The 70,172-nt window shown below is 41.8% G+C and overlaps 4 protein-coding genes across 30 annotated transcripts in view; 1 reads left to right on the top strand and 3 right to left on the bottom strand.

The window, feature by feature from the left end:
* The window catches only part of mapk8ip3 (mitogen-activated protein kinase 8 interacting protein 3), a 32,169-nt gene extending 4,558 nt beyond the window's left edge, over positions 1-27,611 (bottom strand). For 2 of the 26 annotated variants that reach the window (XM_026165344.2, XM_026165352.2), the window contains exons 1-30: positions 26,563-27,611; positions 22,264-22,384; positions 21,364-21,434; positions 19,509-19,600; positions 17,713-17,736; positions 15,993-16,137; positions 15,057-15,285; positions 14,827-14,929; positions 14,497-14,615; positions 13,685-13,696; positions 13,153-13,170; positions 11,044-11,101; positions 10,660-10,812; positions 10,297-10,354; positions 9,421-9,572; positions 9,060-9,116; positions 8,800-8,970; positions 8,225-8,384; positions 6,871-6,921; positions 5,484-5,573; positions 4,021-4,173; positions 2,634-2,799; positions 2,288-2,485; positions 2,020-2,203; positions 1,745-1,864; positions 1,393-1,473; positions 1,204-1,271; positions 567-715; positions 271-442; positions 58-171 (exon numbers count right to left, since the gene is read on the bottom strand). In XM_026165344.2, the coding sequence (XP_026021129.1) occupies positions 58-171; positions 271-442; positions 567-715; positions 1,204-1,271; positions 1,393-1,473; positions 1,745-1,864; positions 2,020-2,203; positions 2,288-2,485; positions 2,634-2,799; positions 4,021-4,173; positions 5,484-5,573; positions 6,871-6,921; positions 8,225-8,384; positions 8,800-8,970; positions 9,060-9,116; positions 9,421-9,572; positions 10,297-10,354; positions 10,660-10,812; positions 11,044-11,101; positions 13,153-13,170; positions 13,685-13,696; positions 14,497-14,615; positions 14,827-14,929; positions 15,057-15,285; positions 15,993-16,137; positions 17,713-17,736; positions 19,509-19,600; positions 21,364-21,434; positions 22,264-22,384; positions 26,563-26,868 (3,595 nt within the window). In that variant the 5' untranslated portion in view covers positions 26,869-27,611. The remainder of the gene's footprint in view (positions 1-57; positions 172-270; positions 443-566; positions 716-1,203; positions 1,272-1,392; positions 1,474-1,744; positions 1,865-2,019; positions 2,204-2,287; positions 2,486-2,633; positions 2,800-4,020; positions 4,174-5,483; positions 5,574-6,870; positions 6,922-8,224; positions 8,385-8,799; positions 8,971-9,059; positions 9,117-9,420; positions 9,573-10,296; positions 10,355-10,659; positions 10,813-11,043; positions 11,102-13,152; positions 13,171-13,684; positions 13,697-14,496; positions 14,616-14,826; positions 14,930-15,056; positions 15,286-15,992; positions 16,138-17,712; positions 17,737-19,508; positions 19,601-21,363; positions 21,435-22,263; positions 22,385-26,562) is intronic. The other 24 variants (XM_026165364.2, XM_026165363.2, XM_026165346.2 and 21 more) reach the window with 23 other exon arrangements.
* A 10,766-nt stretch (positions 27,612-38,377) lies between these two features.
* On the bottom strand, positions 38,378-42,727 carry jpt2 (Jupiter microtubule associated homolog 2). Its single transcript, XM_026165413.2, has 5 exons — positions 42,538-42,727; positions 41,651-41,802; positions 41,093-41,244; positions 40,403-40,439; positions 38,378-39,785 (listed from the first exon to the last, which is right to left on the bottom strand). The coding sequence occupies exons 1-5, from the start codon at positions 42,591-42,593 to the stop codon at positions 39,523-39,525; spliced, it is 660 nt and encodes a 219-aa protein (XP_026021198.1). The 5' UTR covers positions 42,594-42,727; the 3' UTR covers positions 38,378-39,522.
* A 762-nt stretch (positions 42,728-43,489) lies between these two features.
* cramp1 (cramped chromatin regulator 1) lies at positions 43,490-57,725 on the top strand. 2 transcript variants are annotated; one of them, XM_026165367.2, is made up of 20 exons: positions 43,490-43,629; positions 45,394-45,770; positions 47,560-47,762; positions 47,857-48,010; positions 48,463-48,546; positions 48,724-48,772; positions 49,004-49,089; positions 49,529-49,652; positions 50,505-50,586; positions 50,755-51,696; positions 51,984-52,155; positions 52,331-52,503; positions 52,612-52,686; positions 52,791-52,872; positions 53,048-53,158; positions 53,804-53,961; positions 54,638-54,824; positions 55,092-55,259; positions 55,496-55,641; positions 56,563-57,725. In XM_026165367.2, the coding sequence occupies exons 2-20, from the start codon at positions 45,395-45,397 to the stop codon at positions 56,674-56,676; spliced, it is 3,486 nt and encodes a 1,161-aa protein (XP_026021152.2). In that variant the 5' UTR covers positions 43,490-43,629; position 45,394; the 3' UTR covers positions 56,677-57,725. The 2 variants fall into 2 exon arrangements, with proteins under 2 accessions (XP_026021152.2, XP_026021151.2); XM_026165366.2 differs by lacking the exon at positions 43,490-43,629 and adding an exon at positions 44,834-45,010.
* Positions 57,726-59,575: 1,850 nt separating this feature from the next.
* Positions 59,576-63,753, bottom strand: LOC113021020 (dehydrogenase/reductase (SDR family) member 7B). The gene is made up of 7 exons (XM_026165402.2): positions 63,616-63,753; positions 62,949-63,123; positions 61,371-61,489; positions 61,043-61,253; positions 60,776-60,868; positions 60,525-60,677; positions 59,576-60,103 (listed from the first exon to the last, which is right to left on the bottom strand). Exons 2-7 carry the CDS (start codon positions 63,100-63,102, stop codon positions 59,898-59,900), a joined length of 936 nt encoding a protein of 311 aa, XP_026021187.2. The 5' UTR covers positions 63,103-63,123; positions 63,616-63,753; the 3' UTR covers positions 59,576-59,897.
* Positions 63,754-70,172: the final 6,419 nt, after the last annotated feature.

The following is a 70,172-nucleotide window of genomic DNA, read 5'->3' as shown; positions in this document are numbered from 1 at the left end:
ACAAATAATCACCTTTGATCCTTTAGGCACCAAAAAATAAAGAAAAAAGACTCATACTCTCTGTCAGTGGGATGGAGATGATGACACCGTTTCCAGTCCCGACCCAAAGACGATTTCCACCAATCAGAAGCGCTGTGATTCGCACAAAAGAGAATCCCAGCTTGCCGGTACCTACAAGACACAACCAGAGTGAGTGGGATGCTGCACAGATCACATGCAACTCCAAAAGTGAAACGTCACACTTCACAAAATAAACTAAGATAAACTCACCCAGCATCTTGCTGACGTATGGCTCTATGTCTACATCCTGGAGGTGCTGGTGCGTGTGCGCATGATAGAGACGCAAGGTTGAATCCAGTCGGATCGACACCCAGACTCCATCACCGATCCAGGCTAGCTGCCGTACCTGACTCTCCCTCCGAGGGTGGGCATCGAAGGACTTCTGCCAAACAGAAAGGATTTAGTGGTGTTTATTATATTATTACAACTAAAAACAACACGTTTGCAGGACTGAAGCTGCAGACGTTTCTTCAGCACAGCGATGCGACAGCGGGCTCGTGCCTCACCTCTATCTGCATGCTCTTTGGCTGAATGACGTGGATCTTGTTCTTGTAGCCGCACCACACTTTATCGTGGACGACGGCCATGCAGCGGATGGAGTGATGAGGTCGGCCGAGGTCCATGAGGTGGTAGTTGGACAAATCCCACTGGCCATCTGATGACAGAAACACACACATTAGCTAAATGTGTTTCTGTGAGTTTTTGCACATCTCTGCTTCATTAAATGAGGTAAATAGAGGGACTGTCCCTGTAACTGTCCTCTGGAAACACTTTGAATCACAGCCTGTTAGACAACTGATGAATCTCAGACAAGAGATTTCTCAAGACCTGAGCTGCCGAGCTAACCTAGCTAACAATAATACTGTGGGTTGAGGCTATTTATTTATATAAAATCAATATATGGAAGAATTAATACAAAGGTAAATAAACATACATATAAATGAAATCATCCCTACATTCCTTTCTAATGTGCATTTTTGTGCCTTTTGTGTCATATTACTGGAGTCATTTATCGACTGCTTTCTCTATCTTTGATTTTGACTGTGCACGCACATTGAACTGGTGGCAACGCTCCAATTCCACCTGCAACCATAACTTCCCCTAACAGACTAACGTCTGGTGTCTCTGTTAAAGTTCGATTACCCTCCGATCTGTGGAATATCGCGAGTGTCCCATCGGCGAGGGCAACCAGCACGCGGCCTTTCACATGCCTGCAATTACAAGGATGGAGATCACTGGACAAACTGAAACTCATAAAAATAAAATCCTCGACTCTGCTTAAAACTATATATAAAAATAAGAGATGCATTGATGTCTTTTTCTTCTTCTTACACCAGACTGAGCACTGAGTCTTTAAGTTTGATGGAGTGGAGACACTTCTTCCAGTTTCCCACAGCTGAGTGGACATAAAGCCTGGAAGGAAAAACAGAATCAGGTTACTCCCGAGCTCACAGAAACTATAAGATGCACAAGATTTATGTGTGTTTTAGCTGGAAGGCACAAGGATAAGGATAAAGTAACTGTAAAGCTGTTATGTTTATCAAAAAGCATCCATCAAATGTTGATTTAAGCTTTAACTTACTCTAGTTGACTCTAATGACTCTAATGACTCAGGGTTAAAAATGCTGAAAAACGCCATAAACTGCTGTGATAGTGGACACAGCAGACGTTGTGAGTGACTCACCAGCCATTCTGGGCCCCGAGCCACATGGTGGGGGCCACGCTGGTGTAGTTTTTGGTCTCATCACCTCCATCCTCTGACTCTGGAGGGTGTGATGTTTCCTCCTTGGACTGGCCTGAGCTCCTGTGTGGAAAATTCAGAGTTTCAGGTTCCAAACAGGGAAGTTGATCCACTTTTGATGGCATGCTTACAGTAACTGTTTCCTTCCCTTGTCTGATAACGTGCTATTTAATTTATCCTAGACAATCCTGAGGACTTGTCAGACTTTGACCTCCTACCTATCAGAGGCATCTGCTGGACGAGGCTGAGGATCAGTGAAGACGTGCTCAGTAAACGGTCCCGGAGGTCCAGATCTCATTTCTGTGTTGCTGGCCGTTGACTCGGGAACTTCTGTGGCCTCCGTGGCTTCCTCGGCTGATTGGGCTGGGTGAATCTTCCCATTCATCGGTGGAGCAATGGGAGCTAAAGCAAAATGACACTATGACATCCACACCTCTCACTTTCCTTAAAAGTACATGAGTGAAGGAGTATCTATCATGCGCCCACCTTGTCCTTTGTCCATAATTGGCGTATCTGTGCGAGAGGAACAGTTGCTACGTGCAACGCTGCAGTTGGTGGCGCAGCCGACTAGAGTGATGCCGGCCAACATGCCCTCCACGCTGCCGGTGTCCTCTCCTCCCCCTGCTCCACCTTCACCTGGATCCAACACGATCTCTCCGGCTGGATAGTCGTTCTCGCTGGCAGCTGTGCACAGGCACACACCCACAGACAGACACACAGACGCACTTTAACATATGAAAATGCAAGAAACCCAACATTTACCGCAAAGCAACAAGAAGTTGAAGGCAGTCACATGTTCGAACATCTAACAAAGCAGCACTTCCACTCTCACCTGGCACGCTGGAGATGCAGAGTACATGGGCATTGCAGACATTGAACTGGTCAACCAGTGAGCCGGGCTGGTTGGCATCGATGATGACCACCTTGCTGGCAGAGTGGGTGCTGGTGAGGATCCACACTCGACTGCTCATTGTGTCTGTTTCCTGGAGCTCCTTTGACTGAGGGAGCAAAGGAAAGAGGAGACAAAGATGACAAAGAGAAAGAGCACAGATGTCTTTAAATGATCACTGCTCCCTGATTATTGTGGAAAACGTGACGAGGAAATCTCACAGAAGTGAGATGTGGATAATGTGGACCTGCTGTTGTTAAACTACGTCTCAATACCTGACAACAAAAATGGCATCTTAGACACTTTCCTTCTCTACTCTGCACATTAGATAAACATGGAAAACCCAGCAGAAAATATCACTTCATTGCCGACCAGCTGCGTTACACATTTTCCTAGAGTAGCAACATGAAACAACAAGCTCTGGTTTAACTCTCGTAAAGACGACATGTGACGACCGCCCCTGGACCCTTAATGATAATTAGAACAGATTTGGATTCTTCAAATACAGCAGAGATGAAATATGATAGAAATCACTCAGTTACACCAAGTAGGTGTTCAAAGGGGGAAAGTCCTCTCCACCCCGAAGAGGAGGTGTGGCTTGTTTCCAAACAGCAGCACATGTGCCCATTGTCTCAGTGCTCTAAGAAGCCCTTAGGACAGGGATGTGAGTCGCATACACCACCCTTTTTTTAACTTATTGTAAAAAACACAAATATTTCTATAGCATGCGGTGAAAAAATAGGAACTTTTCTGTCATTTAACTGTTTTTGTATTACTTAAGTACTTATGGTCTCAGGTCTGTATCAGTAGAAAAAGATGTAAAACAGTTAAAAGACCCAAGTTAAATAGTTTTCCACATTTTCCAAAGCTGAGCAGTGGGCCAGATCTGAGGCTTTGAGATGCTTTTATTTCTTTTTGTTTCATAATCGATGGGTCAGTAAAGGAAGCACCGAAGCACCATTCATTAGTATTTGGATAACTCAGCCTGCTCCTACAATGGCTCCTGGACAGATCTTCACTTAATCCTTCTAAGCAGAATTAAATTTGCACACAGCCATGACTCGTGTATGCTATCTAGAATCGTTTTGAGCCGTTAAATGCATCTAAAGATTTTTTTTTAGACAAGAAGACAGGAAACGTGGCGAAAGACATCCAGTAAATGGCCTCACTGCACATTTGCACCCTTGTCTACTCGGTGAGTGAAACCAGCACCAGCAGAAGTATTTTTAGACATACTCTAATCGACTGAGGATAATTCTTGCACATATTAACTTATAGTGTTCTGCGTTAGCCAACATGAATGCCTGTTTTGAAAGCGAGCTGTAATCACCTTCCTCTTCTCGGGAGACGTGTGGTTCTTCTTCTTATCAGCTCCGTCCTCCTCAGCGTGCAGAGGGTCGGTGCTGCACGCTGGTGCTTTCTCTGATGTCTCCTGGCTGCTGACTCTCCATCCTGTCAAATCCACTCCTGCTGCACACCACAGCTACACACATGTGCACACACAGACACACAGGCATAATAAATACATATATACATATTATATTAATATATGTGTTTTCTAAAAGCAAGCAGATGCCTGCAATAGTGACCTTTTTAAAAATGATTTGGAGGCTTAATGTGGCTCCCGGTGCAAGAGTCATAATTTGGGTCTTATAATGTCGCCTTCAGATAGAATAATTATTTATAGCTAAATAACAGAGTTTAGCACAGAGACATTCAGCTCAAGTGCTTTATGATGACTCTGTGAGTGTGGGCTGATCATATTTGATTAGCAGTGACTGAACACCAGCTGTCACCAGATCCTCATGAAAATGTCGCTTGCAGTGAGATAGCAGAAAAGAAACACAAACAAATGTTTTCAGGGCAAAATAATCTGTATAGTCATGTGACTTTGGGTCATGAGCCAGGCTTTTGAGTGATGTGGAGTTCATGATGTGTTCTTTTGAGTCTTAGATGTCTATTATGTACAATATTATTTCCTAGTTCTGTTATATTCTTTCTTAGTTCTCGGTTCTTCCTTAGATGATGTCTGTTTAATGCTCATATGTCCTATTCTGAGTGTCAGTGTTTATGTTTCCTGTTTAGTTTTGCTAGTCTCTCATCTCCTTAGTTAGATTCTGTTCACCTGTGTTTTATTTCCCCCCGGCTGTTTCCGCTCTCTCTTTTACCTCGTGTGTATTTAAGTCCTCAGTTTTCCTCAGCTCTTTGTCGTGTCCTCCACCATAGCTGTGTGTCTCTCTGCCTTCTGTTCAACTCAAATACTTACCTAGTTTCTGAAGTTTTTTGTTATTCCTCTGAATGATCAGCATTAAAAGTTGATTTTAAGTTCACATTATGTCTCTGGAGTCCACTTTCTGCTTTTGCACAGCTAGACTTTGACATTTGAAGTTTTTTTCCCCCCAGTATTGATCATTACAAACGGTTAATTACGGGATACAACATGTCTCGAGATCTCCTTTACTGAAAAGTCTATTCTTGGTTTGTGTGACCTGTGTGCTTCATGGGCAAGTCACTAGAAAATAACTTTCCCCAAGAATGCCATCAACCTCCAGCAACCAACAATCATTGTTCCTTTACAAATGGTTGCCAGATGGTCACAGAGCAGTCTCAGGGCCCGTGTGACTGGGGTCTTATTCACCATGGTTGCCATATGTCCGAAATGGCAGGCAAGTTAATGTCACATGGTTAGTGGTAATAATTCTACAAAACCTAAACAAAAAGACATTTAACGACAGATCTGAGGTGTTTTTGTTTTTTCACAGAAAACCCTCATCCCTCCTGATTTTCTCCCACCTTCCTGTTGGGATCCTTCTCCACCAGAGGGCGACAGTAAACTGGGACGGGGACATTCTTCATGCGGTTATCCTCTTTCTCGTTGGTTGTCTAAAAGCACAGGTGGGAATTTGTCAGCAGAAAAGCAAAAGCAGTGAATTATCATCTGGTCTCCAGTTTTACTGGACACTGAAGAAAATGAAAACATTCCCAGTATGTGAATGTGCTGTAAACAGCACATACACAGCAAGCATTAAAGGAAAACTCCACTGCTTCTCTCCTATCTGCAACCCTGTAAAGCCTGAACCATGAAATAATTGCCAGACAATTTACATTTTTTAAAAATGGGAGGTTTTTTTTAACCTATAGAATTTTTTTTAAAAGATATGAAATATCAGTTTGCATACATGACTTTTAAGTTGTATAAATCTTGCTACATCTGGCATTTTTGTGCAATTTATTTCTCAAAGTTTGTTAAAAAAAATCACAATGATGATGTAGATGTCTAAAAAATCTAATGTATAAAATAAAACACTTGGCATTACAGGGGGCTAACACAATCTCAACTCCTTTTTCAGTTCCCTGTTTTTCCCAGGATGCCGCAGGGCTGTCCCCAGAGAGCGTGTGCATTATGCATGAGGTGAGACACATAATTTTAGGGTAAAAGCATTTTACCACTTAGTTAAAGCACCTTTATAAGGAGGTGAAATGACTGGCACAGTAAATATACACAGGTGCAAAACAGTGCAGCTCTCTAACCGAAGTATAATCTTTACACGGCTGCTAACATTTGTAGCTCTACTTGAAAAATCGTAATATATTGATAGAATTCTGTTAGCAAAAGGAGTAAAATGAGACATCTAAACATCTCGGGTTGACAAAACTCTGCCTAATGACTTGGTGACTGTGAGTATTTTTCCAAGTGGATTTTTCCTTTAAGATATTGAGATAATGCACAGGAGTAACATCCATATGTTAAGTAGGGCAGGTTGAGACAGACAGAGGTTAGAGGTTAAAAGGTTGCAACACCACTAGCAGAGGGAGAGGAGATCAGATGGAATAAACTCCACAGGAAGGCCTTCATCAAAGAGCAAGGTGTGTAACACATGTATGTTTTCGAAATACAGCCTTTTCTGATTTGCATCATGCTGAAAAACAAAACTATTCATGCATTTCCAGAGGAACAGTGAATGTACTGTACAGTGGCAACCTTTTCCTCACAGAATAGTCTTTTTGTTAAAAGCCTTCACTTGAAGTGCTCAAAATAAAAGTCTTCCTTAAGCATCTGCACGTCTTTCCTCTGCTATTAGCTGTCCGCTGCTGTCTAGGGGTCAGAGCTTTGGTTGGAAGGTTAAAAGGGAGAGGGAGCCATAAAGGCGCATGCTGGCACTCTGTCGGTCTCACTTGCCTGCTGCCTCTTCAGCGGGCTGTCCTGAGCGCTGTCCGTCTGACCACCAGTCTGTGGGAGACCAGAGTTAGAGCCACCTGCCTACCAGCACCTTCTGCACTCTGGCCTTCAAGCTGCACAGAGCCAACCTTAAAGTCCGCTGGCCGAAATTGAAAGCACGCTTCCATGCTGCGAGCTTAAAATCAAACACTGAGGGTTGTCGGCTCGTCTCCGTGCTGATCAGTTTTAAAATCAGCAAACCTCATAAAAGCCAGAACCCAGAATAAACGGATTCCTCTAACAATTATGTATATCCTGATACTCTCACTGGCCACTTTATTAGGTACACCTGTTTCCACATGGCGGGATCTTTGTACATTTATGCATTTAGACAGACGAGCTGATCTGAGTGTTTCACAAATTGATGATCTACTGGGATTTTCCCACACAACCAACTCTAAGGTTTACAGAGTGTGGCCCTAAAAAGAGGAAATATCCAGTGATCAGATATTTTTCCATCATGTCAGTAAACAGGAAGTTTGTTAGCTAGTTCAGAGTCAGTCATGCTGTCCAGCATGTCAAGCAAATGCTCACTAAAGTACCAAATGCATTTAAACCACAGCTGAAAATATTTCCAACCGTCTCGTTTACTTCTGTTGGGTAACTTTAAACAGCTCTGCATGCATTAGCAGACAAACTTCAAAAAGACCACATGTTCTCACTGGCTTTTGCGTACTTTTATTTCCTGTTTATACAAATGCCCCGCAGGGCCAACTAGTGATAATTTCACTTTGAAGCTTGGGTAAGCAAATTTAAAATCACTGAATGAAATCTTCTCTCACTGACAGTGTGCTGCAGAATAATGCTCAATGCCCTCAACTTTCACATATAAGAATTAGCATTAAAAAAAGAGGCATGTATAGTTTTAAATAAGATCCAGTAGCTGTTCAAAGGTTCAGAAATGACTTCATAGACTGTCTTGATGCATGCTCAGTCATCAGTCATCCAGGTAAGGATCCCAGAAAGTTGATTCTGTTCACACATCCAAGTGACAAAACGTTTCTCCGACTAAAGACGCTGCGTCCAGATGAACAGAATCAAACTTCTGGGACTTTGAATATTGGTTTTACTGAACTTTTAGTAGCAAACGTAATTGAGAACTACTAAGAAATTCATTCAAACCCAAGTAATTGGCACTCTCATTTAATATGGAGATAATGTGGAACCTGGAGTTTTTCACAACTTTACAAAAGATTTTTAAAAATTATTTTGAACGCACTTAAGTATTCACCCTCTTGCCAGTCAATGCTTTGTTAAAATCTTATGTTTCTCCTCATGTGTGTTTTCTTGTTCGCACAGGCAGCACTCTGGGTACCTGTTTGAATCGAGATGGCACGCTCCAGCCGCAGGTCTGCATGATGCCGTCATCACGGCGCACGTGCTCACGAACCTGCCGGTACTGTTCACGGCGTTGCTCTCGGCGGGCCAACATCGCCGAGTCACTGAGGAGAGACGCAACACCGTTACTGGCCAGTCTGGAAGAAGCGGGAGGCAGGGAAGGGAAGAGAAGAAAAAAGCGAAGCGTTAGCAGCCTGGCCAGCCAGCAGCAGGAGACAAAGAGAAGAGAGATGAAGAAGAGAAGGCAAGTAAAAGCAAGTGCAATAACTACCGCCAAGCAATCTTCTAAAATGACTAAAAGTAACGTGCAGTTTAGTGTTTTAAGACATAAAAGAAGAAAATTGGAGGCCTCTGTGTCTGTGTGATTGGGAGGTTGGTGTTTTTGTGGCTTTTGTGTCTTTACCAGACAAACATTTGTGGTCAAAAAACTGCGTTTAAGGGGAAATAAAAGAGGTCTGAGTGGCCACAAGCGAGCGAGCAGCGAGCTGTTTAGCAGACAAGTGTGGGAGTTTAGAGTGATGCGTGATGTGGGGAAGTTCAGCCGCCGCTCACTCTTCAGGGAAGAACTCCAGGGTACGGTTGGAGGTGGAGATCTGACACATGGTGTGGCTGCGTCTCTGAGGGAAACCGGCCGGTGAGGGAGATTTGTAATGGATGTTGACGTTGCAGAACGGCCGCTTGACGGGCGGCGGGCTGGATGATGAGCTGAAGAGACGTGCGAAGCTAGAAGATGGACAGAAAGAGAAATTTGCTTAGGATATTTCTTTTTCTTTTATATCACTATAGAAAGCTGATTAAAAGCAGAATCTCACAATTGCCAGATGGTAGACTTCTTCTTCTCTTGGATGGGAGGATTCTCACGGGATGCTCTGAGGGGGAAAGAGAGATGAAATTAAAATAATAAGACTACTTATAAAAGTTATTTATAGTACTATAATATAACACTTTTAACATTATAAATAGGGCACATGAAGTGAAAACAACTGGAAAGTATAAGAAAATGACAAAAATTGAATAAAAACAGTTAAAAATGCCGTAAAAAATATGATGCCACTCAGAAAAACCACCTCAGAACAACAAGATACTGACACAGAATATGGGTTCACATTTAAGGAAAACTCTGTGTTGACTTTAAGCCCAGAAGCATTTCACTTCCTGTTCTCTCAAGTCTACCTGATCATCTCTGTCCACCGTACGGCCTCCTGCAGCTCCATCAGTCTCTCTTTGTACTGGTTTCTCTCCATCAGCACCCGGGCCATCTCCATCCGGGTAAATCGCCGCCGCTGGGTCATTGTCATGTCGCCGTCTTGCATCGGCGATGAAAACTGGTCACATGAAAGAACAGAGACCTGGTGTTAATTTGGAAATCCCTCTCTACATCAGCCTAAAACTAGCCTGTGGCATATGCATGCACTGGCCACTTTATTAGGTACACCCAATCAACTGGTTGTTAACACAAATATCTATTCAACCAATCGCGTTGCTGTATTTGAGAAAGCGGTGATCTACTGGGATTTTCTCACATGATCATCTCCAAGTTTTACAGAGAATGGTCCAAAAAAGAGAAGGTGATAGGAACAGTACTTCAAAAAGTGCTTGTATATATGGGTGAATGAGGATTGTTGTACAGAGTACTCGAGTAGAGCAGAAAAGCCTACGTGTGCTACTATTGGAAAAACTTTGACTGGTCCACTGTGTCAATTTGTCCTGAAACATTTGGATGGTGGGGTTAGAATTTGGTGTAAACAACATGAAAGCATGGATCCATCCTGGGTAACGCTGGTGCTGGTGGTGCAGCCGACAAATCTGCAGCAACTGTGTGATGTTGTCACTTCAATATGGAGCAAAATCTCTAAGGAATGTTTCCAGCACTTTGGTGAATCTGTGCCACAAAGTAATGAGACAGATCTGAGAGGATAAGATGTCCAAACCAATACTAGACATTTCAGTCTGAAAGCTAACTGAAGACTTTCTATTCTGCTTCTCATATTTGTATAGAGACATGAACGCATCAGTAGTTCAGCCTGAGGCAGGCACAGTTCTACTCACATCATCACCAACTTCATCCTTGGAGTCCCGAGAAGCCCCCAGAGCCTCTGCTCGCAACCTGCAGCCAACAAACAAAAACACAGATTACATACTCCTCCAAAGCAACTACTAAACAATAACATTTGAACTCAATAAAGTGCTAAAGATGCTTATTAGCTAACAGAAATAGAACAGTTAGATGTCGGCATGTCTCATTAAGATCATTTTAATCATTTATGTTGCTGCGGGTTGATTTGATTGTTTTACTGATGATCTTAAAGGTGGGTGTCATGTGAAAAAACCTATTAAAGTCTAAATTACACAAAAGCAAGCACAGCATCCTGCGTCTGTGCAAGGACTCAAACATTCGTTGCTATTTTTTACCTCTTGAGTTCTTCTTCGAGTTCCTTGATTCTGGCATCCACCTTGTTCTTTGACTGTCTCACCGCCTCCAGCTCCTCCCTCAGTACCTCCCTCTCCCCCGACAGCTCGTCCACTTTGGCAATAAGGTCATTTTTGACAATATTTAGAGCATTTCTGCCAAGCAAAGGACAGAAAGGGGATATAGTGGGAAACTACCAGCTGCAATTTCACATTCACATGTAGGGTTTTGGTCTAAGAACATGTTGTATAAGAAAACAGGAGGTAACCATGATCAAGTGTCTCAATACTAAAAACAAATCTTTCAGCGTTTCCTTTGAATGAAATGCAGAAAGGGTGTGACGTTAGCATCATCAGGCGCATATTAGGCTTCACCGAGTCTCTTACTTGGTCTGTAAGAGCTGTTTGTTCTCTGCCAGCATGTTCTCCCACTCCTTGCTCATCCCTGAAACAATCACATTCACATCACTGTTACTCCCCCACAACAAAAATCATAATTTATTTATAAGCCGATCTATTCAATCGACTGATTGATGAGAAAACCATTTATGTGTTAACGCTGCTTTCAAGGCAAACCAAAGTAAGTGTGGGACAAAGGATGAGTTTTCATATAAGAGGTTTAATAAGTTATTAATGATTGAAGTTCTACTATTCACAACAAGGAGAAGTCAAGCTAACAAAGGACTTATCTGTAAAATGTTGGAAACATACTGAGAAATCTTAAAAATAACTCATTGCTCTTATCATTTATGTCTTGAATGTAGACAGAGTAAAGTAGGTTATTTTCACCTTAAACACAAAATCCAAACTAGTTGCAAAATTTTTAAAATTCAGGGTTCATCTTTTAATGATTATAGTATTAGTGTTATCATGCATAAACATGTCATCGTGTTGAAAATTCAATTCTATTTATCGACGTTATTGCCCAAACTGAACTGAAACCCCCCCCAAAAAAAACAAACCCCAAACATGGAAGCAAAAGCAAAAGCAAAGCTCACATCGACTCAGAGAAACTCTGAGACATGAGAACGCATCAAAAACAAGCAAAACAAAAACGCCAATGGGTCTTTATAGGTGTTACATTTAGTGGATTATATTATACGCTGGATTAAAAGTGTAAGTTTATGTTGTGGTGTGTGATGTCACTGCAGGGATGGAAAAATAACTCCTCAGTATCAGGATGTCATGTTTTAACACTTCTGACAGCAAATTTAAAATGAGCTCAAATTAATTAAAGAATTTCATCCTGAAGAAATAAAAAGAAAGTTTTCACATCATTCGATGCAGACCTGTGAAAAAACTAAGCAGACCCCATGATTCAGTAGAAAAACCTTTAACAGCAATAACTTGAATTAATTGGTTTCTGTATGACAGTCTGGCCTACTCTTTTTTACAATGTTGCTTCAGGTCATCGAAATTTGTGAGCATTTGTTTATGCACAGCTCTCTTATGGTCCCACCACAGCATTTCAGTCAAAACCTTGAGTCTGGACTGGACTGGTTCATTGCAACACCTTCATTCTTTACTTTTTCAGCCATTCTGTTATAGATTTGCTGCTGCGCTTGGAATCACTGTGCCATGACCCAGTTTGAGCCGTCTGACAGATGCTTCACACTTGACTGTAGAATATTTTGGTTGACTCAATGACTTTAAGGTGTCCAGGCTGAGAAACAAGCCCAAAACATCACCCCTCCACCACCGTGCTTGACAGCTGGTATGAGTTGTTGGTGCTGTGCAATATGAGAAAGTATCTCCATACTTGTTCAGTCTTTTTCTAATTGTACTGTCATTATCAGTAACATTTAACATGCCTATAGACGCCTATAGAATTTCCTGAGACATTCACTCATGGGAAGATTGGCATCTGTCTTGAATGTTTTCATCTTTCTCACTGTAGAATTAAGTTGTTTGGAAATGACCTTTTAACCTTTCCCAGATTGTTGGGCATCAACATTTACTCCTCGAAGATCATCGCTGATGTCTTTCCTCCTTAGCGTTCCTCCAGACCAGCAAACTGCCAAAACCTCTGCTTTGATGGAGGTGCTCACATTCGCCGATGATCAGTTAGTCAAGTGCATTTGCTTGGCAGCTACTGACCCTCTTAATTCCCACTGAATCACAGGGTGATTGAATCACATAGTTCTTGAACTGCACACAGTCATATGAAAACTTTCTTTATCACATGACCGCTTTTGAGCTCATGCATTTCTTAATTTGTTATCATTGCCTGACTCTCTTTTGTTATTATATCTTCCACTATAAATACATTTAGTATTTGTTTGAATAAGAGCTCTGCAACATCTCTTTAACACTGGATTATTTTAATGTTCTATAATGTCCGAAAGATTTACTGCAATTACCGAAGGATGATAACATTTCAGGCATATGAGGAATAAAAAAAATGACAGAAAATATAAATAAGAAGCCACATAACATAAACAAACAGAGGGATGTGAAAGCTAAAGCAAATGTGAGCGCAGGCATGGGGCGCCTTACCTAAGAAATCATCAGGGACTGGAAGCAAAACAAGGAGAGAAGAAAAGGAGACGAGAGAAAAGAGGAAAGGGTGAAGATTAGAGATGGAAAAAAGAAAAGGAAGAACGGGAAGAGAGGAGAGAAGACGCTGATAAGCATTTATTGATTTGGTTTTTAGGCATGGCTACAGAACCAAAGGACAATCTGACCTTTATATCATCAAATCTATTAGAAAGACCCACTGAAAGGACCCACCACTGAAATCCTCACTGAAAATTAAACAGGGATGGCTTCTAGTAATAAAATATTATAAAAATAAAATATTAACTGCTACTTCACCGCTACCTCAAAGGACTGGAACTAAACCACTGCACTGCTTGCTAATTGACACTTGTCATCTACTAGCATAGCATCACAATAACTCCAAAGTTACTTTGTTATCAATTATATCCACTGATTAGCATCTACTTTTAAAAGTGGATTTTGGAAAGTAGAAAGGAGTTGAGAGAGTTAAGAGAAAACAATACCAACCAACGTGTGTTCAGATACACACCTGAGAACTCGCCTATGGGTGTCACCGGCAGAAGCACATAAAAGGGGAAAAAGGAAATGGGTGAGAGGTTAACAGATGGACAAGGAGACGGGGTCAGAGTGCGCTTCCTGCTTCTGTAACATAAAACTCAGGGATAGTGAGTCAATACTGATACACAAAATCTCCCAGAATCTCCCAGTGTGAATAAGCCCAAAATGGGGTGTGTGCGATAGTGGGCATCTAAACTGAGTAATGTGAACATAAGTGACAAAAACATCTGTTCAAATCTGCTCCATTTACTGTTCCTCTGCCCCTAAAACTGCTGTAAAAACAAGAGCAAAGTATAACAAAGACAAACAATGAAAGAAAAAGTGCATGGATGTGTGAGATTGTGTGTTTTTTAGGATGACTGTGTGGTGATGCAGACGTGCGCTGCAGCGCCCCATGCAAGACAAAGAATGTAAAGTTAGTGCAGCGGCAGATTCGCACAGCCTCGCATGGAGCTCGGAGCCTGCAGTGCAAAGAAAATACAAATGCTGGCTCTGTGTAATACGCGCACACAGCACATGCATCTGCCCTTATTTTCTCTATTTAGAGTGCAATAACATGGCATATTGGCCTGTTAGCTTATAGTAAAAGTCACCCTGGGAGGACGAGGTAAAGATGGCGCTTTTATTTGTTTTCAAGTATCTCCTCTGAAGTAAATCATGTGCTGCTGACCAGCATTGCACTTTCATGGGAAAATGATTTATCTTTCAGGCTTTGGGGCTCTTGGATTAGGGTGTCAATAATGAATACATCAAAACATACTGAAACCAGAATCCTGTTCTTACCCAGCAGCTCAGCACCTGCATCCACATCCCCAATGATGTCCGACTTGGCGTCTTTGATCTCGTGGTAGAGAGAGTCTGTGTTGATGCCGAAGGCCTCGTTAACTATGCCCTGGGAGGGGCTGAAACACATGAAAACACATTTATTTTTCATATATTTATTTATTTAATAAATATATAATATAATGCTGTTGACACGCAGGACTAATCCATCAAAGCTCTGACCACCTAAAGGATTTCTAGACCTGTTTCTGTCTTTGTTTTGACAGGAAAACATGGATGTTGATATCCTTTTACACTGTGTGCTTAAAGCAGCTACACTGTTGCTTGTACCTGTTTCCTCCTCCATAAATACGGGGGTCCAGACACATATCCAGCTCTGGTGTAGAATCGATGAGCTCCTGAAACTCCGACCACTCGTCGCTGCTTCCCATACCTGGAAGAGCAGAGTACCGAGTGTGGCTGTCTGAACGTTTTGTGAGCAACTCTGCAATCTACTGACATTTTATGCAGCGTAACTTCAAACCTCTGAAGTGAGGACACGCTCAGTGACATCCTCTTACCGATGCTGACATTCCTGGTTTCCTGGGAAACCTGCACCTCCATATTCCGGCTGAGACGCTTAGCGCTTTTCCTGCGGTTTCCAGGCCGCGTGACGTCAAAGTCGTGCCCGTGGAAGCTCTCGTTGATGGGGGTGACTGTGGCGGACGGGACAGAGGAGGTGGGTGTGTTGGACTTACTTCCTGTGCTGCTGGGTGTGGCCGCCACCGAGTCCGACTCTGATCCGTCCTCCTTGGTGAGACACAAATGACATTATATGAGCATCGTGCAATGAAAGAAGGCCGGGGATGTCTCTTACTTTGCTCACTGATTGTAAAGTTGGGAATTTTCTGCTGTTTTATTTTGGGAATGGGTTTAAACATTTATCTTAGATAACAAATAGGTAAAGTGACGGGGCTAAATATGTAAGGCAAAACACATTAGACTCTTGTGGATAAAAAAAATTATGCTGAGTCATTTAAATTGTATTGAGTATATTAAAATTCTAAATTGTGTGTTTCAGACTGAGTTCAAGGAAATGGGGTTTCCTTGGATAACATATGAAGCACTGTATGCTGTCAGTTTATATGAACATTAATAAACATGAGCTTAAACTTTGCGTAAAAGCGTAAACTAAAACACGACACAAAAAGCAGCTTCACAACGCCACAGTAAAATAAGGACACAAGAAAAAACTGCATGAAGCCAAAAACAAACATCTAACGGCGGTCCCTGCTTGCTTGGGTCAACATATCGTTTATACCTAACTAATTAGATTAAAAAACAACAACTGAGATTTCCAATGCAAAATTAATTTCCTCAAAAGTGACACAAGCAGGCGTGGGAGGGGAGGTGGTCCGTGTGGGTGTGGCCAGCAGTAATGCCAGCCTCTCCCCCTTTCCACTCCCCAGGCTGCTGTTATGGCCGAGGGAGGAGGACAGGGCCATTTTCTGTCCCACCTGGTAGGCAGAGCTGAAGGTAGAGTGGCCGAGCTCGCTGACCTGCCAGATGTCTTTCCCGGGAATCATCCTAGCCCCCCCGAGTCCCCCACGTACCATGCCATCAGGGTACAGGCTCAACGATGGTGGGCGCTCTGCTTTGCTGCTGGAGGAGGAGACACAGAGGTGGTGGAGATTAGGTGAGACTGCCTCTTGGTTATTTCAGTGTATCATATTCAGTGCCCTTCCCCCCCGGGGTGCTGGAGCTCACTCTGGCAGGCATATAATGCAAAGCAAAACCAGTTTTTTAAGTCTGTGCCTGGGTTAAACTATAGCCCAAGAATGTCAAACTCACTTTACACCGTGGCCACATGCAATTCACTTTGATCATACTATTGAAAACTCAACCCTTTGTCAATTTAAAGCCTTTTTACTGCACCTTTAAAAATCCAGAGATATCTTAAATATAGGAAAAAGAAGTGCACTTCAACAGTTCAATTCAGTTTTTCTACAGGATGAAATGCTAAAATGCCTAAACATAAATGCTTTTCTATCATTAACATTGAAAAAAACAAAAAACTAGTGCTGTCAGCGTTAATCTCTTTAAAATGGCGTTAACGCCATGACTGCATTAACGCGGCAAATCTCCGTTAACGAGTTACCGCGGATCGCCCCGTGCATGGGGCTGGACAGCGTCAACGCATTAACAAGCTAACCGCGCTAACACGTTTCTGTCTTTTAATAGCTTAACTCTTACTTGTCTGCTTTAGAATAGTATGAATGGCATTTGGGGAGGTCTTTATCAGTAGGAAAAGCCCTACAAAAAGCTCTATGAATGTATAGTTAGTCCAAAATCTTTCCCCCCTCCACAGTTTGTATCCAATGGGCCAGACTGGAGTTTTTGTTGGGCCGATTCTGGCCCTTATGTTTGACACCCCCGCTATAGACAGTCACTCACACTCTCATTCATGACTCTTTGTTGCTGTCTCTGTACAATAAAGGTGAAGCTGTCAGTTAGCTTAGCTTAGAGTGCTATTTTGTTTCAGTCCACAGGCAAAAAGATCCACCAACTGTTTTAGCTAGCAGCAGAGGCTCCACATCATGACCTCCAAAAACTGCTAAAACAACAGACTGATGGTTTAACACTTGGCTTTTTTATAGATTTAACCCCGTACATGTAAACTAATGAGTTTTAGATGTGCTATGGCTTTGTTGCTGCCTTTGGAAAGGTCCAGACTAGCTGCACCATGTGTTTGTGTGAAGCTACACTAACCTTTGGTTTAAACATCACAATTACTGCCCAGACATGACAGCATTGATCTCACTAATCCCAACAAAAAGCATCCAAAGAAAAAACAACCTCAGATCCTGATGTTTAAAATTATATATAACAAAGCAAAAGACAAGCAGGACAGGCAGACAGACAGACGGGGGACAAACTGACTGGCAGAAACACATGAGGGAGAAAGAGGAGAAGGTAGGGGGAGATATCGGGAAAATATGCTTAACATGACCCTTGATCCATTCCTTAGTCCTTAATTTAAGATTGAAGTACAACATCACTGATGCATCCAACATAATAAATAGATGTTTAAAGCATCGGTAACTAGCAAATTAAGTGCATTAGGGAATACTTTCATCCATAAAGTGTGGAAGCGCAGCAAATATAAGGGGAGGGATATTTTTAATTCAGACTCGAGGGAAGCGGAGCGAGGCAGTCGAGGAATCATGTTGGATTTACCTTTTCCTCCATGTGTGTCGTTGACTGTGCAAACAGCAGCACAGAGAGCAAGCCAGCAAGACAGACAAGACAGACACTGATTAGAGAAGGACAGGAGACAGGAACATGCCATGACGCATAACACCGCACAAACAAACACGCACTTTTACACATTTAGTTAAACTACAGTTTGTTTCGTTTTTTCTGCACATCTTCACTGTCTTGTCTTTAAAACTGCTTCGGATAATCAAATGTTCACTTTATTAATTCTGAACACCCCAGCAGGACTCCCATAACCACCTATAACACTGTCCTCATGCATTCTCCAGTAATAAGCACAGTTGATGAAGACTTGCAGGATTGAGATGCATTTCATTAGACGCTGTAGCCGAATTGACTTTAGAGATACACGATACACAGTGGCATGGAAAGCTTTGAGCACGACTGGTCAAAAGTTCTGTAACTGCATTACTTAGTGAGGAAAAAATGAGCTGAGGTGAAGATGAAATATTCTCTTTAACGTTTAAAATCTGGTGTTTTAACTTTTTGGTGTTTAACTTTTTCTAGTGTCTCAGTTTTTTGGGGCTCTGGCTTGTTCACAGTCATGGTTAAGAAAGGCCAGCGGAAGCATAGTCCTGTCCCAGCAGCTTAATGGCAGCAAGACGATTAAAGTAATTGATGTCCAAAAAGGAGGAAAAGTCAACAAAAATACAGCAAACTCAATCAGAGCCTCGGAGAAATGGCAGCTAGTGACAATACTGGAGGTTTTGTTTAGTTCAGAAAGAAAAAGAAAACTTTCTGGAACAATTACAAATCAAACCCTTCTCTCACTTCAACCCTTCAACAAGATTTAGGAGACTCTGGAGCACAGATATAATCATCACAGGGAAGTTATTGAAGGGAAATCTTTCCTGCATACTTAACACAAAGTTGCATCAAAACTTTGCAAATGCCAAAAAAGGAAAGGGGGAAAAAAGGGTGCAGATTATCACCATGAGACCATCTCTGCAACTGTTCGGGGTTGAATCAATAATGTTTTGGATTCATTTTGCAGCCACTGACATTGGACATCCACTCGTAGAAGGACAAATGGATTCAATTAAAAACCTGCAAATATATCACTGTTTAAAAAAAAAAGAAGAAAAACCGCAAGCTGAAGGTTTTGCTACGACTTTTATGGTCATCTGTAACCTAAACATAGTCGGTCACAGTCTTTCGGTAGACTTCAAGAGAACCTGCATGCAAGAATCTCACAGTTTGACACCTTTTACAGGAAAAATAGGCTAAAAAAATCGAAACTAAAACTAAAAGATAGGTACTGCTGAAAGCATGCTCATCATTTACTCAATTGATTATTTACAGTATCAGAAGTCTGGAGCAAACTTCTTGCATGCCTTTCACTGTGGGTATTTTATGAGTTAGTGGACATATTGCTAAAAGTGACTAATCTGGAGCCTAGGTAGGCAGCTACACCAGATGTCCCGCTCCTCTTCTAGCTGTCGAGCCCATGGGATTGGCCCTGGCTCAACACAACAAGCTGGCACATTAAAGTCAAACTTCCTTCGTTTTTCTAATTATTTTCCACAGAGGTTTATAATGACTGTTGTGTCTGTTTGCACATCGCCTCTCCTCTCTGTTAGCGGGACACGGCAGCTGTTCAGTGTGGCTGATGACAAACGGCGCCAGCTTCAACACAAGAAATGTGCTGCAACACGAAAAGCCTGATAGATCTGTGCAAAACATGATAGTTCAGATCCACAGAAACAGACAATTACACACACACAGAATATAAATGAAAGAAAAAACAAAACACTCACGATCGTCCACAGCCGGTGCCTTCTGATTGGCTGTTACTCCCCGCCTGCTGCATTTTGGACCGCTCTATGTGCTCGACGTACGTCTGGATCATCTGTGATCCAAGAAATCAAGAACAAAAAATCGTTTTGAGAACAACCGGAGAGCAGGGCAATATCTATCTTTCTTACACTATATTTTACACTATTTATTTATTTATTGTACTTTTGCTTATAGTATCTTGTGGTGTTATGTAACTGAATGTTGTGCATTATGAATGTAAAAGCCCAGCAAGGAATAAGAGTTAAAAATTAGCAATAGCTATAAATGTCAGTTTCATGCTCCATATTGGTAGCATGCTATAGTGCTAATGCTAAGTATTCAGTCAACCTTCCAGACTGTTGAATTCAGGTGTTCCAATCACTTCCATGTTCACAGGTGTATAAAAATCAAGCACCCAGGCATGCAGGCTGCTTCTACAAATATTTGTGAAAGAATCTGTCGTTCTCACGGGCTCAGTAAAATCCAGCGTGGTACTGTGATAGGATGCCACCTGTTCACACATGAAATTTCCTCACTACTAAATATTCCACAGTCAGCTGTTAGTGGTATTATAACAAAGTGGAAGCGACTGGGAATGACAGGAACTGAGAGCAGGGTCAGCCGATGCAGAGGCGGATAGTGTGCAGAGGTCGCCAACTTTCTGCAGATTCAATCGTTAAAGAATTCCAGACTTCATGTGGCCTTCAGATTAGCTCAGAGCAATGTGTGGAGAGTTTAACAGTTCCATGGAAACAGCTGCATCCAAGCCGAAGTGACGAATCACGCTTCACTGTCTGACAATTCAATGGATGAGTCTTGGTTTGGTGGTTGCCAGGACAACGGTACTTGTCTGACTGCACTGTACCAAGCGTAAACCTTGGTGGAGTGAGGATAAAGGTGTGGGGATGTTTTTCAGGAGTTGGGCTCAGGCCCTTAGTTCCAGTGAAACGAACTCTTAATGCTTCAGCATACCAAGACATTTTGGCCAACTTCATGCTAACGACTTTAAGGGAACAGTTTTGGGTCCCAGATGGTCCAACATGACTGTGCACCATTGCACATAGCAAGCTCCATAAAGTTGTAGATGAGGAAGTTAGGTGTGGAAGAACTCAACTAGGATGCACAGAGTCCTGACCTCAACTCAACAGAAAATCTTTGGGATGAATTAGAGCGGAGATTGTGAGCCAGACCTCGTCAGTGTCTGAACTCACAAATGTGCTTCGGGAACAATGGTCAAAAATTCCCATAAACACTCCTAAACTTGTGGAAGTCTTCTTCCCAGAAGAGGTGAACCTGTTATAGCTGCAAAGGGTGGGCCAACATCATATTAAACCCTATTGATTAAGAACAGGATGTTACTCAAGTTCAAATGCGTGCGAAGACAGATGAGCAAATACTTTGGGCAATATAGTGTATGTTGAACCACATCGTCCTCTTTAAATAAATACATTGACAATATAAAAGATTAGAGTTATTTCATGATTGACCTATAATCTACTACACACTGTGTTTTGTGAATTAATGGATAACCAGACTGATGGGGGTCAAAAGTGCTTTGAATACTTCACATATATCACACATATTTAGATACTCTGAGTTGTAGAAAACAAAAAAACACCATTCTGCTTCTTTTACTGAAACATCGCTCATGATGGCTGTATCATTCAAGCTTAGTATCATGAATATTTGAAATGACTGTGAGCATGTTTGGTGGATTATGCCGATATGGGGCCTAATGTGTAATAAATCCTAGCTAGAAATCAAAAAGAAAAGAGTAGGTGTTCAGCAGAATATCTAACTCTTGTGATTTCACAGGAGGGCCCAAAGTTTGCTCACCTCAGTGTGGCGCTGATGCAGAGCGTTGTACTCTTTCTTCATGTCTGACTCTCGCTCTTCCAGCCGAGTGACTGTGAAGCAGACGGACACAACATCAACTTCAGCAGCAACAAGAACAAAAGTACATTTAAACAGCAGTGACGTCCAGCTCACTTTATAACCTTTCACCAATTAAATGGACATGAAGTATCATTTTGGATTGCATAGTAGGAGTGCAAAGTTATGAAATTGAAATGATTGCAAATTTATGTTTGCCTGCTTGTATTTAAATTGCTGCACTATTTAATATAGTAATCATTGGGGGAGAAACAAAGAAACATTAAGGGTACAGTGGATCCCCGCAAACATACAAATAAATAAATCCCAAAGCTAACTGGATGCCTGTATTTATAATGTACAGCAAAGAAAATCAGTGTTTCATTTCAAAATCAACCAAAGTCTAAAAATACATCCTGAGCGTGTCTACTTCTCTTTCTGCCTTCCCTTCAAAACTACAGTGGAAATGTATCCTGGAGCCTCTGTGTTATCTCTCCTGCTGTCCTCCTTCTTACACACACACACACACACACACACACACACACACACACACACACACACACACACACACACACACACACACACACACACACACACACACACACACAGCTGTTAAACACTATTTCCAGTGTTTTGAATGAGCCTCAGCAGCCACATGTACAGCATATTCTATTAGACAGGACAGTGTAGTGTAGACAGGAAGGCAGTGGAGAAAAGCGGGAGCACGATGACCTTCAGAGGACAGCCTGGGGCGGACTCAAACCCAGGACCCTGCAGTAAGCAGTACAACCTTCGGTATAAGGGTCACCCTTTGAGCCAGGTGTCCTACATGCACTGCATATAACATGACATCTATGCACTCACTCTGGTCAGAATAGTTCTTTGCCTTCAGCTCCAGCTGTTTCCCCTGTAGCTCCAAAAACTCCACCTGTATCTGCAGGTCCTTCTTCTCAGCCTCCAGCGAATCCTCAAATTCAATAAATTTCTGATAAAAGGCAAACAAGAGAAAAAAATAGACTAAGAAATTAATTTACAGACTCTAAAAGCGAAAGGTCACATAAAATTTGCATTTTTGTTATAATTCATATGAAGGGAAACAGCATATCATTTTACTTCATATTGTCTATGAATTACATAATTGTTCATATCAGCTTCAGAGCAGTGTGTTTTCAGGATACATCGGGGCTTTTGTGCACATGTCAAAAAATGAAAACTGAACTCACTTTACATGTGGTTATATGTGCCAGTAGTATCTGTGTATTATGGTAAAAGTATTTCACAGTTTGTCTGTAATAGATTTATCTCACAATACAGGCAGAAACACAGAGCTGCCTACTCCCCCCGCCATGCTGCCTGTTCCATTTTTTTAAATAAAGCTGCTCACAATGACGTCCTTTTTTCCGCAAGTCCACAAAGTCTTAATACGGTAATCCTCTGACTGCAGACAGACCTTGGAAACACCAACGTGCAGCAGATACACGCCACACAAAATAGCAAGCACTGCAACACAACAGCACTCTGAAAATACAACCAGTGCTGATGCTGTACCTAAAGCATTAATTGCAGGGAATGAACAACACTTGTCATTGACACATGTAGAAATATCTCCACGGCTACAGGGAAAAGGTCACTAAAGAATTTAACCAAGTTTAATGAATTACCGAATATGTGGCAAAACACACCCTGACCCACGCAGCACAGTAAACAACACTAATGCTGTGGTCTCCTTGCAGCTTTAGCAGAAGGAGAATGTGAAATTCTTGGAGAAATTGCAGAGTGATTGCTGCAGCATTCTTGTAGCTGCTGCAGTTTTTGCACTGTACTCATGGTGCAGGAAGAGCGAACCTCCAGCCTTGTCACTGCTGAACATCCACAGCATTAACATACTATAGATTCAATGATAAACGACCGAGTTTACGCATCAAAACACTGTCTTTGTGACACACTAGATGTCTTTGTTTTTCGCTGAAACAAAACACAGCAATATCTTTCGTCCTGCCCCCCTCAGACTGGGAAGGTGCCCTTCAAGTCCATCCCTCTATCCCCCATGCCTTTATCTGCACGAGGCTCCTAAACCCGTGCAAGTAAAGGCACATCGCTTTCCATTAAAATGCAGTGTTAGTGAGGCACAGCTTGCAGTGTGCACTGGTGTAACTACAGAAGCAAGAAAAACACGGTGCATTCTCATAAATAACTTTAAACTGTGCGAACAGCACTCAGACAGGTAACGTGACACAGCGTAGGAATGAACGTTTGCGCGGTCCAGTCGGAATAATTCTCATTAAGCAATCCTGCGATGTGTGACAAGTGAAACTAAGGAGCTTTCCTGACAAACTGACTCTAAGTGTGACTGCAGTGTGGTCACACGCTCAACTGTGACCACACTGATATCTGAGGAGTTATATCTGAGTGATATCTGAGGAGGGTGTGAAGTCACAACAGCATTAGGAGGAGCAGAGGAAAATCTGAAATCTTTGAAATTATTATAAAATCTAGAGGTTAAGATAACATGTGGAGCATAGCTCGTTAATCCTTTGTATGTAAATCACATTAAGAGAGATGGGGAAAAGATGGCTGGAGACAAACACAGGATGTTTTAGCAGGAGATGCTACAAAATGGTTAAATTTGTGCTTGTGGGTATCTCGGTCGAACGCTTCATGAGTAAAAAGATGCGGCTGTTGTCTTTGTTTACCATTAGCTCTAATAACTTTGTAATGTGAGCTGCCTTTTCTGCTTGTTGTTGTCCATGTCTTGCAGGAGGAGGCATTATTGTTTTCCTCAGACTCTGTTTGCTTCTTTTTCCTCTTATTATCCTTAGACTCTTTCCGATCTGGCCTGGGCTGCCTCGCCTCTGCCGTAGCTTCATAAAACCCTCAGTCTGTTTCTTTCTCTCTGCTTTTGTTATTCTCACTCTCTCTCTGCTTCTCATGAGCACAAATCAGATTACAGTCCCAGACTCCCCCAGTGAGCTCTGTGTGCTATTGATTTCCTGTGACTTCTACCCATTTGCACATCATCCCATCCCCCTCTGCACCCCAGTGATGGAGAAAACTGTCTGTTTATTTGTCATCTAAGGTCATCAAACAAGTACAGGTTTGTGCAAAAGTGTGGGCAGCCCTGCACGAAACTTCAAATCTTAAATATGCAATGTCTTCGAGACAGCTTGTGCCAGAAGTGCAAAGAGAGATTTGCATGTGCGTGACAAAAATCTAGGCAAGAAAAGAGTCCCTGCTGACGACAAAGAGAAGATCTGAGTTCTATACAGTGTTTTGGGGGTTTTTGGCACACATATAAATAGCATGTAAAGGCATGCATTGTTGTTACAGTTTTCCTTTTCAGTTTCTGCAGAGGCACGACTGATGGCTCAGCACCTACTTTAACCTGCAGCACATGTTCATTTTCAAGTACTGGCCCTACAAAATCTCATTTTCACAATAAGCATTTTCAGTCTGTAATGATATTAAACCGAAGCTTAAATACAAGGCAGCTTAAAGTGAAAACAAACTAGATAACTAACAGAGGGGACGGCGCTGGGGAGAGCAGATGACAAAGTGGGCTAAAAGCTGAGCTAAGCTGACACCAGCAAGGCTGCCACTGATACTCTGAGGCCTCTTTGGATGGGAGGAGGATTAAAGTTGCTTTATGATGTCTGCCTGCAGGATCTCACTGCTGTTATGACACCACTCAGGTAAAAACAGAGGAGATAAAAGTGGCTGCAGGTGGAGTTCAGTCTGTAATTTAATAGCCCCGTATTGAAACACACTTTTTGTTGTTTGTGTTCCTGTTCTTTCACTGTTTTCGAGTGCAAACGCCCACACAGAGAGTCACGCTGACTGTGCCTTTATCTTCATGCATGTCCTGCTAACATGTCCTCCCTCACTTTGTGTTTGCATACTGTGTTTGTGTTATATTTGCATATACTTCTGCTGTGTTGTGTTAAAGTTTAAGGAAGGAGCACTTAAAATTCCATGTGTGATGATGGTGGTAGCAGCACTGTTAACGGTTAGCTGGAGTACTGGCAGGAAAAAAGTGATAATAAAAATCTGTAATAGTGACAAAGCTATTAACTTTAACTTTAAAGTTAAACAGCAATATTTGGAAAACTTGTAGTAACAGAATTAATCGATGTTAGATTTTAACTTCATTTCATAAAGAATCTGATGTTGATAAACAGACAACGAGGGTAAAACTGTAAGATGTCTTTTGTTTCAATGCATGTGCTTAACTTCAAAGGTCAGAAGGGGGGCACAGGGTGGCACTGCCCACCCCCAGAAATATGATTGTCTCAGACAGTTCTTACAGTACAGATGCGAGCTGGAGTATAATGAGTGATGGTGTATTACTTGTAGCACATTTACTCAAGTATGTTACTGAAGTTTTCCTGGTTTCTATTTCCACTTCACTATATTTTCAGTACAGTTATTATCCTTGTACTCCATACCATTTAATTTACTCTAATTTAGCAGATTTTAAAATTTAAATCTATGGATCTAAAAATCTATATTATTATTATTATTAACATTATTCATAAAACTCCCCGTAGCAACATGATTAACATGATTAAAATTGTCTCCAGTCGTAAGATTAAAGTGATAAAGATATAAATGGACCAATAACTATGATCCGGTAATGCAATGCTTAGGATTCTGCCATAAACCCATATTTGGATGCAGGATTACAACTTTTACTCACCTAAAGTATCTAAATACTTATTTATCATGTTGCAAAAACATTGTTTTAAACCAAAACAATGGTTTACCTTTATAATAACACCATCTGCATGTGGACTCCTAATTGATAATTATGATAATTGTGCCTAGTGTTTTCAACATTGCTGTGCACCCCTGCCTTGGTCTGCCCATCCCTGGGCCCCCTGATTTCAGAAATCCCGGAAACGTCCCTGTTGTTTACCTGGTTGACCCTCTTTAAAAGAAAAAGAAACTTCCAGTGGTGTCTCTATACTGATTTAAATATCCCTAAGTAATGTAAGCAGTGTGTTTACGAGTGACTGCAGTGCATTGACACTAATAATACGTTTAGCAATCCCTGTCACGGGCCTAAACATGAGTCACATGTGCCTACAGAACAGGACGGCTGGAAGTGATGATAATGACGGGCCTGCGGTGGCCGGTGGTGCTGTGTGGGGAGCTCTTTTAACGCACCTCCTCCGCCTGCTTGCGCAGCGCTTTCTCCCTCTCATACTGGGTGATGAGCTGCTCGTTGTCCTCCTTCAGCAGCTCCAGCTCCACCTCGTGCTCCTGGTTCTCCGTCAGCACCGCGTCGAGGTTTTCCAGGACGTTTACCACAAGCGGCATCAGCTCCTTCACCACCTCCTCATCGTAGCTGTGTATCAGCCGCTCGAACTCCCGGTAGATGCTGTTTGCCAGGCCCGACACCCGCTCCGACATCACGGAGCCGGAGCCGTAGTCGTCCTGGTAGACCACCTCGTCTATCTGCAGCTCCATCATCTTGGCAGCTGTGGTCCAGATGAAGCTGCGCCTCCTCTCAACAGTTTTTCAGGCCCTCCTAAAAGGCGAGGGTGTCACCGCTTTTGAATGCGCTCAGCACGGGGGAAGGGGCACATTCAATCACAGTCTGCCTTCAAAAAGGAGAACAGTCATGCCATTTTGCAGCAGGTTTACAGAACGGAGGCAGACTGTTGTGTGCGCATAACCTTGATTCCCCTGCTGAAAATATCGGTTCTAATAAACTGATATGAATAGACCCCCTCCTCCTCCTCCTCCTCCTCCCGCTCCTCCAGCCAGTTACGGGCTATCTCCTCCAGTCGCGGCCCTGTTATCCCTGTCCTCCGGCAGAAAGCATCAGATCCTGGGCGCTGTGGATGGGCACTGGGCCAGCCTGTAGATCGTCCATGCCGAGAAGCGAAACGCCTTCGTCGATGGTATTGCACCTGCCTCTCAGCAGCCGCAGCCATGGACCCCAGCCATTGCTGGCAGGGAAAATAAATAATTAATAAATAGGTAAATAAATATTCTAGTTAGTCTTCCCGATAATCGCCGATGGCCGATCCCCCACTATAGTCTCGTTTTATCCATATCTTTTCCTCTTCCGGCAGGCCGCCGATGCTGCTGGCCAGACTCGGGCGTTTTTTGGTGATGTCTCCCTGTGGGAGAGGCTCTCTGTGCTGCTCAGATGGAGGAGCCAGCTGACCGACTCTGGCTGACGTCACACCGTCTGCATAGAGCAAGCAGAGGCAGTGCGTCAAGTCAGCGAGGCAAAACCGGAAGTTGGCTGCAAAATTTCACAATAAGCTGCATAGGTTAGAGCAGAGTGCTAGCATATAATGGGCAGGTTTTTGACAGGGCTTCCACACAAACGCAAAGCAGAAGATGAAGCAAATATGTTTCCAAACTAACTTCCTTCCAAGCCAAATACTAGAAAATATGATGAGGCATATCTTATCTTGCTTTTGGCTTCACCTGCACAAGTGCCAAGGTAGGTCTCCCCAACAGAATTAGTTCCCCCTGCGTCGGGAGCACGCGCTGGGCTGTCCAAATCACGTACAAACAGTATCCCACATTCTTGATTTTTAGTTCACAAATACTTCTTATAAACTACTCCTGACCAATGACTACAGTCATTGCTGCTGACATTTTGGAGATCTTAGCTCTTTATACAGTAAAGTTACAGTGGGACACAAATAATATCAGGCTGATCCTGCCACAAATCACGGACAAACAGTATACCACAGTTGTTTATGTTTTTGAACCCATTTTGCACAGAGAGACATGAAACATGTTACTTTGTGTCTCTGTGCAGGCCAGGGCCAATTATATGCCGCAGCCTAAAGGCAGCTGAGTTGCAGAGGCCAGAGTGATCACCTGGCTTTGTGGCATAGCTGGCTCTGGCCTTGGACTGTGTGTTTTTACTTCACAGGCAAATTGGACACTGGACTGTTTTATCTTTTACTTTTTGATCATTGTGTTAATAAATTACCTTTTAGAATTTTATTGACTGTCATCTTTTTGCCTATGGCTGCGACATTGGTCAGACCTAGAATCTTTTTGTGTGTGTACAACTGTGGCAAAAGTGTTCCCTCAATGGCAGTGGCCTTCTGCAGCAGCTCAAAACAGCTGGAGGAGCTCGAGGAACGAGCCAATAGGATGAGCCGAAAGCGGGCAACATATGACAGACGCTCACATCCTATGTCAGTACCTCACTGGATCCGAGCTCATCTCAGGGAGCTGATCGGTCTGTATGAAATGATGAATAACTGTGAGTTATTGTGCCAAGACCTGCAGTTCCTCTAATGGCCACTTGAGTCTGTCTCTCCATAGACTCTCATGTTAAAATGTGCAACTGTAAAGCAGAAATAAACACGTTTACAGCTTGACACAGGGACCTTTTTGGTTTTGTGTGACTACTTTTCTCCTTCCCAAAAACTCTACCCTGTTTATATTTTATATACAAGTGAATTTATAATGTCAGTGCCTTTCCCAAGAGTCTTGGGGATCATCAAGATGTTTTTGGTAAATGTGAGAGGGCCTTTGGGACCTTGGTTTTCTCCTTGAACTCTCCCATGGATGCCATTTTTGCCCAGTCTCTACCTGATTGTTGAATCATGAACACTGACCTGCAGTTCTTTAGATGTTGTTCTGGTTCTTTTGTGGCCTCCTGGATGAGTCATTGCTGCACTCTTGGAGTAATTTTAGTAGGCTGGACACTCCTGGGAAGGTTCTAACCCTTTAATATGATCTATGGTTTCATAATTGGATCAATACGAACACAACTGGATTGATACTTTGTTTCTATCCTCAAAGTTCAGCATGTATCCCATTGTCCATCCATCCATACATTTATTCTGCAATTGCACAATGACAGACCGCCAGTCTGTCGCAGGACTACAGATTACACCGAGACACAGCCAATCTAATCCCACTATATCCCACTGAACTGTGCATTTTTAAAAGCTTGTTTTTATTAAAAATATTTTCATTCCAAGTCTTTATAGCCTATAACAAACTTACACAACAGAAGCTGACCCAAACTCCTTTAAAGACAGCACATTTACATTTCAGGTCTCTAAAAATCCACAGTATCAATACACAAGAAAACTGTGTTAACTAGTATATTACTGTGGGTTGTTAAACTTACAACATTGTTGTGTTGGTGTTCATGAAAATGTGTTCTGAACTTGGCAAATGTACGATGATTCAGCTCATAAATAATAACACACTGCTCTCCCCTACATAAGCTCCCTTTATAGGTTAAAAGTATCGGTATCTGCAATACTGCTCTTAATTTACTCGATAACGAAATTTGCAGGATGCACAGCACTGCTGCTGATAAGTAGCAAAATAACTGAATATGTCAGGAAATAGTTCACTAGATATATAAATAAGTAATTAAAATATACATTTACTTAGTTTAAAATGCTCTGTATTTCTATTTTTAAATAATTAATTACACATTTTTAATTAATTCTAGTTTTATTCCAGACCCCAATATACTGAGGGTGGGCTTGCACTTTGGGGTCCCCCAGTTGCTGCCCTATGTATTTGCATAATGATCTTAACTGCTTTCATAGAGAAACACCTTTAAAAAAGCCTTATAATTTAACTTATAACTTTCTTACAAGTGTGGTGTGTATTCTCAACATAGGAATGTACCGCATTAGGATTTAATGCCGCATTTGACCTCCGACCTTTTGTTCTGACTTGTCATACAGACTATAGTGAGGGTCAAAAAGATGATAATGTTATTTAGAGCTATGTTCCTTACTGCTTTTGGCAACATTTAGGAGATTATATACCAATATATGTGGATTCTAATATCACATATCCTGTCGTCCTGTATCTCTGTGAGGTCAGAGGTCAAATTTACAAATAAATACCTCTTATCTGTGACCTACTCCTACATAAAGTTTGTGTAATCAGAGTAAAACATCTGCCATATTTTAATACAATGGTTGCTACTAAAATGTTTGATTTTGAATAGAAGACAAGCACACATGTTCAGTCTAGGCTGAAAATGTACACATTTGTGTGACAATGAAAACATGCAATATTCACAATATAATTTTTTTTAGGACTTTATTAATGAATAAAAAAAATCAATTTGGAATGCCCAATAAGATCGCAGGGCTCGCAAAATTGCCCGTCGGGCTTTATGATAACCCGACGGGCGATTTTGCGAGCTCGATTTTGGTCGCCCGACCGAAGATATCGCTAGCTCCGGGACGTCGGGCTAGCGATTTTGCGAGCCCTGAGTTGTGTATTAGTTGACAAAAATAAAACCCCAATAATCTGACAATTCCCTCTGAGCAAGCACTCGGCGACAGTGGGGAGGAAAAACTTTCTGCAAGCTGCACTACATGAGAGACATCTTCATTAGGAGGCAAGATAAAGATCACTATTTTACATGTTTATAGTGAAATAAATTTATATTAAAAAATACTTGTATGTGCATGAATATGTTAAGAAGCATATTTGATTGTTTGTTCTACTTTTTAAAATTTATTTATACTGTAAAACTGTTCATTTTCATTTGTTGCCTCAAGGCAACACTGCGCAGTTAGCCCAATTTTTTTCAGGCAATATAATGCATTTGGATATGTGTGTAGAGATGTGTTTGTGTGCATTTATATGATCATAGTCAATGTTTTTTACTTTAGAATCTACTCATAATTACAGGACATGGATGTAAAAACTTTTTATGCAAGGAAACCAAAGGAATGTGCACTTTCTGTCCTCAGAAAGTGAGGACAGTGAGTTTTCAGGGAGTGACAGTGAAGTAGAGGAGTGGATCCCTGAATGAGGTTTGAGGGACACTTAGGAGCTCAGGGGTCAGGGGTCAGTTGGTAAAGTAACTGTGTCTGTGTGTGTGTTAGTGCCCACATACCAAGCAGGTCTGGCCAGGATCTGGTATCAAGCCGGGACTTTGAGTAATCTGGGAGAGTAGAAAAGCGCTACATAAAAATCAGTCCATTCACTGTCTGAACAGAGTTTCAGCATGTTACTTTTGCACTGTTTTGCATGTTCTGGCACATGTTGTTATTGCATGGCTTGATTAAGGTACACATTATGCTGACATCTGGGGCCAGAGCTGAAACCGTTCTGGGCCAGCACAGGGCCAGAAGTGTGTCTACAACTGGCCCGTGGCTGCACACCACCTACAGATGGCCCACATACCGCAATGAATAACGGCCCTTTGGTGGCCCAGATCATGTTTGCCAGAGGTAATCTACACATGGGCCAGCACAGGACGACCAGGGTGTCTGAAACTGGCCTTGTGCTGGCCCATGTGTGGGCCACCTCTGGCAAACCAGGTCTGGGCCACCAAAGGGCCGTCATTCTTTGCGGTATGTGGGCCATGTGTAAGCACATTGTGTGGGCCTGATCCCTGCCATACCAATATTGCTGTGTGGGTGTCAGTGTGTGTGGTCATGTATTACTTATTGTTGTGGGGACACAAATTTGTTTACACACTCATATTATGAGGTCTCGCCTACTTTATTGGGTGATTTTAACATCCATGTAGATGCTAAAAATGACAGCCTCAACATGGCATTTAATCTGTTATTAGACTCAATTGGTTTCTCTCAAAATGTAAAAGAACCCACCCACCACTTTAATCACACTCTAGATCTTGTTCTAACATATGGCATCGAACCTGAACATTTAACAGTGTTTCCTGAAAACCCTCTCCTGTCTGATCATTTCCTGATAACATTTACTTTTACAATAACTGATTACACAGCGGTGAAGAGTAGACTTTATCAAAGTAGATGTCTTTCTGAAAGCACTGTAACTAAGTTTAAGAATATAATCCACCCACTGTTATCATCTCCAATGCCCTGTACCAACACAGAGCAAAGCAGCTATCTGAACGCTACCCCAACAGAGGTCGATTATCTTGTTAATAATTTCACCTCCTCACTACGTACGACTCTGGATACTGTAGCTCCTGTGAAAACTAAGGCCTCAAATCAGAAGTACCTGACTCCGTGGTATAATTCTGAAACACGTACCCTAAAGCAGATGACTCGTAATCTGGAGAGGAAATGGCGTGTCACAAATCTAGAGGATCATCATTTAGCCTGGAGAAATAGTTTGCTGCTTTATAAGAAAGCCCTCCGCAAAGCCAGAACATCTTACTATTCATCACTGATTGAAGAAAATAAGAACAACCCTAGGTTTCTCTTCAGCACTGTAGCCAGGCTGACAAAAAGTCAGAGCTCTTTTGAGCCAACCATCCCTTTAACGTTAACTAGTAATGACTTCATGAACTTCTTCACAAATAAAATTTTTATCATTAGAGAAAAAATTACCAATAATCATCCCACAGATGTAATATTATCTACAGCTACTCTTAGTACCATTGATATTAAGTTAGACTCTTTTTCTCCAATTGATCTTTCTGAGTTAACTTCAATAATTACTTCCTCCAAACCATCAACGTGTCTTTTAGACCCCATTCCTACAAAACTGCTCAAAGAAGTCCTGCCATTAATTAATTCTTCGATCTTAAATATGATCAACCTATCTCTAATAATCGGCTATGTACCACAGGCCTTCAAGCTGGCTGTAGTTAAACCTTTACTCAAAAAGCCATCTCTAGACCCAGCAGTCTTAGCTAATTATAGGCCAATCTCCAACCTTCCTTTCATATCAAAAATCCTTGAAAGAGTAGTTGTCAAACAGCTAACAGATCATCTGCAGAGGAATGGTTTATTTGAAGAGTTTCAGTCAGGTTTCAGAGCTCAGCACAGCACAGAAACAGCTTTAGTGAAGGTTACAAATGATCTTCTTATGGCCTCTGACAGTGGACTCATCTCTGTGCTTGTCCTGCTAGACCTCAGTGCAGCGTTCGATACTGTTGATCATAATATCCTATTAGAGCGATTAGAACATGCTGTAGGTATTACAGGTACTGCACTGCAGTGGTTTGTATCATATCTATCTAATAGACTCCAATTCGTGCATGTAAATGGAGAGTCCTCTTCACACACTGAGGTTAATTATGGAGTTCCACAGGGTTCAGTGCTAGGACCAATTCTGTTTACATTATACATGCTTCCCTTAGGCAGCATCATTAGAAGACATAGCATACATTTTCACTGCTATGCAGATGACACCCAGCTCTATCTGTCCATGAAGCCAGATAACACACACCAATTAGTTAAACTGCAGGAATGTCTTAAAGACATAAAGACCTGGATGGCCGCTAACTTTCTGCTTCTTAATTCAGATAAAACTGAGGTTATTGTACTCGGCCCTGAAAATCTTAGAAATATGGTATCTAATCAGATTCTTACTCTGGATGGCATTACCTTGGCCTCCAGTAACGCGGTGAGGAACCTTGGAGTCATTTTTGACCAGGACATGTCCTTCAACGCACATATTAAACAAATATGTAAGACTGCTTTCTTCCATTTGCGCAACATCTCTAAAATTAGAAATATCCTGTCTCAGAGTGACGCTGAAAAACTAGTTCATGCATTTATTACTTCCAGGCTGGACTACTGTAATTCATTATTATCAGGATGTCCAAAAAACTCACTGAAAAGCCTTCAGCTAATCCAAAATGCTGCAGCAAGAGTCCTGACAGGGACTAGAAAGAGAGAGCATATTTCTCCTGTTTTGGCTTCCCTTCATTGGCTTCCTGTTAAATCCAGAATTGAATTCAAAATCCTGCTCCTCACATACAAGGTCTTAAATAATCAGGCCCCATCTTATCTTAATGACCTTGTAGTACCATATCACCCTATTAGAGCGCTCCGCTCTCGCTCTGCAGGCCTACTTGTTGTTCCTAGAGTATTTAAAAGTAGAATGGGAGGGAGAGCCTTCAGTTTTCAGGCCCCTCTTCTGTGGAACCAGCTTCCAGTCTGGATTCGGGAGACAGACACTATCTCTACTTTTAAGATTAGGCTTAAAACTTTCCTTTTTTCTAAAGCATATAGTTAGGGCTGGACCAGGTGACCCTGAATCCTCCCTTTGTTATGCTGCAATAGATGTAGGCTGCCGGGGGATTCCCATGATGCATTGAGTTTTTCCTTTCCAGTCACCTTTCTCACTCACTATGTATTAATAGACCTCTCTGCATTGAATCATATCTGTTATTAACCTCTGTCTCTCTTCCACAGCATGTCTTTATCCTGTCTTCCTTCTCTCACCCCAACCGGTCGCAGCAGATGGCCGCCCCTCCCTGAGCCTGGTTCTGCCGGAGGTTTCTTCCTGTTAAAAGGGAGTTTTTCCTTCCCACTGTCGCCAAAGTGCTTGCTCATAGGGGGTCATATGATTGTTGGGTTTTTCTCTGTATCTATGAAGCGCCTTGAGGCGACTTTTGTTGTGATTTGGCGCTATATAAATAAAATTGAATTGAATTGAAATTGAATTGAATTTATGGGGACAAATTGCAAGGTAAATCATTCAATTTTAGGGTGAAGGCTTGAGTCAGGGTTAGGGTAAGGTTCAGGCAGGGACTTGTGATGGGTAGAGTCAGGATAAGTCTCCAGGAAATTAATGTAAGTTAATGTAATGTCCCCAAAATTTTTTGTGCGTGTGCGTGTGCGAACCCTACAGCTCGACCCACAGAGGAAAAGAAGCTTCTGATGAAAGGTTCACTTTCTAATATGGTTACAGCATGCTCTTTGTAGACCCTAATAATGAGCTCGTAAACATATCTGTGGTCTAATGCCATGAATGTCAGTATTACATCTGGGTCTTTCCACTTCTCTATGAGAGAATTGTACATCATATTACTGAGGAATATCACATGTACAGCGGGGATTGGAATCCTTTTGATTCGAGGCCAGACTTTACTGAACAACTGTTTGGCGATAGTATCAGCTTTTTCAGAAGAGCAGGGTGAGTCTGCATTTTCGACAATCTGCTTCACCAAGTCCTCAATACACATTTCCACAGAAGACTTGTATTTTTGAACCTCTCCAGCTGCCCTAAGGGCAGGATTCTGCAACGATTTGATCAAGTGATTTTTAATTGTATGAACCGTCACCCTGCGCATTAAGGGGTTCCTGTCATTCAGTAACTTTAACAAAGGTTTTTCTTTGCAAAGTGTTTGGAGCTCTTGGTAAATGGCCTTATCGAGACCTTTTAATTTTTTTTCATCTACATACAGGTCTTTGATGTTGACATCAGACACCACATTGTCAAAGAGCAGCTTGTGTAGTTTAGCTGAAGGTTTGTAGCGGGACGTTTTTTCAGCATGTGAGAGTACACCATGAATAAGTGCGCTCACGTGCTCATTTTTGCCAGCATCATAAGATCTGCCAGTAACTCCAGATGATGATTTTTCTCCCGGTATTGGAAATATAATATCTTTAAATTCGTTCAAAAGTGTCTGGGAGATATTGTCAGTTTCTGGTAGCTGGTCTTCATCATCCTCTGTTTTTCCACACCATGCGAAAAACCTTGTAAGTAGGTTTCGCTTCTTTCGAAACAGGTGGTCTTTGAATATCGAAATCACCACTTGTTGGTACGGCGAAGGTACAGCCAACGCAATGATAACAAGGTTAGGTGTAATACCCAGTACCTTTGTAATGTCTTTGAAAATTGCCTTTGCAAGACTTTTGATCCTCTTTTTTTATATTTAGAGTTTCTTCTTTAAGTTGCGCCCACAGAGCTATGAAGAGACCCTGCTGAATCTCATCGGATGGCGACACATTGGCCTCTCTTGAGGCATGTGTGATTACTGCCTTTATGAGCTCTTTAACAAGCAACTGTTCCCCTGACAGTGGAGCTTCCACTGTCACATCATTACAAGGTGCAGAGGGCTCAGCCTCGCACACGTCACACTCCTTTGTGGAGTCCTTGGTGGGCTCAGGCACTGGTGCATCTTTTGGCCCCTCATGATTCAGTTGCTGGGTGCATGAATTGTGGCAACATGCACAGTGCTCCGATTTCTCCCCCAAGTTGACACCCGGCCCTTGGCCGAAACCACCCTCACAGTCCTTGATCATTGCCATGAGTTCCGTTAAGCAGATGTGAATCACCGATGATGTAATGCTGCCAAGTGAACGCATGGTGTTTTCATGTGGGCACCCTGTTTTCAGTGCACCCTACTGTTCGTCTGTCATAGTAATAAAGAAGTCCCTAATTTTGTCTTTTATATTATCCCTGGAAGAATTCATGTTTATATTTTCAGGCGTTTTCTGCAAACTATTGTGTTTGGCTGTGAAACACTAATGCTTCTTACTAAACTGAACGGGTAACTAACAGTTTCACTCAGTAGGTGGCAGCAAACTACAAACAATGGTTGCATTTTACACTCATCCGTTTTCATTAGAGGCAGAACCCAGAAGCACATCCAGGTTTAGGTCTACTGCTTGGTGCTACACGAAGGCTCAACAGACCAAAACTTACATACATTTGGATAAATCCAAGTAAGAAGAAACCATGTCAGTGAACATCCATAACCAGACATGGATTAGCCTACACCTAAACCTACTGATATGTTCACTGACTTTTTCTCTTAGTCTGGAAATGGACTTAATCAACCCATTACTCAATTGAATTGATTATCATGACCCTCACTAATATCCACTTAATAAGTTAAAAGTGATGTGCAAAACCCATCAGCCAAAGTAGTATAAATATTTTAACTTTTAGCAAACCCAGCAGGTTATTTAAGTGATTTCACATCATATTTTCAAACGGCTTGTCCATTGTTAATATATCCCACATAAGAGAAGAGCAGTCATGGAGTTGTTGCTCCTCATGATTTCTAACTAGTCAAGCTATTTAATATTTTTGTCCAGCCAGTCACTCAGAACCCATTTTTGTCATGTTTGAGTCACTTATAGCCACCACCTTCAGCTCAGGAGGACGCTAACAAGTCGAATGACCTGATAGATGTTTGCTGAACATGGTGGTTAACATCAGCACCTACATTAAAACCAACACAAAGACCCTGTTTTGTGTGGGCTGCTCGATACCATGAAGGAAGACCTCTGAACATCTCAGTTTTTATACATCTTAATACATTCTCAATCATCCAGGTAAGTAAATCTCCAAAAGTTGATTCTGTTCATCTGGACGTAGCGTTTTCAGTGGGAGAAAGTTTTCGTCACTTAAACAAGTGACTGCTTCGGTCTCAGCTGACTGCAGCTTTCCCCAGTCTTATACAGTACATTTGCAAAATGACTGAAACCAGCTCACTGAAGGAATAATGGGCTGGGAGGTCAGTTCCTTAATCTTAATTATGCAAATTCTCATGACCACTGATCAAAGACCACTGATCAATGGCCATGAGTACCATTCTCAGAGAGTTGGGGAATGGCTGCAATCACAGCTTTGTAAGATGGCGAAAGATGTACCCTTAGGCCCCCTCCTCGATTCAGAGATGACCTCCTTGACTCCGCTTAAACCAGCGTTCCTCCCTATCCAGGATGTTACATCCTCATCATTGAAACAGTGTCCACTGCCCTGTAGGTGTAAATAGACTGCAGAGTCCTGGCCTGATGAGGTAACTCTTCTATTTATAAGATTGAGGAAACCTGCAGTCAGCTGAGACTGAAGAAGTCACTTGTATGAGTGACGAAACGTTTCTCCCACTGAAAATGATACGTCCAGATGAACAGAATCAGCTTTTGGACAGTTTTTATACACAAACACACAAGCAAACAGTGTTTTATGTGCTGTCATCTGTACCGTTGCTTCAAATAGAAATGTTTAAAAATTCTATACAGATTCTGTGGCTGCGAAGCAAAAATAAACTCCCTCCGGGCAGAAGTGGCCATTTTTGTATGTGGGGAGAAAAAAAGAAGCGGCTTCCAGAGAGTGCTGCCCGAGGACAAATTCAGACAAAAGCACCACTGTCAGTGATTCAAAATGGGACAGACAACACTGGATTGTATGTCAGATTTACACAAATCCTCATAAGCATCAACGGGAGAGATGAATTCCAGTTTAACAAAATGTACATGTTTAAATTAATCACCCCTGAGTGTTTCTCAGTTTTTAGTAGATGATGAATGCAGACACAGTAAACAAACTCTTACTGCAAAACAACCATTTTATTGCAATACACAGGATTTCTTTCTTCTGCTGCGCTCGCTGCCTACCAGGCACATCGACACGGAGGAGACAGGCTGGCACCAGAACACCACAGGTCTGCCCCGAGATGAGTGTGAAAATGTGATTATCATCGAGCCCACCTGGACTTCAGGTAGGCCGCACGCTTGTCCAGAGTTCACTTTGTCTTCAAGCCGTTTTAATTTAAAACATAAACTGAGGCCTACCCCAAGCTAAAAGAAGGCAGATTATGTTCTCAGATAAAGCAAGCAATGAGGGCGAAGCAGAGAAAGTACCTGCACAATACATTCACATAAATCAAAATGGAATTTCTTTGAGGACACAGAAACATCTGGGGAGTAAACAGCTGTTTCAATTCCTAATCACAGATTGTGCTCTGTTGTACACGTTTTTAGTAAGGCATAATTAACAAAAAGGCTAGAGAGATGAAAGGATGCCAAGCTTATATCAGGCCTCAGTCACATGGATTGTTTCTTAAATTCTGAAATTAAGTGGTCATCCAATAAAGATCTGGCACTTCATAAATTAAACTGATGAGAGGCTGTGTTCACCCCAGAAAGCTCCCAAAAATTTGGGCAAATGTCTGCTGTGAAGTTTTTAGCCAAACCAAATTGCAGGTCAGTTTTAAATCTGAAAATTGTGCAAGTATGCCAAACTCTAAACCGTTCTTGAGATGCAGAAAAATTACACACAAAATTAGATGATTGTGCCTCCAGACAAATTACTCTTACAAATGCTTGTAACACAAACGGTGAAAACAGTAACTGCAAAGTTGAAACCAAACTGTGTTACAGTTAAAGTGATAAGGTGACAGCTAACCATTCAGCTGACTCATTGGTGATTGTAATGATTGCATGTTTCATTATAGAAGAATATCAAGGAGAAGACAGATGGCAGGAAGTCAAAAACGAGGGATGAAAGTGCAAGATATTGAGGACAACTTATGAGCCCAGGCGTCAGGTGTGAACAACAACAATAACTGGGCTGTATTTAGGTGTACAGATCACATTCCATCAAAAGAGCAGTGTAGGAATGAGAGAAGATTAACAGGGGAGCACACAAAGAGGTTTATGGACACAAATTCGGAGAGGTGGCACGCTCAGCTGATCAGTAGAACACCACACTAGATTTTCCTCCAGGAGGGTTGAGGACCCTGTTGTGGGAGCGAGGCTTGGGTCCCAGGTGAGGCTCGTGGTTCTTCGGCGAAGTGTCATCAGGAAATGAGGAAGGTGTGGGTTCAGGCTCCGAGGGTGCCGAGACAGCAGCGGCAATGGCAGCGGGTGGCTCTTCCTTAGCTGGTGCATCGGCTGGGGGTGCAATTTCTTCTTTCGCCTCAGGCTGGCTGGCTTTGGCTTCAGGAGCTTGAGGAACTGAAACAAACACACTGACATGTGATATCAAATTGGACACAGCCACCGTGACCCGACCCCCTGGTTTTTGCACTGTATGTGTTGTGTGTAGTGTGATGGACACCACCATGTTGATTTTTTGGATTCAGAAGTGATGATCATTAGACGAGAGCATGGAGTACCAAATTATAATCTAAAGCCAGAAAGCTTGAGTTCATGTAAGACACCACAAGCCCTGCCGTTTTCAAGTGCAGTTCACTAACTAACAGAGGAGGGGGAAATCACATATTTGTTACATTTGAGATCTAAGTGAAACTAGTAAGCTTTTAAAAAAAAAAAAAAAAAAAAAAAAAGAATTGCAGAGATTGAGGATAGTTTATTGAGACTATCACATATTTTTATTGTTTGCATGAAGCTATATGCAGTTAAGCAGTGGAAATGCACAGATGAGAGCATAAATAGACTCAATTTATTTTTCTCTCTCATTAACTGAAGACTGATTAAAAGTTTAGGGTGTAAAACTTAGAAAACGGTACAATATGATTAAATCTGATCTGTCTGAACAGCAAGGCTTAGCAGAGGTAGTTTAATAGTATAATGCAAAGAAATTATACACAAAGAACATGTACAGTACTCACCTGGTGATTCAGGTTCAGGTCCCACACTTAGGTTGTCCTGTATTAAAAAAACAAAACAGTAAAGATAAGGAAGAAAGAAAAAAACCCCAGAGGTGTTCTTGTTTCACTGCACACAGTTAAAATTGAAATTAATAATGTTAATGGGTTAATGTCAAATGGACATGAGAACAGGACAAGAAAGTGCAATTATTATACATGACTGCATACATTTCTTTAGTTTTAAAGGTCATAATGGTTATGTTTGCCACATTTTTTTTTTTACTTTTGCAAATAATCTGAATGACCCTCAGTACCTACAATTCAAAGGTTACCAATATCAGGACCTTTGTTGAGTCATTAAACAATGTGCTAAAGCTAGAGGTGGCTTCAGGCTTTCGTGCTGACTTAAACACACCTTTGCTGATTAGTAATCACAGACATCTACAATAACAGGCTGACATCAGCCAGGTTTGCAGTCACTATCTATGCAAATTAGAGATCATCTCTGAGGTTACCGTACCACCGGTCTCACTGGAGGCACAGACAGGTAGGTGTTAGGGTGGGGCTCAGTTAGTGTGTATTTATTAGAGATTATTATTGAAGTGCTGCCTGTCGCAAACCTATGTATTCCTCACTAAAGAGACTTTTTTTTTTTGCACAGGCTTGGAATAAAAATGTTCTGCAACTCATAAAATACAAGTCAAAAAGTACCTTTGGCTTATTTGGGTGGCTTCGGCTTGGACTTTGGGCAGGTCCCGTGCCTGCAGGCCCAAATATGTTGCTGGTTGGTCCACCTGGTGGCATGGGTCTCTGTGGTTGAGCAGCAGGCTCAGATTCACCAAATATTCCACTACTCTTTCCACCTATAAAAGATTAACCAACATACCATATAGTGACACGATCTTCAGCAATAGTAAAAAAATAAAATGCAATTTCTGTGTCCATTTCATAAAGAGTCACTCTTCTGTACCAGATGTAGCACATACCCAGTTTAGTTTTGCATACTGTGTGCACTTGCTAAATGGCAAGAATGTTCTGACCATTTCAGAGAAAAATATTTATGACCATCAGGGCAATCAAGTACCCTGAACTGTAAATAAACCCAGCTATACCAGAGTAATATGAGCAGGTGTATTATGTGCAGGCACAGAGAACAGCCAACATGTTTACAGTGGAAATTTAACATTGTAGTAATAGTTTTCACACTCTGAACATTGATTTGCAGAGACAGAAAAGCCAAAGCATCAGCCACCAGCAGGTTAATCTCACCTGGAGGATTGGAGCGTTTCGGTGCACTCTGGGCTTCCTCTGGTGGAGCAAAAACTTTGGAGGCCATCTTATTGGGTCTTTTTGATGCTGCAGAGTCCTCTTCATAGCCACCAAACAGATTGCTGGAGCCACCTCCAGGAGGCTGCAACACCCTACAGATTAACATACAAGTTAAATCTTTAAATAAACAGAATGCGGATTCATGTTTACAGTCTACTGTTACTGTCATGTCTTACATTCAAAGACTTGTAGGAAACGTTAAGTAACCGGGCTATAAATATGTTAGCTGGGCCAACTGAGCTAAATAACAGGTTACTTGATTATAGACTCGGGAATGGCGCCATATACGCATGGAAACCATTGTCTGCTATAGATTATATCAGACAGACGCTTTACTTTCTTTCGTTATTGAAAGTTTGATCATTCTACTTGGGGGAGCTGATCCGGAAACTGGTGCTTTCGAGATTTAAATAAATAAAAAAAAAAAAAAAAAGCACCCGAACCTAAGGAAAGTGTGACCATAACGCCTCTGTTGGCGGATACAAAGAAGAGCCTTCCGAGGAGCATTTCACACTTCCGCAGGCGCAGTAGACAACGCCTGAATGGCTAGCTCGAAAGCTATCATGACTAACAAGTTTGCTAACTCAAACCACTGCAGCTCCACTTAAGCGTCCACCCAGACATTTAAGCTTTCTGGGAGCACTGCGTGTTCGAGATATGCTTAAAGAAATTAGTGGAAGGAAAAAAAAAACCTACGAAGTTCTGACAGGCAACGTTATACTAAATTCTGGGCTGCTAACTGTCCGAGCTCCTGGCTGCAGTCGGAATAAAACGTTACTGGCGGCTCTTATTCGCACATAACCAAGCCGCGCAGCTGTTGTCTTTACCTTGAACTCGGTTTCGAACCACTATCCAACCCTTGAAACATGTTAGTCGAAGTCATGGTGGCTCTGTTTTGACCCTTCAAGTTTCCGAAGACAACTTCTTCGTCAGTTTGCCAACTGGACGACGAGCGAGTTCCCCCCTCTGCCTGCGCGTGCCCGGCTCAACTCCGTAGTGAAGAATTTCGAGCCCACCCAACTATGACACAGAGGATTATAACTGGTCCTCTGCCAAGCTGAGGTGCGCTCGTTTCACTGCACCCAGACTCCCATTACGAGTGAAAGACTTTGGAGAAGCAACTGTGCATTGTTCCCGGAACAGCACTGAGGCTATAGTTTTCTTATTTAAATATGATTTACACGGCTGTTTAATTATGGCAATAGGTTATACACATCTTCTACAAAAGCAGGAAAGTTTCGCCTTGTGAGTCTCAAAAACGCTTTAAACAGTAGTAGACATGGACTAATTTCCACGTGTGCGCTTGTTTTATTCTTAAACAGATAAGTCTGAGATGATGATATCAACTCAAAACGTAGTGCTCAACACAGTTAGTGTTTTGTTTCAGTTATTCTTAGACATGTGGGGATTTTTTATACTCCAATACAAAATTCAAGCGCATCCTCTGAGTTCCGCCTACTGAATTGTTCGTCAAAATGTCAATCATTTTTTGGGCGGAACTTGTCTTACAGGACCAGAAATGTTAATTGCAGTGATAAACTATTGTTAAAACAAACAAAAAAAAATTAATAGCTAAAAAAAAGGTTAGATTATATATCACCCAGAGTCGCTTAAAATGTTTAGTGTACTAGTCGGTAAACTTGGCGAGGCGTGACAGGAAGAGAATGACAATTGGTCTTTCGTTGTTAACTCTTCCACTAACAGTTGGCGGAGGTTTCTGTCAATCAAACTTTAACCGCCGACCTCGTGTTTTTTTAGCCAATCACAGTCTTTGTTTTTGTATAGTAATGGGCGTGTCTGCGCGCGCTGACAACGGGGCAGCTGGAGCTGTCATCGGTAGCAAGCTGGAGGTCTACAGTCAGCTAGCAATGCTAAATTGTGTCTCGTTTGGGAATACTACCAGCAATCTTCTGCTTTAGGTAAGCTCAGTAATATTTACCAATTCAACAACCTGTTTTGGACTCTGTACAAAATAGCCGTTATGCTAGGAGCAGTTTTATAACGTAAAATCTTGTTTGACTTGTTATACTGTTAATGTTAGCTAGCCAACAACAGCAGCCATGCTGGACATAGTAGCGGGCTATCCACGGAAGAAATATTTGACTACATTTAATATATTTTGCTACATCTACTTACTAGCAACTGCTTGTAAACACCTCAAATTATTACACCACCGCACTTCCAAATACACGTGAAGCTTCCGATATAATATTATACTCGTGATGAGACTATTACAGCTGCTAAGTAGTTTTTAATGTAACACTGCTGTGGGACGCGAGTAATGTCATTTAGTGAAGTAAAAAGAGAACCGCGGTGTCAACTCAGATTGCACTGAAAGAAAATGATAAAACAGAATAAGTACAGCTATAGCTGTCCATCACTTGAAGTTTAAAGATCTTATTAAGCTCAATTGAAACATTAAATAGCTGAATCAATTATCTAAGGCTTTCATAAATTATTAATTCGTCTCAATTTGTGCCAGAATTGCCTGATAATCAGCTGTATGCTGACACGAACTGAGAGATTTAAATGCTGTGTGGCAAAAGAAGACATTCGTGATGTTTCCCCATACTAAAGCTGCCCAGGTCTGATTTTTTTTTTTTGTCGTCCTTAAGCACTGGACATCCCCTCTCCTGATTATTCAGCAAGCATAAAATTAAGTTGTGGGAAAACAGTAGAGCACATAGGAGAAGAAACTCTGCAGTGTTTACACATTTTAACACAAGTGCAGCACCCCTTCTACTCCTTCAGCTCCTTCTACTCAACGTGTACTTAAAGCCACGTCCTGATTTTCCTCACGTGCCATCGTGTGTATTTATGAGGGGCTGTAGTATTGCTGGCAATTCATAACATTATCATGGCAAAGGTTTGAGCATAAAATTATTTCTTTTGCAGGCACAATTTCTGCTTATGATGACGTAGTGTGAAGCGAAGTCCACTCACAGCCTAATAAAACTATACCTGCTTATATCAATTCAAATGAGCTCAACCGACACGGGCTTTTTGTAAATTATTATCCATCAAAATGCAGTTAAATATCTCGTATTTTCGGCTGGTTTTGTGTCATTTATGTCTCGTTGCATGGAAAGCATTGAGTAATGTTGTTGCTGATAGAAGAGACAGTTGAACTGCGCAGAGAGTTCAGCTCAGTCGAATCAGGAGCAAGGAGAGGGCATAAAAGCGGAGCGATCGCTCTCGGCTTTATTATGCTCAATTTGACCACTAATTGCCAGTCTAACCGCTCGGACCCATGGTGAAGAGAAAGAAGACATCGTCTACTACAGAGGAGCACCAAAATGGGTAAAATTAGGTTTGAAATAAACACTTTATTTAGAGGTCGAAGGCACCGAGGGGGTTTTCGTTGTCGTTTCTGCAGGGCGCTAAACTGAAAAGCGGTCGCTTTTGAATTCAGTTTAAATTAAATCGTCATTATTGGCCATTAGAGCGGAAAGCTACTCGGAAAAGCATCGCTGCCAGTCTTCTAACTGCTTCAGTTGTTAAATCTAATTTATCTCAAGGCATGAAATGCATATATTTGGTGTTGTTTTGACGGGACTGAAGAGGGGATTTGAAACAAACAGCGGCGGCCATGTTGAGAGACAGTGAACGTCGTCTTTAGAAGTTAATTTTGCACATCGCTTTGCTCCTAATGTGACGAATTTTGTGTAATTGTGTTGTGGCAGCATGACACCGGGCTCCAGGGAGGGGATCGGTGTCGATGGGAGGAGGAATCCGTCCAGAAAGCCCGACGGTTGCGACGAAGAGGAGAACGGAGAGCAGGCGAGCGAGGAGCGCAGTACAAAGGGAGAGGACGGAGTGGAAATTCTTAATCCATCAACCACGGGTCTCGGCTCCGGTTCAGCCCCGGTCCTTCCTGCTTCTGCTCCGACCCGAACCGGACCAGGCTCGACCCAGCTTCCCCAAATATCAGCTGAGCCCGGCCCTCCGGGCCCCGACCAGCATCATTTTCTCCGATCAAGCGTTCGACCTCCGAGCAAACGGATACGGAAGGATTCAATCGGCTCCTCCATCAATGGACATGGCGGGGCAAAATCGAAAGGTAAGTGAGTGACCAGCTCGGGAAAGAGTGTGTACAGGTGGGATCAGGAGAGATTGGGGGCTGCGCTGTCAGTTTTAGTTTTCTCTGTCGGTGCTTGCAGTGTGCTTGTCTGTGATGCCGTTGTGTTGCCGTGTATCCCCTGTGGGCCACTTGCTGGGTTGTACTCTGGGTACATTTTTTGGCTGCTCCAGCCCATGTTGCAACACCATCCTGTACACCACTTATGCGGGGAAAAAAGAAGCAAAAATCAGGAGAGGCCAGAAGTTAGATTTTAATTAAGATGTCACTTGATTGTTTTTGCAGTTTCTTGGAAACTGGCAGCAATAACAATAAAGGCACGGTGTTGTTATCAGCAGGAGGAATAAATCACAGGCTTAAAATGGACCTGATATCAGGACAGGAAAGGGACATTACTGAACAGGGTTGCTTACAGTTCTTTTGTCTTTTTTCTTATTATTTTCTTTTGGGACTATATAGGAAATTGGACTAGAATGATGTTGCAGTTTTCAGCCAATCATTTCATTGACCCACAGATTTAGCCTAGGCTACCTTTGTTTTGTTTTTTTTATCACCCCCATTTTACAACAAATACCAGTAAAGCAGAGGTTGTAATTTATTTGCCATTATTCAGTTTTGGTTTTGCAAATAATCTGAATGAGCCTCTGTAGTAACTCAGAGGGTGACTGATATCAGGAACTTTCTAAACAATGAATCAAAGCTAGAGATGACTTAAGGCTTTCAGGATGACTTTTAAACACAATGAAGGATTCCCCTGTAGGCTACCAATCACTAATAGTATTGTATTTGCTAAGTGTGAGCTGGTTGGTGTCAGTTTATCTATGCAGACGAGGCATTACCTCCTGGGTTTCCACACTACCTGTCCCTCTGGAGGCACAGACAGCTTTGGGTGGGGCTGAGACTTAGTAAGGTGGTGGTGGTTTTTGAGTTTGTTAATGAGGCTATGCCACCCAGTAATCTGTGTGTTCCTCATTGAAAAGTGGAATTTATTTGGAAAAATATTTCAGTACATTATACATCTGTGATTTTAATTTGTACATTTTTCCTTTTAAAATTGCTTTGTCCACAAAACAGCAGCCATTGATCAGATCAGAAACAATATTATTTACTTGTGTATCCTTTGACAGGTATGACTGGTGGATTTTTGTTGTTTGAAACAGAAAAGCTCTGATTGTGTCAGAAACTATATTTAGATTGAGCACAAACGTTTGACTGTCTGACTAAGAAAGCCTCACTTATTTTTATGTGATGCTATATCGGTGCACTTCTATTTTGAAGGCGACACATCTAGGTTATTGTCTGTGAGCCAGTCACATGCTTGTGTTTGTAAATTAACACCCATTTGGGCTAAAAAAACAAAACAACACTTTTTTTTCTTTCTTTATTTATTTTTATAATGTAGCACAGTACTGCAACAGCAACTCTCTGGGTGCTCCTGCTAATGTCTCCTGGTGTTGTGCACAGTACTGGGCCAGAAAACTTGGCCAGTGGAGCCCACCATGAGTTGGTTTTGGAACTGTGTAATGTAGACCTGACCATAGGGACTGATTGCTTTTCCTGTCTCCTTGCCAGAGCTTAACCACAGAGAGGGAAGCTCTGCAGGTTCTGTGCGCTGTAATGGCAGTGGGTGGCTTTGTGTGCATGTATTTTAACATCTCGCAAATCACACACCTCAGATCAACCTTTTTTCGTTATGACATAAAAAACAGCCAGGGTGGTGAGCTGATATTTAAGTTGTGCCTTTCCTCTGAATGTTTCTGTGTTAAAACAGGGGCAGAGAATGGCTCCTCTTCCCAGGGTGTGGTGGGGCAGACCGGGCCTGTGGTCAGCTCCACGGGGGGAGTATCCAAGACCTCCAAGGGCCAAGGGTCTACAGAGAAGGAAGAACAAGCTGGTAACCAGAAAAGAGCCCGTCGGCAGTGGGAATCCTGGAGCGCCGAGGACAAAAACAGCTTTTTTGAGGGTCTTTATGAGGTAAAGCTTGCAACAACCTTTTACCAAGTTAAAAGTTTACCATGTGTAGATCTTTTGACGTCGTAGATTCACGGCTGCCCTCCTTTGTTCCCAGCACGGGAAGGATTTTGAGGCCATCCAGAACAACATTGCAATGAAGTACAAGAAGAGAGGCAAGCCAGCAAATATGGTGAAGAACAAGGAACAGGTCCGCCACTTTTACTACCGAACTTGGCACAAGATCTCCAAACACATCGACTTCGCTAACGGTGAGTTGCTTTTTTTCTCTCTCTCTTAATTCACCTTGGAATTTTTGATCCCCAAATATGAAGTTTGTACACTGTAATGACTTTATCGAATGACGCCTCATAAAAATGTGTACAACTCATACAACAAGGTGATGTCTTAGGCTGATCTTAATTGGTTTATTTTAGGTTTGTGTTTAGTTGTTTCAGTTATGCTACTTACTGCAGACACTGTGAATGAGAAGTAAAGAAGAGATGCTGTTAAACAGCCACATATATTATTATTTTTTCCTACAACAGAACTCACACTGACATTTTTGTTTTTTAGCAAGCAAAACATATGTTAAAGAAGTTCACCAGATAAGCTGGAGCTCTTTTCCCCTACAAAAAGCACCCAGTGTTACTCTCATGTTATCTTTATGTAGCACGCACAGGCCTCCACCAGTGTTGTGACTTGTGCTTCCTTTCCTTCTCAGTGTACTCCAGGGTGTTAAAGAAATCTTCTCAAGAACTGTACGGCCTCATCTGCTACGCCGAGCTTCGCAAAAAAGTTGGAGGATGTAAGTGAGGGCTGTGAAAGTGCTTGGATGCAATGTAGACTGCGTGTGTTTTGCTGTTTGTTCTGCTGGTTGTGGACACAGGGGATGTGATTAAACTCCAGATGATCCCTGTGGCTCGGGGCAGTTGCCCCTGAGGAGCATGTCTTAACTAGCTGTCTTGTGTTTTGTCTTTGACAGTGATGGATGATAAGAATGTGGCAAAGCTGAACGAACTCATCCAGCAAGGGTAAGTCTGTGGCAGAAGCTTTGGCTAGTGGGTTTACGTACACATCTGGGATTGTGATACTTTAAACTGATGCACTAGATCACATTTGGAAAGATACAGATTAGCACTTTGCTAGTATGAAAAACAAATCTGAGGGCTGAGTTGACAGTATGTAGTCAGATGCTTTCTCTGTGGCACGGCAAGGTTTAGAGCTTACAACATATATGAATAAAGATTCTTCTGTTCCACCAGGGCCACCACCGTGCGCTCTAAGGGGAGGAACCTGCGGATCAAAGCTCCAATGTGCCGAGCGTTGAAGAAACTTTGTGATCCAGATGGTGAGTATGAGCCTGCAGAAACCCAGCACACGCGTTACAGAACAAGCACTGAAAACCTCACTGATGGTGAGACTGGGGGGTTCACGGGGGCGGGGCTTTTTTACAAAAACCATGGCATCAAGTGGGCTGGTGGTGTTTCCATGGTAACTTTGGGTGCAAAGTGAGGAGGATGAAGGAGATGACTGTTCTGACCAGCTGTCATCAACCCCTCTGCTCAATAACACCCACTCATCACACTTACTGAAAATATTTGCTTTCATCAAGGGTAGAAAAAGACTGTCTCTTGTCATTGTTGTATGTAAATCTGTGAATGGATCCCACCGAGATTGATGGCTGCCTTTTCATTTTGTCGTGGTTGATTAAGTGAGAGAGCATAGTTGAGTTTATAGGTTTTGGGCTTTTCTTATAGTGGCTGAATCTGTAATTTTGTGTCCTGCAGGAGTGAGTGATGAAGAGGACCAGAAGCCGGTGCGTCTGCCCTTGAAGGTGGCAGTGGAGCTCCAGCCACGCAGTAACCATTCCTGGGCCCGAGTTCAGAGTCTTGCCCACAACCCTCGCCTCAGGTCTGACATGGATAAGAACCACAATATATTTTCAAAAGCATAACATCCAAGAGTCGGAGAGATGTCATAACTTCATTAATTCATTTTCTATTATTATTTTATTTATTTATTTTATTAGTTCAAGCCATGGTGATGCAACAAAGCCTGAGCTAATTTAAGAACCTCTTCTTGGCTTCAAACTGCTTATTTCAGTTTGATGGTTTGCATGTTTTCCACCGTTTTCTGGGTCAGCTCTTTTTTTTTTTTTTTTTTTTTTTTTGTGCAAATTAAATATGTGTGTATATGGTTTTTTTTTTTAAGCTAACTTGTGAAATTTGAAAAGTGTAAACACCCTCAGACATGATGCTGTTCAAAGTTTAAACTCTATTTCTTTCATTTTTAATTTTTGTTCTCAGTTCAGTTTTCAGTTAGTGTTCAGACTGGGTTTGCTTCTTTTGAGGTTCAGTTTCGTTTTTACTGGTTTCAGTGTTAGGGGTTTTTTTTTGTTTTTTTGTTTAATTATTATGATAATAAGGGTTATTTATCATGGGTAGGTTGAAGAAGGGTAAAGACTTTGTGAAAATGGCTGAATTACAGCAATGTCAGTATGCATTTGTTTGCAAACGTGACAAAACAAATATAGTAAAACTATACATTAATGAACATTTCTGTTTTATTTTAGTTATTTTTGGAGCACGTAGTTGGCGTTTTGATTTTTCCCACACAGGATTATTTCGGTTTTAGAAAACTCTATTAAATTTGATCCACAGTAGTCTAAGTGTAAAATGTAGAAGTAGTTTATGTCAGACGTATTCGACCTGGTAGTGTTGTATTTTGCAAAGTTGACATCAAATGTTTTTTCTGTTTTCTCAGGATGGTGGTGGAGCTCCACAGGAAAGTTTCCAGCCTCATAGAGTATCTGAAACAGAAGTGGGCTTATCATGACCAGCGGATTGTATCCTTTTTAAAAAAAACATTACAGTGCAATATGTATGCAAAACTCTTCAGAGTGTTTTTCATTCCTAGTGTACATATTAGAAATGTACTGCTCTAACATGCTGCTTTCTGGGGCATATACCAGCTTGTGTCGAATATAAACTGGTCCTTAACGTTGAAAACTCAGCTTAAGAGTCTCATGGAGAGAGAGGCTCTAGAAGGCAACCAGACCAGCACAGCCTCTCCCAGCATAACTCAGAAGGAAGAACTTTTTCTTTTTCCAGCTGAGAGCTGCACATTGACTACACTGCCTGGGGTGGCACGTGTGGTTCACTCCAAAGCCTCCTGCACTGTCCATTGGATCGAGAGTGGCAAGAGCCGGCCTAATGCCAAGGAGTTGCCAGCTGCCCAGATCCTGGGCATCCATGCAGCTCCACAACCTCGAACTGGCAGCAAATCTGGGCGGGGAAGCGCTGCTGTTGCTGGTGCTTCACTGACTATAACGGGTGATGCTCGTCGAACTGAAACCCCCAACCCTGATCCATCAGCAGACAGTTCTGCAAAGGTAGAGGAGAAGAGACTTCAGTCCCCTTGTGTCCCAGTTTCCTCTCAGCAGACTGTCAGAGAAGAGGGAGATGGGATGGGATCTTCTGATCCAGGAAAGGCCTGCACTGGCGTTGAGGTCAGTGGTGGTTTAGCCATGACCAGAAGCACGGACAGGTCATGTAGTGGTGCCGATGGCTCCGCTGAGCAGTACAAAGAGGAGCAGAGCACCAGCGCGTCTTCCTCGGAGGCAAATCAGCCTCCTTCAGTCAAACCTCCAGTGACTGGCTCAGACGAAGCCGTGTCGCAAGCTTCCCCACCAGCGACCAAAGAACGGGTCGTTGAGCAAATCAGAGAGGAAGGCTGGAGCGCCCGTGACGCAGAGAACGTCACCCTGGCCGAGCTGTACCTGATGTTTGGGAAGCCAGGCAAGCTGCAGCTGGAGTACGAGTGGCAGCCGGTCACAGCTCCACCCAGCAACTCAGAAGAGGGACAAGCCTCAGTGCAGCCAAAGCCCGACAGGACAAATCGAGTTTTGCGCTGCTTACTCAAGCTGGTTTCCACTGAAGTCAACCCCAAACCTCTGGTAAGTTTTCCCTTTTCTGTCTTCCAAGATTGTGGCCTGGTGTGTTGTTTAAATTACAAGTTGAAAAGATGAAAAATGTGTAATTATCAGTGGCATTAAGGCTTAAAATTAAACATTTTTAAGATGCAGCAGTGTGAAGAGTTTATATTCCGTACAAAGCCAGCTGATGAAAAACATGTTACTGGTTATGTACTATGAACACCACAGGGTTTTTTTTTTTTTTTTTTGTCTTTTTCAATGAAAGTGCTATTTCGAGATAGGAGCATATCATGTGCCTTTTCCTTCAGGCTCCAGAGCTGTGCTCCACAGCCACATCACCCCTCAAGACCTATCAGGAGGAGCAAAACCAGGTCCTCACACCTCCGGCGAAGGGTCCTGTTGCAGGCGCCCGTAGCCCCAGCTGTGGGCGGCCGCAGGCGTCTTTGCGCATGCCCAAGTTACAGCTGCCAAGTGCTGGAGGTATTTATGTCTCTCTCCTGCTGGCTTTTGTGATAAAGTCTTTTCTGTACTTACAGTGCTGTAGTTATTAAACAGCGAGAAGTAATTATGCAGCACCGATGCTTCCTCTTTAGAAGTTGTCTTCAAATAGCTGCCTTTCCTGATGTGGCACCACATCTGTTTCAATCCTGTTCAGGTGGGCGCAACCTTCCCCGCTCTCTGCTGGGTTCTACTGCAGTTGGCGAATCAGAAAGCAGCGTGTTCGCAGTACCCACCACGCTGCCACCCAACAGCTCACGGCACAACCGAATGTTCTCCCCTAACAAAGAGGCAGAGCTAGCCTTCAGACAGCAGCTCGACTCGATCAGTGTAAGCCAGAATAATGCATCATTTTTTGTTTATGCCAACTGTACAGAGACATAATTCATGTATTAACGAGCATTAATATGTGCTTTTTTTCTTTTCTTTTTCTCACAGATGCAGTCAGATCTTTTCCTTTCTAGACAGCGAAAACCTCGGAACAGACAACTTCGCAAACCACTTGTAGTTCAGGTGAGAGCAAGATCATTATCCATTCATCAGTTCTGGGCTTGGTTGGGTGGAAGGCGGGTTTTCCTAAGTGTGTTTTTGTTTGGCCACTTCTTTCTCGTTCACAGCGAACACTGCTGCCCAGAACTACAGGAGACACTCCTCAACACGTCTGCTCCTTCTCCATCCTCTCCAACTCCTCTGCCACAGGTACTCCTCAGATGGCAGGACAGAACGATAGAATATGTCGTCAGCTGAGGCTGGAAATGTTTAGGGCGTAGTTTTACAGTATGCATTAATGAAATCACAGCTAAAAACGATTTCTCTTTCTCAGCAAGACCCTCTGGTAATTGTCTGCTCTCTCACTTCCTGTTTCTTCCTTCAGGAACTGGATCTTTCCGGCCGATCCATCCCCGACTAGCTCCTTCCTCTCGCTCTGTCCAAACTAAAACAACCCCAGCAACATCCAGCTCTGCGGGGGCCAGCCAGCTCTCTAGTATGGACTTCTTCTGTTATCTACTACATTTTTCTGTTTTATTGAAATATTGATAAACTCTACACCAAATATACTGCAAAAAAATTACATATTGTTGTTTTTATGGGGTCAACAACTTTGCTTTTATAAGCACCCAGTTTCACACCTTGGCTCAGGCGATTAGAGGATCATCAGGGGTCCTTTTGTCCCTCTGTGGGGGGATACTCCCACTAGGTTTAAATCTGGGACTCCCCACCATTTGACCTTAGAACTGAAGAAGCTTCTCGGATGAGAGGTGAAACGTCTTCAAGTAACTTAAAGAAGTCCAGATGCTTTTCTTTGCAAGCTCCTTTGACTACGATGACCTGGATGACTGAGAACCTTCACAGACATATTTTATAAAATTGCTTAAAAACATATTTAAGGTCCAAGTTGTATTTGTGTAAGATTCCTGTGTCAAAATCTAGAACTCTGAGAAGGTCAGTGACAGACAGTATTTCTGTGCAGACGACAGAAGCAAAAACATTTTTCCAGAAGACCTTGGACCATCCCTTTTTTTTTTTTTTTTTTTTCTTCCTGCTCTGCTCTTCACATGCTGTTGCTGTTGATGCTTATCAGGAGCGATATGACAAATCTCTCGTTTGCCTGAACTGTTAATACTTTCAGGTGCCATTGACCTGGCAGCTAAGTCTGCAGGCATCATCCCAGGCAGTCCCTGTCGGGAGGTGGATTCTTCCACTGTGGATAACAGCGCTCTTCTCGCCACCACTCCCATTGCTGATGCTGAGCCAGACTCTCAACTCCACCAGCAAAATGTTCCAGAGGTCAGAGACAGACACACACACACACACACACACACACACACACACACACACACACACACACACACACACACACACACACACACACACACACACGGACTAGAACCCGCCTTCATTTGATGTCTCCTCCTTGCCTGTGGCATTAGAATAAATGCTATTGCCCATTACCATCTTGGAGTGTTACATTTAAAACGGTCAGTTTTTGATTTATCTTACTTTAATGAAAGTTATTGCTCACTCTAATGATTTTCTGTTTATCTGTGCGGTGTAGGCCAGGTTTTGCATAATGTTTTTCTTTTTACTGTGCATCTGTCGTACAAGACTTCACAAATGATTTAGTAATTTTTATAGATTTTCTTTGTAGACATTATTCTTGCATACAGTTGTCATATTCATGATCACCTGTTTATTTGTCTGTTACGGTTGAAAAACAAGCTGCTCCAAACAGTTTGCCCTGATGGGATAAATAAAGCTGTTTGTATCGCCATCAGGGCGTTTCCTTGCTCACAGTGGACCTTTGTGAGGGAACACTTGGCTTAGTTAAAGGCAGTGAGTCTGCGTAACCTCATTTGTTTTCCAGTCGTAGCTGATCACCATTTGGTAAAGAAAATTGTCAGCTATGCTTGAATAAATGGTTTAAAAAAATGTGATGTGCTAAGTTAAATCGCTCTTTCCATAGAATGGCGTACCACCTCCGTCTCCTGGAGTCACCGGCGGGGGAGACTCACTCCTCTCTCCCCCGAGCGTTGCCTCGCTCCTTGATATCTCACTCCCAGGCCCTCCTGAAGAGGCTCTAACCCCCGGAGAACCTCAAACGCAGATCAGCGACTCCATCATCGAGCTTGCCATCAACTCCACACATTACGGTGCGTGCACGTGCAGACGTCTTACCCGAGCCATATTGACAAGAAACTGCTAAATAAAGCTTGATGATGTTTGTTTAGTGAAATGGAAAGTGAGAGTAGGTTAGAAAGGTTTTGTAATTACCACTGAGGTCAGCTTTGTGGCTCCACAGCATTAATTCCTCTGCAGGTTGTGGAAAAGAGTGCACGTTGACATCCAAGCAGCTAAACATCTGAGCCTGCTGAGTTTAATCGCTGATATCTCATTTCTGTTTGCCTGCTGCACTGCAGGTGAGGAGGCTGCTCTCTCTCCAGCCAAGCTGGGCAACAGCGACGGCTCCAAACTGCTGGCCTCGTCTCCCTCGCTCAGCCCATCCAGAGGCTGGATCCCTTCACCCAGCCACGACCCTCAGTGGTACCCCAGCGACTCGTCTGACTCCACACTGGGATGCCTCCTTTGTAAGAGTTTTTTTGCTTCCTTTCTCAAGAGTGTGTCAGAAGTTACATTTTAGGCCCAGAAGAACAGAATATTAAGTGGATGTATTTTTATCATTACTTCCCACTAAAAATGCTGCATACAGCAGCACGTGCAGTCAACATTTACAAAGATTTGTTTGTAAAATCCCCAATATTACTAACACAGCTGTATGATGAAAGGCCATTTACTCAGTCTTTTGCTCTTATTTTCCTTGCAGCCAGCATGGTCTCTCCTGATAAGGGCAGACGGACCACCCTAACCCCCACTGGCCCCTCCAGTGGCACAGCTCTACTCGGTCCTAGCCTCCTGGACTGCAATTCTCATGATTCCTTTCAATCCCGTGGCCTTCCTGATGTGGCAGAGGTAAGTAAATGCTTGTTGATTAAATGAAAGAAAGTTGTGACTGAGAAGCAACACTTGCCACAAACACAACACAGTCTGAATCTCAGCAACCAACATGTTATATGTTATTAATTAGTCTCTAAAATGTAAATGTAAAAACATCACTTCCCATTTTAAAAATAACCTGCATTTATATCCACTCTGAAAATGTGGTTCTTATCCCCTTTTGGATCTGTCCTGCTGTGCAAGTGGACTCTGACCCAGAGCCGGTTGTGTTAGGGACCACATGGTACCTTTTGGATAGATCAGCTTCTGGGCTGATCCACCAAATTTTAGGTGATTTTTAATGAAAAACTTGTTGAGTCACACCCTGAGATTCAGACACCATACCTTTTGAAATGCTGACAGCATTTAATATCTGAATCTCAGTCTGTGAACACGTTTCCATTTTTAGTGCTCTCTCTCGCTCTCTTGCGTGCTTTGATAGCGACTTTATGAAGAAATGAATCGGGAGTGTCAGTTAGCTGGTTCAGGTGTGGCAGGAGGGGATGAGGCAGAGAGAAGCTCTAAGTTTGTTAAAGATAACCTGCCAGTGAGCAGGTTTAGTTCAGATTGTGTTAAGTGATTCATCTCAGGGTTAACAAACGCAGACTTGTTAGCTTAAACCTGTTTCCTGGGATGGGGCCCAAACCTGCCTGGGAGGTGAATAGAGCCCGGTGACTGTTGCCTCCTGTGTTTGGACTAACACATCTGCTTTTTCAGTAAATAATTTAATTTCATTGACAGATATTGATGTGATGAACTTTTCCCCCCCTGCACTCTTGACCTAAAGTATGAAACTGTTCGAGGGATGTCTGGAAAAATCTTGTTTTTTGGGGTTTTTTTCTCCTTCTTGGATTTGCCCTTGTTGTCAGTCTGAAAGCTCTTTGGTGTTGCTTGCAGATGGATTCTCAGCTTGCTTGTATGATGAGTGAGAGCAGCATAGACTACATCGCTCGCTTCAATGATCTGGCTCAGGAGCTCGCCGTAACTGAGCCCTCCATTCCACCTCCCTGAGGAAGACTCCACCAAGCCATGGTCATCTGTACCTCTAATCTACAGCCAGTTCCAGGCATTTCCACAGTTCCAGGAGAGAGAGACACAAACTTCTGGGCCCACACTTGGAAGCAGTGACTACTGCTAGAAATTCAAAACCGATTTGCAGCCAGCAGCTGCAAATTACCCCAACTTTTACCACGTCTGGTTCTCACACCTGTCGATAAGCAGGCCGGTCCTAAAAAGAGACCAAGGCAGAACTTTGCTCATGTTGTTGGTGACAAGAGGTACTGTAAGTGAGGAGAGGAGAGGTTTCCTCTCTGTCTTCTCCCTGTTTGGAGAAAGAAGACTGGGGAGAAAGGCCAACCCCATCCCCCCTCAAAGCCATCCATGGCCTGTTTGTAAAAGTGCAATAATAGGTGGTCAACCGTGACCATTGTTCAAAAGCGAGTTGCGTTGGTTTCACTGAACTGTTCTCTAAGGAACAATTCCCTTTAAATACAAACACTTTAGATAAAACAAATGAGTTTACAAAGATACAACCTCATGTACAGGAAAATACTATGCCATATCCGAACAAAATATCTGCAACGATCTTTCATGTCTCTTCCTGCTCTCGGTGTGTGAGTGCATGAATGTATCTGTGTGTGCGTGTGTATTAAAGGCTGTAAGGCTGACCGCTCAAAATGTGCAGTTCAGATCATCAGCTGGTGGCAAACAGCCACTGGACTGTGATTTTTATTAAAAGTAATGTCGGTGAGAAAGAGATACTTGGCATAGTTCAGTAGCAAAAGTGGAACAAAACAAAGTGATGTGTAGAAGTTCATTTTTCCTGTTGGCCTCCTTTTTTCTTTTCTTTTTGTTCCTCATCTCTTATGAGTTCAGGTGTTACAGATTGTGTTGTAGTCACACGTGTTTGGAATCGGGTTCTTCATTTCTCAAACCCACATTTAAAAAAAAACAAACAAAAAAAACAAAACAAAAAAAACAAACAAATACAAATAAAAAATGGCAGCTTGTTGGTTGACTCCACTTGGGTAGCTCCACAGATGCTGAAAATGTTATTGGAATTATTTTATTGTTGCATTCATTTCTCATTAGTTTTGTGTGCAGAGATGCAAGTTCAAATATTGGATTTTGTTGCATAAACAGGAATACCTTTTTAGATATTTAAGCCCTCTTCACACGTGTGGTATTTGGAGACTGAATCAGAATGTTTTAAAGAGTCTGTGCTGACAGTGCTTATAGCCACAAACAGCATAATGTGCGTAATGTACTGTTCTTCATGGTTGTTGCGTCTGAATGAAAGCCTTGAGGAACGTTCACATTAAAACGTTTCCTTTGACTCGGCGCTTTCCCAGCTCCTCATTCGCAAGCTGCAATAGGGAGAATTTCCCTCCTGTATTGTAGATGTGAGCGTGAATTGCACAGGAAGGTTTTAATGAAGGGAGATGAACAACTCAAAAAGATGCGCGTGAGCGGCAGCACTCTGATGCGTGCCTGTCTGTTAACATACATTCAGGCTTGCGCTGTTTTAAAAGGTGACCTATCCAGACCTGAAGCTGCCAGATCAACAGCAAGGAGGGCGTGTCTTTGTTTACTTTTGCTGTCGTTTTCAGTAACGCTGACACAACAGGTGGGCGCTCTCTTGCCGACGCCATCGATTACAAGGAAATCTAACAATGTTGCTCATTTACTTTCCTTAGTTCTGTTGCTTTCTTGCCGTCCTAATTAGTTCAAACAAATGAGCTGGCTGCAGCCACACATTCATTTTGTTTGACAAACTAGAATTATGAATGTCCTGGCTACTATTGAGTTCCCAGTAGAAATACACTCCATAAGAGCGAGCGGTTAATTTAATGAAACACTAAAGCCATAGTTGACTCCATTTATTTTAATTTTTGTTTTTTATTATATGCCCCCAAATTACTTTCCTCTGACTAGTGGATGCTAACAAAACACTATGACTAAAGAGTGGCTCTTGCATGTTACAGAAGCAGACATCGTTTCTCTGAATTTTTCATGCAGTACAGACTCATTGCCTTCACATTTAATTTGATCAACCAGCATCATCTCTATGCAGCTGTGTGAACCCGTTTGGTGTAAACTGTTAGACCTCTTTGTCATTCCACAAACGAGATTGTAAGACGATCTAACAAATGTAAGCGCTCCTGTGGTGTTAGTTTGTGAACATTTGGAAACGCTTGATCTTGTCACACTAGATGATTCTTAATAAGGAATCCTATTGAAGGATGTATTTGTACAAATGGAAATTCCAGTATTCACTGCGCTTTTGTAACATAATGTAAATCATTATTTGGACTATTTATTGTTAATATTTCTGAGACAAGTGTTTTTTCTGTTTTAATTTAAGGTGACATCCAAGAAAGGAGGAAAAAAAAATACTGTTTTCAGTTTGTAAAAGGTGTTTTATTCTGTGCATAAAGATAGTTATAAAAACCTGCCTGTTTTCTTGTATTCACTGTGTTTGGGGGATACACAGCAGTTCATATGCAAGCTTGTACAAAGTTCGGTCTTTGGCCTTGGGCTTGTTTCTGACAGGTTTGTCAGCTTCTCCAGAGATGGATGAGTGGTTTATCCGCACAGACTCCACACTGAATTCCTCGCTGCTCCCAATAAAAGTACAATCATGCTCCAATCCAGACGACACTTTAAAGTGACAAAGAATATTAGCCGGAAACAAAAACTCGACTGCACGTACGTGTGCTGAAGTGACTCATTTTCAGTGATGTGCTCTGCATACTGCATGGAAAATATGACCCAGAAACAGGTCGGGTGCTGCACCATTTTTCAATGAGAAATTGTTGGCAAACGTTGACTTTGTAACCACAGTAGATATTTTAAAGGAGAGTAAGTGACACAGTTGTGGGTAGACATTCTGCCAAAACATCAGACATGATTCCTTTACCACAGTTTGGTTTATTTAAGCTGTTCTGTTTGCATCAGGAGTCCCAAATTATGGAGTTCAAATTAAACCATCTCTTCTCACCAGCCTGCAAAATGTGATACTGCAGGCTTTTGCCAACAATTTTTGTTGTTTTTGGGTGGGAAGGGTAAAAGTTTCTCAGACATGACAGACAATATCAACATGTAAATTAGACATTAAACAATGAATAGTACAAAAACCCACTCCAGCTCTGTCCCAGATGTTATAAAACAGATCTCCTCATTTCCTCCAAAGTCTTGCTTATTTCAGGTCCTAGACCTCACCAGCTCGAACATCACTTATCCTTAGGTTTTTGCTCCTTGCGAGCGCGCGAGGACATGAGCTTGAAGAAAAGTGCAGGCCAGAGTGTGCGGAGGTATACTGCAGCAGTGGGCAGAGGGCCGGCCAAAACCACGTCTTTACTTTGCTGACGAACAGCCTTTAGGACTTCCCACGCCACGTCCCTGGGGTCCCAGCCCGTAGCTGTAGTTCTGTCCAATACTGAGCGGTAGTTGCAAAGACAAGAGACATGTTGCATCATTGATACAAGAGAGTACAGATTACTTCAATTAATTCAAATTACTTTTATTTATATAGTACCAAATCACAACAGCAGTTGCCTCAAGGTGCTTTTTAATGTAAGGTAAGAAAGACCCTACAATAACTTATAAATTACTCTGGTTATGTTGCTTCTTACTTTTATTATTTAGTTATAAAAATCCATTTGGCTTGTAGTCTTTTCCTTACGTAGTCAAAAAAAAAAATCAGTAAGAAAACACAAAATCCCAGCTGGCATCAAAGATCCACACACATTCCAACACCACCTTAATAACTCTGAGATTTATCACCTGTTACCAGCTGACTCTTAAAAATGCTGCTTTTGCTACTGTTACTCTTTTGTTCCATCCTCTCACTGCCTCACCTCCATACTTGGATCCATCTCCTGTGACAGCGTTGATCGACAGGTTGGTTCGGATGTACCCGGGGCTGATCACAGTCACTGGGATCCCGTAGCGCTCCATCTCTGCCCGCAAGCAGTCGAAGTAGGCCTGGGTGGCGTGCTTGGACGCAGCATCTGACCAGCATGAGACAAATCAGAGGCTTGCTTTAGTTACCCTCCTCCTGCTGGCAAACTCATGTTGTGTTTGTTTGCATTAATCAAAGACGACTTACAGGCTGACCGGTAAGGAATGGCTATCTTCCCCTGGACGCTGCTAATCACTACAATATGGCCGCTGTGCCGGCGAACCATGGAAGGCAGGAGAGCTGTGGAGAGAGGAAAGAAATGAAAGAGAGAGGGCTGACTCATATTCATGATAATCTTCACCCAAATCTCTACATAAATGACTTATTAACTTCACATTTAGCTCGGCTCTTTCAACCACAAGCCAAAATAAATGAAAACATCCCGTACGCTGAAACCAACAAGATTAAACAAACCTTGTGTAAGAGCAACGGGCCCGAAGTAATTTGTCTCCATAACATCCCGCTGAACTGAAATGTGAGTCTCTAGTATATTGCCACGGTAACTGATTCCAGCATTATTAATGAGGATGTCCACTTGTCCGTAACATTTCAGGATCTCTTCTGCAGCTCTCTCCACCGTGTCCGTTTTAGCCAGGTCGAAGACAACAGTACAGGGAGTGTGAATCTGGTGGATAACCAAAGCGAAACAAAACGACTCTTTACAAATGGATCCTTAGAGGCTAAGCTATAGTTCAGACAGACCAGACTTTATTGTGTTACTCCTTTGTGTGTATATACATACCAGTTTCTGTGTGTTTGCTGAACTCGCTGTTAGTTCTTGGACCACCTGCTGCAGGCGAGCTGCGTCACGTCCACACAGCACAAGCCGTGCACCTGCAGCGTGGAAGACCCGCGCAGACTCTACAATGCAGAATTCTCGTTGTAGATTAGTGAGCATAAAACAGGGGTGGGTGCAGAGAGCCACACCACTAAGCTGAACTCAAATCTGCTCAGTATCTCTTTAATTCTTACCAGGAGCACTTTATAAAACTGAAATAAGCATAGAAGAAAACTGCTAACATTTTTATCATGATATAATAAACATTCCCCAAAACAATTGTGCACAAAATGTCCATATTTTTGCAAAATTTAAAAGACTTAACTTTATTTTAAAATAAGTGCTATTGCTATTTTTAATTATTTTTTCTTGCTCAGCTACAGGAATCTAGTCCGTCTTGAGTTTCTACAAGTGCATCCAGTGAATCAACAGTGCAACAAACTGAAGTTAACGGTTTTAGTTACAACACCAACAGCATGGTTCACTGACTTGCACAACACCTTCTGCTGTACGATTCAGCGGAAAAAAAAAAGCAATTTTACTTCTGGCTTCATTTCAGTCACTTTATCTTGCATCTGCTTTAAAAGTCCCACATTTTTCCCTGTCAGATTTTGACAGGTGTAAGTTGTTTACAAACAAACAAACCTTGGTAGTCCCTTTTACTGAGCCTGTGGCTGCTAAACTCTTTTCGTTGTCCCATGTAAAAAATTCATTAACAGGGCTGGGTCATCACAACTGTCATCCACAGCCACCAAGCACTCTTTGATAAACTCCTCAGAGGATGGCTTGTTTGAAATCACAAAGCTGGTCTTGCCTGCTCCATCCCTGGATGTGTGAGGCTTAGTGAAAAGTCCTGTTGCTTTTCGCAGATTTGCTAGCAACAGTCCAGCTCTTTTCTCTCTCTGTTTAGTCTCACAAAGGGGATTCAATCTGTAATCCATAAACAGAGCACTCTGCTCTCCACAAACTAAACACATGGCTTTACCTCTGACTTCAGTAATTAAATATTGAGAAGTCTACGTCCTGTTAAAAACTCTACACTCCGTATCAATCTTTCCTGTTTTTAAAGGTCAGCTGACATCTTTCGGGGCTAGAAACTCTCAGAAACAAAAGATCAGGCACACTTACAGAGGAGATGCATTCGCTCACAAACATGTGTTTGTAAAGTAAAAAAATAGCATTCATGTTCAAAATAGAAGTGACAAATTTGTAATGTGGTTTCCTACAAAAATCAGGAATCCACTCTCTGACCAGGAATTTATCAAAGAGTGTTTGGTGTCTGAAATGGGACAAAATGATTCATGTATACGTATATATGTTTAAATCCTAATTTCCCATTGATCGCACGCAGACTGGTCCGAGACAACCAACGGGCAGTACAATGTCCAAATCTGATAAAGAACTACAACTACATGTTGGCATCTGCACAACAACACTGAAGAATGAGATTGCACATTATCTAAATAAAAGCCTACTAGCACTAAAGCAGTATGGTTTAGAGAGTTTGCACATGTAAGCTGAAATGAATGAATGGAGGCTGACCTTTCCCGAGCCCAGAGCTGGCCCCAGTTATGACCACTACAGCACCTTGGACTGAAGCCCCTTTTCTGAGACGTACAAGTATCCGGTACAACAATACGACTCCCAAACCGGTTAAAACCACCGGTAGCATTCCTCCTCCCATCACACGCTCCATTACTTGGCAATCACCAGCTACCTGCAGGTAAAAAATAATCAGTAAATACCTTATAAGAAATTATTTACTGTACCTTTAAAGTCCATCTGAATGCAACTACCAACATGACAATAATAAACACACATACAGCCAAAAAAGCGGGGGAATTAAATGGTAATTCATTGTAATAAGAACAGTAGGAGTTATGGATCTTCCTTTATCTTCTTAACCACTTAAGCCCCACCTGCTAGCAACAACCAATAACTTGATATCACCAGACTTCGGACAATCTTATTAAGCAAATGTTAACTAAATACATGCATCACTTAGCACATTACTATTCGCATGGTTAAAAAGTACAGTTCAGTATGCCAGGTGAACACCTTGCACATGCACACACTGGGTTTAGCACTAGCTTGTTCTGCGCAGGCAGTGTCAAAATAACGGCTACTGAGGCTAAAGCTAACAACAGCTAGCATCTCTAGCAAATACTAACAAGTGTTGGTTTGTAGTTCTGTTTTTTACAGGTCTCACCTGAGCCGAGCTGCTGAGCAGAGCAGCAGTAATGTGTCAATGTGTCTCCTCTTCTTTTAGCTGATCTTCTTCCTTCTGTTTTGTCTTTATTGACGGTTAGAAAAACAGCTTTTGGTCGCTTTAGCGCCACCGTCTGATCTGGAGTGCGCTCTTTCAAATGATTAACAAATAAGGAAATAAGCTATTATTTCTCGTAAAGCTCATAATTTGATAATTTGCTATATTAATGCTTTACATTTATATTTAGAGGTCTTTTTAAACCACTAGTGCCTATTTAATCAGCTGCTATCTTCTTCATTGCTACATGATCCATTAGAAGTGTGCTCTACATCTCATTTCAGTTTTTCTTTTTAATTATTTAAAAATTCTTAGTTTACTTTATTTTTTATTATTTATTACAAATTGTAGGGTATTTGTCAGGTTCATATTCTTCAGAAGTCCATCCATCCATCCATTCACTTCCGCTTATCCTTTTCAGGGTCGCGGGGGGTGCTGGAGCCTATCCCAGCTGTCATAGGGCGAGAGGCGGGGTACACCCTGGACAGGTCGCCAGTCTGTCGCAAGGCTAACACACAAGGACAAACAACCATTCGCACTCACATACATTTGCACATTCACACCTAGTGACAATTTGGGTTATCCAATTAACCTATCCCCACAAGCTTCATGTCTTTGGACAGTGGGAGGAAGCCGGAGTACCCGGAGGGAACCCACGCAGACACGGGGAGAACATGCAAACTCCACACAGAAAGACCCCGGCCTGATGTTGGAATTGAACTCAGGACCTTCTTGCTGTGCGGCAACAGTGCTAACCACCGTGCCACCGTGCTGCCCTTCAGAAGTTCAGAATGGAAATTGCATTACAAACACAGGAAGTTGACTCAGAGTCATGCAGACATCCTGAGTGTGAATAAATACAGCTGAGGTCAGAAGTTTACAGGGACTCACTATGGACTTTAATTTCATGATCTCTTTGAATTGTCCTGGGTGAAATGATTGTACAGCACGCATTTTTAATTTCTTTAAAATGAACAAAAATTAGGTAAACAAGTTTGAACTGGTTTTGAACTTTCTCTAATCCAAGGTTACACGAGGTCAAACGTATGTACCTCTAAGGCTGTTGCAAGTTAAAATTTGTGCTTTATAAATATAATTATAAACGATTTTAATGTAACATTTTTTTCAAGGGATGATTATACAGCGTACATCTTTAATGACTTTTAAAAAAATACTTCTTTATTTTGGATTTTCTCTAATCCACACAGGGTCAAAAGTATATATAGGCCCAAATATATACATACACCCCCAGTAATATTTGGTTAAATGTCCTTTAGTAAGTTGTACTTCAACCAGATGCTTTTTGTAGCTATTGATGCTACCACCCTGGTTAACACTGTTACTAAGTTTTAAAGACTCAACATTACTGCCCTGAACTTACCTCTTGTCATTGTGGCCAAACAGATCAATCTTTGCTTCGTCTGACCATAACACTCCGATTTATAAATCAAATCAAGGTACGGTTTATCATCTCATGTGACTTCTGATGTAGATGTGAGTTCCGGCCACATTTGAGACCTATCCAACACATTTCCCAAGGATACCAAGAATACACCGTTGTGTGGATTGTGATCTGGACTTTCAGAATCAGAATAGTTTATTGATCCCTTGGGGCAATTGTGTAGAAAGCATTATTTTTGCAAGAATTAGTTTCCAACCTGTGTGGTGTTGTAAACAGGGACTATAACTGTTTTGTTTTTTTAAAATCATGTCTAATAGGATTCTTTTTTTGTTATAGTTGTTGATGCATCTTTAATTAAATCTTTCCCTGCAGGTCTTCTATGGGTGGAGCCTCTAACCTGTTTGTGAGTCAGTTTTCAGTCCAAGCAAACAGTGTTTTATGTGCTGTCGTCTAAAATATTATAAAATTGCCTAAAATAGAAGTGTTTAAAACAGATCCTGTGCAGCTGCAAAGCAAAAATAAAAAACTCCCTCCAGGCAGAAGCGGCCATTTTCGTATGTGGGGAAAACCCCCACAAAAACAGAGGGGACAGGCTGGCACCAGAACACCACGGATGTGCCCCGAGATGAGTGTGAAAATGTGATTATCAACAAGCCCACCTGGGCTTCAGGTAGGCCGCACGCTTGTCCAGAGTTCACTTTGTCTTCAAGCTTTTTAATTTAAAACATAAAGTGAGGCCTACCCCAAGCTAAAAGAAGGCAGATTATGTTCTCAGATAAAGCAAGCAATGAGGGCGAAGCAGAGAAAGTACCTGCACAATACATTCACATAAATCAAAATGGAATTTCTTTGAGGACACAAACATCTGGGGAGTAAACAGCTGTTTCAATACCTAATCACAGATTGTGCTCTCTGCTGTACACGTTTTTAGTAAGGCATAATTAACTAAAAGGCTAGAGAGATGAAAGGATGCCAAGCTGATACCAGGCCTCAGTCACATGAGTGGAGATGTGGACATGCAATAAAGATCTGGCACTTCATATATTAAACTGATGAGAGGCTGTGTTCACCCCAGAAAGCTTCCAGAAATTTGGGCAAATGTCTGCTGTGAAGTTTTTAGTCAAACGAAATTGCAGGTCAGTTTAAAGCGCAAAATTGTGCAAGTAGTCCAAACTAAACCGTTCTTGAGATGCAGAAATGTTGTCACACACACAAAAATTAGACGATTGTGCCTCCAAACAAATTGCACTTACAAATGCTTGTGACATAAATGATGAAAACGGTAGGTGCAAAGTTGAGATTGAACAGTGTTACAGTTAAAATGATAAGCCAGCCATTCAGCTGACTCATTGGTGATTGCAGGTTTCATTACAGAAGAATTTCAAGGAGAAGACAGACGGCAGGGAGTCAGAAACAGGGGATGGAAATGCAAGATGTTGAGGACGACTTATGAGAAACAGACACATTTCTAATAACATTAGACTGACTGGTTTTGGATTTACTTGATTACTCTGATCTGGTACCTGACAATAGCTTCATTGTCTTCCTGGATTTTAACAAGGCTTTTGATACAATTGAACATCAATTTATATTCCACTCTTTGGAAAAATTTGGCTTTGGCAAGTTTTTCTGTAAAGCTGTCAAAATCTTATACACAAATGGCAATAGTTCTATTAAAATAATTAACGGCTCCACCCCGAGATTTGACCTGAAACGTGCTATTCGCCAAGGATGTCCTATTTCACCATATTTATTTTTACTTTGTACACAAATTCTTGCAACTAATAGTTCAAACAGTGTTGTACAAGGAATCACCATAGCTGATAAGGAGCTCGTCATCAGCCAGTTAGCCAATGACACCACACTCTTCTTGAAGAATGCAAACCAAATCCCTCCAGCCCTTACTGTGATTAGTGATTTCTCTGAGGCCTCTGGTTTATGCCTAGATCTAAAAAAGTGTGAGTTACTAGCAATTAAAGACTGCCCTGCAAATACTATCTGTAATATCTCTGTTAAACAAGAAGTCACATACTTGGGACTGTTAATATCCAAAGACCAAAAATCAAGATGCTCTTCAAACCTCACTCCAATTATACAGAAAACCCTAAAAAAGTTCAACCAGTGGCTGCAAAGGGACTTGTCTTTGAAAGGTAGAGTGTTAATTACTAAAGCAGAAGGGATATCCCGATTAACATATGCTGCTCTCTCCTTACATCTGGATAAGAAAATTAGTAAAGATATTGACCGTATGCTCTTTAATTTTATATGGAAAAACCGTACGCATTATATTAGAAAAACTGTTGTGATGAATAAGTACGAATCAGGTGGGCTTAACGTCTTAGACTTTTCTACTTTAAATAACACTTTCAAAATTAATTGGGCTAAACATTTTCTTAAAAACTACCTCTATCTGGAACTTTATACCATATTATATTTTCTCTCATTTTGGTGGCTTTAATTTTATTTTAAATTGTAATTACAATGGTGAGAAACTCCCTGTAAAGCTTGTCTCTAGGGGCCACCGCATATATTTATATATAAACATATATAAATAAAACCACTTGTTTTTATGTTAGTAATTCCTTTTGTGCATAATTTTATATTATTGTTAATAATAAATTAATTACCCGCAAAGCCATCACAATTGTCAACGATGCAACCCACCCCGCGCACTGTCTGTTCAGCCTCCTGCCCTCTGGAAAGAGATACAGAAGTCTCCACTCCCGCACTACCAGGCTCACCAACAGCTTCATCCACCAGGCTGTGAGACTGCTGAACTCTCTTCCCTCCCGACTCCCAGCCAGCAGAATCACCAGATTGGCAGAAGTATAGGAAGACAGATTGGACTCTACTCCCCCTCACCCACGCACACTCTCCAGCAAGGAAACACTCTCTGAACCGGGAACTGAAAACATTCCTGACTTGCATTGCAATTGCACACACCTGCAGCTATATATATATTTTTGGTATTTCTTTTGGCACTGTTTATATTATTTATATTATTATATTACTATTTATTACTTTATTGTTAGGGCTGTTTTTTTTTTTTTTTGTTGTGCATCTGCACCTTATTGTTGTCAATGTCTACGCATGGGACAGTGTGAAACGTAATTTCAATTCCTTTGTATGGCAAGTACATTTGAAGAAATTGACAAATAAAAGTATTCTTCTTCTTCTTCTTCTTCTAAAGCAACAAAACAACCTGAAGAGCCGGTTCGGAGCCGAAAGAGCCGGCTCTTTTTAGTGAGCCGAACCGAAAGAGCCGGATCTCTAAAAAGAGCCGGAAATCCCATCACTAATCTGAACCCAGGTTTGCTCAAACTAATGCAATAAAAAAATGTGGGTGCCATGAACATGCAGACTGATCTGTGCAAAGTGAGGAGGATAGCAGTGACATGGCATTTTCAAACCATATCTTTTAAAAGCCTGCACTGAGAAGCAAAATTTCTAGCTTACTTAGTTTTTCCAATTCAAGACAACTCAAACTGGGTTGATCAGCTTTTTGAATAAAAACTACTGGTAACTTATTTAAACAAACTGATAAAAATTGAGTTTAGTATATCCTTACATTTTTTAATTAAACACAATGTTAGATTTTACAGTGTACATGATAATGGAGTGCTGCTGGAATAAAAGAAGAAAATCTTTGTTTCTTGGGGCTTAAATTGCAAAATGTGAACAAATGCCTAAAAACGTTCCAGAAGCTCATCGTCCAAACTGCAGTGTAATTATAAAACAGAAAACCTCTGTTAAATAACAGAAAATGCCCTATTTAATTATTTTGTGTGGACATATTCTCAACAAAAACATTTTTATATTTCATAACACTTTACAGATATTTTTTAAAACTTTATTAATCCAGAAGGAAACTTGTGTGGTCAGCATTTACTTTATAAAACTAAATACTGAATACAAAACGTATTAATAAATAATCATTACATTGAAATTTTCTTCAGGAAATGCATTGTCTAGTTCTATAAAATCGTGAGTTTTTTCAGGTTTAAGGCTGGCAGTTTGCTATCACACACAACACTGAATAATAATTAAATACGTGTTTTTAAATAACACAAAATTCAAGTCGTTCTTTCATAAAAGTCTTTTTTTTGTTGTTGTTTTGCTGTGATAGAGCTCCTGACCCAGGCCAAGCTGGCTCTCTAGGAAGACAAGGAAAAACTCCCAGGTGCCAGATGATGGGAAGAAACCTCGGGAAAGTGTGCACAAATTCCACTTGACAACACAATAAAACGCAACATAGCACAAAAGGTCACGGAGGATCTCATAACAAGGACAGAGCAGGACGAATAGGACAATCACAGGAAAGGAACAAAATCACGAAAAAATTAACGGAAAGGACAAATAAGAAGGGGGTGCCATAACAATAGAAAAATAAGGATGGATAATGGAAAGGACATTACAGAAGGAGGTGCCAGAAAAATAATAAAAACAAAAAAAGCCTAAGCTAACACAGGACAAACATTAAAGATACTGAACAAAAAAAACCCCAATAAAACAGAAATCCCAAGAGTGGGAGGAGACACAGCACACTATAAAAGGAGGGGCAGAGAAGAGTTTCTTCATTTTAATTTGGCCAGCGACGCATGTGCACAGCCTGAAGACGGCACAGCCCAGCCGAAACGTAGCTACAGCCATGCGTCAGCGCTAAAAAGTGTTTTTGTTTGTTGTTTTAGTTTGTTTTAGTTTGTTTTTTTGGGGGGGGGGGGTTCTTTTGATGTTTTTTCATTTACATATTGATTTACTGGCCTAAAAATTGGAATATCATAAATTTATAACCTAAAAATTGGATAATTTATGGATAAAAACAGTTTAAAAGCCTAAAAATTGGAATTAAAAATGACACAGAGACTAAATTCATTGAGCAAAGACAAATTTTATTAAAACACAGTTAGAAACCTAAAAAAACAGGACAAATAAAACACAACTTTGGTAAAATTAAACATAATTTGGTACTTACCTGAACCTGAAAAAGAAAAGGACGGTACTTACCTCAATTCGGACCTGGGGATTGCCGGATACGGTAGATGGGATGGCGGGTCTCGGGAAGGGTCATGGTGCGGAGCGTGCACCTACTCCTGCCCTC

This window comes from Astatotilapia calliptera, chromosome 4 (genome assembly GCF_964374335.1).
Source record: "Astatotilapia calliptera chromosome 4, fAstCal68.1, whole genome shotgun sequence".
NCBI classification, from domain to species: Eukaryota; Metazoa; Chordata; class Actinopteri; order Cichliformes; family Cichlidae; genus Astatotilapia; species Astatotilapia calliptera.
The sequence above is the reverse complement of the archived record's forward strand: the minus strand, read 5'-3'. Positions and strand labels throughout refer to the sequence as shown.

Bases quoted from the DNA above. Each gene is read 5' to 3' on its own strand.
- jpt2 (XM_026165413.2), bottom strand. From the start codon at position 42,593: ATGACTTCGACTAACATGTTTCAAGGGTTGGATAGTGGTTCGAAACCG. The intron at 41,803-42,537 runs GTAAAGACAACA...GTTAATCTGTAG, and splicing joins GGTTCGAAACCGAGTTCAAG to GGTGTTGCAGCCTCCTGGAG. The intron at 41,245-41,650 runs GTGAGATTAACC...AATCTTTTATAG, and splicing joins GAAACGCTCCAATCCTCCAG to GTGGAAAGAGTAGTGGAATA.
- cramp1 (XM_026165366.2), top strand. From the start codon at position 44,961: ATGGTGAAGAGAAAGAAGACATCGTCTACTACAGAGGAGCACCAAAAT. The intron at 48,547-48,723 runs GTAAGTGAGGGC...TGTCTTTGACAG, and splicing joins TCGCAAAAAAGTTGGAGGAT to TGATGGATGATAAGAATGTG. The intron at 55,260-55,495 runs GTAAGAGTTTTT...TTTTCCTTGCAG, and splicing joins CACACTGGGATGCCTCCTTT to CCAGCATGGTCTCTCCTGAT.
- LOC113021020 (XM_026165402.2), bottom strand. From the start codon at position 63,102: ATGGAGCGTGTGATGGGAGGAGGAATGCTACCGGTGGTTTTAACCGGT. The intron at 61,490-62,948 runs GTCAGCCTCCAT...TCTGCATTGTAG, and splicing joins CAGCTCTGGGCTCGGGAAAG to AGTCTGCGCGGGTCTTCCAC. The intron at 61,254-61,370 runs GTATGTATATAC...GTTATCCACCAG, and splicing joins CAGCAAACACACAGAAACTG to ATTCACACTCCCTGTACTGT.